General features: G+C 41.2%; 3 protein-coding genes across 4 annotated transcripts in view; 1 reads left to right on the forward strand and 2 right to left on the reverse strand.

Annotated features, from left to right (window-relative positions):
• The window catches only part of FAM53B (family with sequence similarity 53 member B), a 116,322-nt gene extending 115,778 nt beyond the window's left edge, over nt 1-544 (reverse strand). The window contains exon 1 of the mRNA XM_034985753.1: nt 476-544. The gene's annotated coding sequence lies outside the window, so the exon portion shown is untranslated. The remainder of the gene's footprint in view (nt 1-475) is intronic.
• On the reverse strand, nt 52-22,605 carry EEF1AKMT2 (EEF1A lysine methyltransferase 2). 2 transcript variants are annotated; one of them, XM_034985779.1, is made up of 6 exons: nt 22,448-22,605; nt 21,398-21,463; nt 20,272-20,386; nt 6,230-6,337; nt 4,383-4,599; nt 52-662 (listed from the first exon to the last, which is right to left on the reverse strand). In XM_034985779.1, the coding sequence occupies exons 1-6, from the start codon at nt 22,582-22,584 to the stop codon at nt 568-570; spliced, it is 738 nt and encodes a 245-aa protein (XP_034841670.1). In that variant the 5' UTR covers nt 22,585-22,605; the 3' UTR covers nt 52-567. The 2 variants fall into 2 exon arrangements, with proteins under 2 accessions (XP_034841670.1, XP_034841678.1); XM_034985787.1 differs by having other exon boundaries at nt 20,268-20,386; nt 22,448-22,576.
• A 6,253-nt stretch (nt 22,606-28,858) lies between these two features.
• On the forward strand, nt 28,859-56,929 carry ABRAXAS2 (abraxas 2, BRISC complex subunit). The gene is made up of 9 exons (XM_034985798.1): nt 28,859-28,961; nt 33,114-33,204; nt 36,962-36,998; nt 39,630-39,696; nt 48,867-49,057; nt 50,088-50,207; nt 50,716-50,800; nt 52,395-52,509; nt 54,729-56,929. The coding sequence occupies exons 1-9, from the start codon at nt 28,863-28,865 to the stop codon at nt 55,196-55,198; spliced, it is 1,275 nt and encodes a 424-aa protein (XP_034841689.1). The 5' UTR covers nt 28,859-28,862; the 3' UTR covers nt 55,199-56,929.
• Nucleotides 56,930-71,739: the final 14,810 nt, after the last annotated feature.

Genomic DNA, 71,739 nt, shown 5'->3' on the forward strand with positions numbered 1-71,739 from the left:
TTTTTTTTTTTTTTTTTTTTTTCTGATTTTGTTTGATTATACACATGAAAACTAGGGGATTTTCCTCAGGTATTAAATTTTTTTTTTTTTTAAAGAACCACCATTCAACCCAAAATATTATACTTATTATGTTTCATAGACAGTCTAATAAAACACTAAGAAAGTTGGTGTTTATTATTCTGGCCCTGGAGTAGTTTCGTCAAATCTTAACGAGCAGCTATATTCCATTCAACTTTACCAAAGTACAAAAACCAAGAATACATGCTTTCTATAAATTCAATTACTGCTTTAAAGTTTTTGACTGTTTAGCAGTTACAGGAAATTTTTTTTAATCGAAGAGAAAAATATTTACATTTCAAATACAAAAGAAAACTTTAAAATGATTCTTGGTTGGTCTCTAAAACTCAACCACTCACATGTTCATATTCTTACCAACCCATTACATCTATTCAACATGTGCATCCTGTGTACTTACTAAGCATTTATTTGCACTTGCATTTCTGTGTCAGGTTAACTTTGATGTGGAGCTTCTTAACAAAGCTAACTGAATTTGTCCAGTGAAAAGTCTCACGTTTTCTGGAAAACCAATGCTGTTACACTGTTTCCAGATCTGCCTCCAAAGCTGAACGTGGGTGTTGGCAGCTCTTCGAAAAGTTGAAATCCTGTTAGACAAGATTAAAATACTTTTAATAGGGACTGAATCCCACAGTTAAGGGAAATCTGTACGAACAATGTACTTGCAAACCTTTTATAAAACTTTATTAAGCTGTGACTGAATTTCACTTGATAATTTTTCAGATCTATTGTATGTGCACAGAGTGTGCATACCCACTAACACTTTAAATTGAACACGGAACAGACAAGCCCAAAATCAAATTGCAGAAAAGAGGCTTTCCTTCCATCCCTCCTTCCCCCACTTTCTGTCTACGATCCCTTACACCCCTCAGCCTGCTGCACCACCTCGCTTGCAGGTAGCAGCTATCATGCGCTGAGGTCTTACCAGGAACCAGGCACTGTTCTGAGGGCCTTATATGTAGTAACTCGATCCACACCACGTATAAAAGTACTTAATACAGAAGAGTCAGACAATGTGGAAATAAAAATGAATTTGTAGATGAAAAAGTCCTGGAGATGGATGGTGGCCGCAGCTGAACAACAATGGAAACGTACTAAATGTCACAGAACTGTACGTTTTAAAATGGTTAAATGGGGGGCGCCTGGGTGGCTCAGTCGTTAAGCGTCTGCCTTCGGCTCAGGTCATGGTCCCAGGGTCCAGGGATCGAGCCCCGCATCGGGCTCCCTGCTCCGCGGGAAGCCTGCTTCTCCCTCTCCCACTCCCACTGCTTGTGTTCCCTCTCTCACTGCCTCTCTCTGTCAAATAAATAAATAAAATCTTTAAAAAAATAAAAATAAAAATAAATAAAATGGTTAAATGGTAAATCTTACCTTATATATATTTTACCACAACAAAAAAGAGTTTGTAACCAAAGATCAAGACCCAGACTGAACTAACGAAGGATCTGGGAAGAAAAGGAAGTAGTAACTTTCAAAGCAGCACAGCGTGATTTAAAAATTAATGTGGATTCAAGAGTCCTGGGTTCAAGTTCCAGCTCTACCACTTACTAGGTGAAAGATATGCTGCCAGGACCCTCAGGTTCTATGCAAGGAGGTTACACCTACCAACGCCCCTACCTACCTCGCAGTGATTTTGTAAAGATCAAAATAAGATAACACGGCATTTTCCTGAACTATAAAATAAAATGGAAAGTTAACATTTTATTATTTTGTTTTTAAAAACTAAGACAAGCAAGGCTGGGAAGTTAACCATGGTTTCCCTCAGTGATGGGACTATTAGTTTGAAGGGCAGATTTTTTTCCCTGGGAGGTGGGGGTGTCTGCATTCTCTATGCTTCTATGCCTTGGGCTTCAGCTGAAATAACTCTTATAAAAAGAAAAAATATAAAAGAATATATATTACTGTATCAACTGGTCTTTTATACTGTTTCATTGTGCATTCTAATTCATATTCTTAATCAAACTTCACCAAATCTTAGCAAATAGCTATAAATTAAAATGCTCATTAAAACTGATCGTAAGAAAACTTTTCCAAAGAGGGATTTTAAATAACAGGATATATCTTAATGCTGGAAAATGGAGCCACTGTGGGTACATGGGTACAAACCCTACCTGTTTTCTGAAATTTTTACACATGCTTAAAGTACTTAATAAAAATGTTCAAGAGAAAATGGAACTGTCTGTGTGAATTTTCCAGGACTAATCTTTTAACTCCTTGGACCAACCCTACAGAATTAAGTGCTTATATTTTAATAAATAATACACCAAAATTTTAAAAGTGGTTGTATTCCAGTGATAAGTAATAAATTATCTTTGTTGGGGTTATTGACATTTTTCAATCTTTTTCATAACGAATCTGGATTATTTCCGCAGTAAAATACGTTTTCTGGAGTTGTTTTTAATTCAGTAGTTTTAAGAAAGTCCAATTCCTTGGACATCAAATTAGAACATCCCACTATCTGGCAAATGATTCAAGTAATCTGGCAAATGACAACACAAAATGTTTATATAAATAGGGCTATAAAGGAAAAATGCAAGATTTATTTCAACAGTTTTATGTTTCAATAAGGAAAGCAGCAAAGAACCTTAAAAGACCAGTGAAGCAAGCTTCACCCTACACCAAAGGGACCATGGAAGCCAATCGTGAGAAGCCACTGACAAGCCCCCGGGCAGTGATGCAAGTATTCTGTTAGTGTTTTATATCCAACCCCAAACACCATATTCTCAGAGACACATGCCTAAAGAATGTCTTCAATTGTATGTATTTAACATTTCCTGTTGTAACATTTTGCTTAAATTCTGTATTAAACTCTAAAACTGAACATAAAGTAGTTCTCAGACACAGACACAATTTTAAGCACTCTTTACCAGGCTAAAGTCTGTTCCTCATTATCAAAGACAGACAAATATGTTTTTGTCTGGTGGTTCCAAGGGTAAAAGAGAACACCTGTATTTAAAAACCGGGAAAGAACCTTGCCCTACACAGTGTTAACTTCGAGCATTTATTAAAACTGTCAAGCTTCAGGAAGAAGGAAAGACTATGGATACAGGGCCTCAACAGTTCTAAAGGAAACAAATTTAACATGGAAGATAGTAAAATTAATGGCATGAAATACAAGACAATAAATCACATGTAATTCTTGTTTTCCAGAGGCAATAGTAATGAAACCACAAGCTCACATTCCAAGCCTCAAATACTTCGAGTTTTACATTATATAACCTGCCGAAAAGTCACTGAATGCACACAAAAGGACATGTGTTAAGTGTTCTCCCTCCTACTGCCTATTCCCTTATTACCAAAAAGAAAACAAAGATAAAGTGCATGCAATATAGTTATAAATTCATTTCCCATCAGCTTGTGGCAACTGAAGTTCAAAATTTAACAAAAATTTAGACCATATCATTTATCAATACTCCATCCTAAAAATTCCTCCCATTTCTTTAAAAAAAAACTTCATGCTAATCTAAAAAAGAGTCTGTGAAAAAAACAAGCAAATACTAGTCCTGGATTCTCAAGGTACTTTCCCAGAAATGCCTGTGCACTGCATGAACAAATTGGCAGGTAAAATATTCCTTAAAACATGCAAGGAACAGTCTGCCAAAGAACTCAAAATATTTGTGTATAGATTACAGATTCTCAATTCTCACAAGATCCCCATGTAGTAGATACAGCACTAATTATACTTTCCTAATGGGGCCAGAAAGGATCCTGTCTTGGCACCAAAACCTTGAAAAAAGGTAGATATTTCCTCAAGAATTAATAGGGACTATTTCTACTACAAAGTCCCTACTTTTTGTTTCTGTGCAATGTTAGGAATAATTGTTCTATATACACTAAAAAGAAGGTAAATCCTAAATACCTAAATGACCATTTTCAAGACCCAGAAAACATCTATAGAATTAAAACTCTCACGTAAGATTTTTTAAAATACTACTTCCATTTGCATATTACTGAATACTATCATTACTGATCACCAGTATATCAGTACACTAAAGTCAGAAGCACAATATACGTGCTTTCTGTTTGAGTCTCTAAATAAGAGATTACATAGCTTAAATGAAGAACTTAACTTTTATAGGCTCATAAATGTTAGTACCTAACTGCCAGGATTTCTTGGAAAATTTTAGAAAGGACTCTGGATCTCTGGCTATTATTTCTTTGTCCTTTGCATATATAGTTAAAAGAGAAGAAAAACAGGCAACTCCCACAAACGGAACAGTAAAACACTAACGCCACGGGACAAAAAAAACCCATTTAAGTATATGAAACCTGAGGTAAGCACACATTAACAACATACAGCCATTTACCTTCACTGAATTCATCTAGCAACTCTTCCTTGGTCCAATTACACGAGGTTATTAGAAAAAAGCCTTTCACGTTCAACGCCCCAGAGAGGGACTTCACATACTGCTTCCTCTTCTCAATCGCATTGTCAGGATTAAGGCTTATGGCATCAAAAGTCCCTTTGTCAATACAAATATGAAATCCAGACAGCTTTGTGGAAAGATTCAAAAAGTCTTCTACCTATATTAAAAATCAATGTTTTTATGAGAACAATTAACACACAATCTCTCCTGAATTTAAGTGACAATCTGTAAAAGATGATACATAAAAAGACCACTTAATTATGATGGCATTTTACATATAATAAACATATTTTCAACTTTATAGCTAACTTTCACGGGCTTCATTTCAAAATCATTAAAACTAAGATTGGTGGAGAGAACATGGGTTTTTTCCCTCTTCCCTCACACCGAAGTATTCATTATACCTGAAACAAAAGATGACTACCATTCTTAAGAGCTAAGTTTAGAGAAGTTCCTATCTGAAACGCCTGTATCAAAGTACTCACTTATTCAACAAGTATGTCATGAACATCTATTATATGCAGGGACTTTTCAGTCACTGAGAATATAAGAGTAAACAAAAAAGAAAGTGTCCCTGTATGAGAATATATCTTATATTTTCTAAAGGGAGAGACAACAAATAAATAAGTTAAACAAATAATTTTAGATGAAGTGCTATGAAGACAATAAAAACAGAATAATAAAGACAGTGAGTGACTGGGAAGAGAAATATTTTGGAAAAGGTAGTCAGGAAAGGTCTAGGAGGTGATATTTGACCACAGATCTGACTGACAAGACTGATCCAAACAAGCTCAGATCTGGGGCAAGAATATTCGAGACAGAGAGCAGCAGATATAAAAACTGGAAAAGGACAGGCTAGACATGTTTCCAGAGCAGAAAGCAACCCAGTGTGACTGGAATACTGGTAATAAAGAGGAAAACAGTTGAGAAATGAGGGGCTTTCTAAGGTGGGGTCGGCATTCAGATTCCATTCTCAATGCAACGGGGAAGCCCTTGGAGGCTTGTGAGCAAGGCAGTGATCACTCTGCTTGCCCTGTGGTAACAAACAGTGGGTGGCAAGAGGAGAAATGGAGAGGCCAAGTAAGGCCACTGCAGCCATGGGAGGCAAGAAATGATGGCAGCTTGGACTTAGGAGGGCACATTGGAAACAGCAAGGAATGATCACACGCCTGATACACTCTGAAGATAAAACCAACAGAATGAGGCATAGGACTTAAAGAAAAGAGAAGAATCAAGGATGACTCCTTGGGTTTTAGGTTAGTACAACAGGTGAATGGGAAAGACTATGGTAAAGCAGGTTTATAGAGAAACTAAGAGTTTCCTTTCAGACTAAATGAGAGACTATCGTTATCCAGGCAGAACTGTAAAATATGCAGTTTTTAAATCATTCTAGAGCTCAGACAAGTCTGGGCTAGATATTAAATCCAAGAGTCATCATCTCCTTATGGATCATAGGACACAAATGTAAACTAAGTAATCTTTGGTGGCACTACATCACTTTACGTATTTACAACTTTTTGACCTAGTTAATCCAAAGTCATTAGCTAGTATTTGTGAGTGTTCGCAAACATGAGAGAATGAACACATTTGCACACAAAGAAGAGGAGAAAATAGCTTCCCCATGTTGACTAGACTGAAAATTTTAAGTTACTTAAAAATGTTTCAATTTGGATTATAATTAATCCTTAATTTATAAGTTCAAAAGATATTGTTAGCAAATATACTTTAGAAATGCTTAAACTTTATAACTTTTATTATAAAAAAATTAATAGTAATATAATAGTTACCTTCAACTTAATGTTAGATAAACCCTCTTTCTCTATAATACTTCCAGAAAGCTGTATTGCAGAAGGAGAGTAATCAATTCCAGTAATATTAGAGAAACCAAATTTTGCCTAGAGACAGAGAAACAATTTTATACTTCAGTTTAAAATAAGGTTTTAACATACTGCTTTGCTTATGAATTATAACATCCCTTTAGCACTGGGACTGTTCTATTTATTTAATAGATCAAGTGACATATACTATCCAATAATCTACAGTTTTAATTTTATTGCAGAATCTAAATAGAAACTAAGAGTTCGAATTTATATCAAGTGACAATTCATTTGCTTTTGTAGTATTTGATTTCTATTTCAAAAGAAAATTCATTCTCTCAAAGATAATGAGAATGTATGTATAATATTTTTGCCCTCAAGCAGAAAAATGTAACATTAACTTCTGATGTTGACATGCTCTAATTCACACATAAATCTGTCACAAATTTTACTTAGCACAATTAAGTTATATGAATAAATGAAATGCATACGTAGTAAGTTCTTGAAAAATTTTCCTTCAGTGTAATTACAAACCATAATTTTTCACCAGCCATGTGATTATTAACCACGTTACATTTGTATAGTAATTTTATTTTTGAAATGCTCACAAAAAAACTATGTGAGATAGGTTGGGCAGGTATTAACATCCCCAAAGAATTAAGGCGCATAGGACATTAAGAGTTTTGAGACTAAAGCTATAGTTCCGGCTATTTACTAGTCATATGAACCCACCCAGAGTGTATGGAACCTGTGGAAAAAGTATGATGGCTTCTGGTCCTCACCTCTACCCCCTAACACTATGCCAAACATTTTTAGAACAATTAGGCTAAAGTAATTTCCAAGGAAATGTGAAGAAGAAAAGCAGTTGAAAATTACAGTGTAGCCTGAAATTCTCTTCCTGCTCTTCACTATTTACTCAATTTATTTCCTTCAAAACTTAACCTACGCCTACACCTACATCTACACCTTCCCATTAAGACTCCCTTGACTTTTCACTATGTGACTAATTCTAAACTCTAGTAACACACCGATTATATTCCATAGAATTTTGTTCCCTTTATTTTTATTTTAATCTCAAGGTCTAACATCCCCACTTTGATGCCAACCTCCAACTCTTGTAGGTGTCTCACTCCATACTCTTTGAGATCTTCATTTTCTCCCAGTTTCTCTAAATTCCTGCTCTATCAGGAAGCCAGGATAATTCTATTAATTGACTCTTACCAGTTCCCTCTTCTCCTATTTCTATTTATTCTTACAACAGAACTTAAAAAATCATATATAGATGTTTTAGGTTTCTAGAACAATCATTCAAAACCTCAAACTATCTGCAATATTTTTCACATTTGGTTTCTGGCACTTAGTAAAAAATAAGCAGACATTCAAGGAAACAACAAATGACCAGAAAACAAGGGGGAAGAACTGACATTAGAAAAGACCACAGGAGACCCAAATAAAATAATAATCAGAAACCAATTTTAAAACAACTGAAATAAATAACAGTTCATGGAGAATTCTGAGAAATGAAAACTGTAACAAAGAACCAAACGAATAACAGAAATGAAAAAAAACAATAATTAAACAGATTCAAGGGTGGGCTTGACAGTAGATTAAACAAAGAAACAAAATTAGTGAATTGGAAGAAAGGTCAAAAGAAAACACTATTAGGCACAGAACAAAAGGCACAGACAATTAAAAACAGGAAAGAACATTAAAAAAATGTAATGGAGTAGAAGATCTAAAAAATATATAATAGGAATCTGAGGAGGAGAAGAAATGAGAACAGGGCAGAAGAGAAAATGGCATATGGGTGAGAATTTTCTAACACCAGTGAAGGACCCCAAGCCACAGACTGAAGAAGCAATATAAACCTAAAGAAGATTGAAAAAGAAAAGAAAACCAGTATAGTGTATCTGATAAAAACAGGAAAACCTCAAAAGCATCCACGTAGTGGAGGGTAGGGAGATATACAGGAACAACAAATTACCTTCAAAGACTAACAATTAGACTGAGAGCTGACAATAAGTCATAAAGAATGGAAGCCAGAAAACAGTGAAGGAAAAACAGCCATCTAAAATTATATGCCCAGCAAAAAAAAAAAATCCATCAAAAATGTAGGTGAATCATTTAAAAAGCCCTGAATATAAGCAATGACTATTAACATCACAAAAATACAGACAATAAAACATTATGTGCCACAGAGGCAAATATAAATGACCATCTATTAAGTTCATTAAAAAAAAAAAAAGCGGGCGCCTGGGTGGCTCAGTTGGTTGGGCGACTGCCTTCGGCTCAGGTCATGATCCTGGAGTCCCGGGATCGAGTCCCGCATCGGGCTCCCTGCTCGGCAGGGAGTCTGCTTCTCCCTCTGACCCTCCTCCCTCTCATGCTCTCTGTCTCTCATTCTCTCTCTCTCAAATAAATAAATAAAATCTTTAAAAAAAAATAAAAATAAAAATAAAATAAAAAATAAATAAATAAATAAATAAATAAATAAATAAAAAAGCAAACTGAATTTGTAAAAGCCTGAATCAGAGATTATCAAAATTTTACTTTAAAGGAACAGGGCAGGGCAACCCTGTTGGGACCCCTTTCACTCCCGAGAGATTTTTTTTTCTGTGTCCTTAATAAAGTTCTATCATTTTACTCATAATAAATAAATAACTAATAAATAAATAAATAAATAATAAAGGAACAGGGCATAAATATTTTAGGCTTTGGGACCCCTCTCACTCCCGAGAGGTTTTTTTTTCTGCTTCCTTGCTTAATAAATTTCTATCACTTTACTCATAATTAATAAATAAATAATAAATAAACAAACAAACAATAAAGGAACAGGGCATAAATATTTTAGGCTTTCCCAGCCACACAGTCTCTGCCACAACGACTCAGCTCTACCACCACAGCACATATACAGGTACAGACAATATGTATATGAATGAGTGTGGCTACATTTCAATCAATATTTTTAAAAACAGAGAAAGGCCAGATTTGACCCTCAAACTGTAGTTTACTGAACCTTATTCTAGATCTAACTCCCAACCTACAAAAAATACAGGGTGCGGAAAACATTTTAAATGATAGAAGTACAATTAGAAAATCCACACTGTGGAAAATCATTTGGGACTAATAAACTACCTTTTACAACAAAAATATCCCAAAGTAAGGAAAAGCTGTAGGGAGAAAAAAAGCCTTAAGAGACTATCAACCAACTGCAACATGTAGACTTGATAGCAGAATAGAAATAAGAGGAAAAAAAGTCTGTGACCTTGAAGACCTATCAAATCTGATCAACAGACAAAAATGGAGGAAAAAAATGAAGAGAGCCTCACAGACCTGTGGAACAATATGAAAAGTCCTTTTTTTTTTTTAAGATTTTATTTATTTATTTGAGACAGAATGAGAGACAGAGAGCATGAGAGGGAGGAGGGTCAGAGGGAGAAGCAGACTCCCTGCCGAGCAGGGAGCCCGATGCGGGACTCGATCCCGGGACTCCAGGATCATGACCTGAGCTGAAGACAGTCACTTAACCAACTGAGCCACCCAGGCGCCCAATATGAAAAGTTCTAACTTGCTATTTCCAGACTCCCAAAAGAAAGAAGAGTGATATAAAAAAAGTTGTTTCTCATTGATGAGTATAATCATGAGGTTTTTCTTTTTTAGACTGTCAATATGATAGCTTATATGATTTTCATATAATGAACTGGCACTACATTCTCAGAATAAGCCCCATCTGGTCATAGTGTCTAATTCTGTTTATATATTACTGGACCAATACCTCAAAAATTACAAACTCACTCAAATGAAATAAATACCCGTAAGAGGACTATAAGAAAGTCAACAAAATTCAACATCTATTCTAGAAATAAGAAGCAATCTCATCAACGTGATAAAGGACATCTAAAAAAACATCCTACAGCTAACACACACACACCCCCTTTTTTTAAAGCCAACACATCCTTAATGGTGAAATGCACACGTAGATTGGAAAACTAAGACTGGAACAAGGCAGGAATGTCCTGCTGTTACCACTCCTAGTTAACATTGTATTGAAAGCCATATCTAGTGTAATTAGGCAAGAAAAAGAAATAAAAGGCATACAAATTAAAAAGGAAGAGCTAAAACTGCCTCTATTCATAAACAATGATTGTCTACATAGAAAATCCCAGAAAACCCACCAAAAAACTCCTAGAACTAATAAGTGCAAGGTTACAGAGTACAAGCTCAATACAGAAAAATCAACATATTCCTAGCAATAAACAATTAGAAACTGAATTTCAAAAAGCAATACCATTTAAAATACTCCAAAAATATATATTGATACAAGTATAAAAATATGTACAAGATCTATATGCTGAAAATGAAAAAATGCAGATGAAAGAAATCAAGGAAGACCTAAATAAATGAAGAGATATACCATGTTCATGGATTGGAAGACTCTAGATAGTAAAGGTGTCAATTCTCCTCAAATTACAGATTTAGTTCAATCCCAACCAAATTTTCAGCATGGATTCTTTTGTAGATAAATACAAATTGATTTTCAAATTTATTTGGAAAGGCAACAGAATTGGAATAGCCAAAACATTTGAAAAAAGTAAAAAATTGGCAGAATCACACTATTCAACTTTTAAGGTTTACTAAAAAGCTACATTAATCAAGACAATGTGGAGTTACAAAGGGATAGACACATCAATGAAACAGAGTCCAGAAATAGATATACAAAGATATGGCCAACTGATTTTTGGCAAAAGTGAAAGACAGTTCAATGAAGGAAGGGCAGTCTTTTTAACAAATGGTATTAAAACAAAGGGACATTGGGGCACCTGGGTGGCTCAGTCAGTTAAGCATCTGCCTTCGGCTCAGCTCATGATCCCAGAGTCCAAGGATCAAGCACCACATCGAGCTCCCCTCTCAGCAGAGTCTGCTTCTCCCTCTGACCCTCCCCCATCTTGTGTGAGCTCTCTAATAAATAAAATCTTCAAAAAAAATTTTTTTGAATAAAACAAAGGGACATCTATATGCAAAAAAAAAGAATCTTGAACCTCATATCTTATACAAAAATTAATTCAAAAAAGATCATGATAAAAAATTAAAACTATAAAAATTTTTAGGGAAAAAGGAGAAAAAGTAGATTAGGCAAAGACTTATTAGACAGGACACCAAAAACAGGATACATTTAAAAAAAAAATTAGGGGTGCCTGGCTGGCTCAGTTGGTGGAAGAAGCAAGTCGTGAATTCGAGCCCCACGTAGAGATACTTAAAAGAAAAAATATAAATAAATAACTCGATAAACTGGAACTTTATCAAAATTTTAGACTTTTACTTTTCATCTCTTAAGAGAATAAAAAGAGAAAAGCCAGACTGAAGAGAAGCTAGAAAACATTTACAATCATGTTTCAGAGGAGACTTGTATTCAGAATATACAAAGAACTCACAAAATTCGACAGTAAGAAAACAAACAATTCAATCCAAAAATGAGCAAAAGACTTGGACAGAAATTTGACCAAACAAGATACAAAGATAGCGAGTAAATAAGTACATGAAAATATGTTCAACATAATCAGCCATCAGAGAACTACAAATGAAAACCATCATTAGATGCCATTATACACATATTAGAATGGCTAAAAGAGCAAATATGGACAATTCCAAGTGTCAGCAAAGATACAGACCAACTGGAACTATCATACCTTGTTCATGTATGTGAAATGTGAATGCAAAATAGTACAACCAGGCAGAAAAATGGCTTGGCAGTTTCTAATAAAATTAAACATATATTTACATTAGAGAAATTAAACATGTTCACACCAAAATGTTTACACAAATGTTTATAGCAGCTTCTTCATAATTGCCAAAAACTAGCAACAACTCATATGCCCTTCATCAAGTAAGTGGATAAACAAACTGCATGCAATATATCCATACAGCAGATATATTTCAGAAATAAAAAGGAATGACTACTGATACACACAAAAATGTGGATGAATCTCAAAAGCATTATGTTGAGCAAAAGAAGGCAATCTCAAAAGATTATAATACTGCATGATTCCATTTTATAGGACATCTCAAAAACATAAAACTAGTGATGGAGAACAGATCAGTGGCTACCAGGGAAAAAAGTATGGTTACATAGGATGCAACTATTCTGTATCCTGACTGTAAAGGTGATTACATCAATTTGTACATGTATTAAAATCATGCAAAAAAGTCAATTTTACAATATGTAAATTTTTTAAATTTAAGAGCAAATTATGAATAACTTGATGCTAATAAAATTTTAACATTTAGAAAGATTGATAAATTTCTTGAAAAACACAATACTCTTGCTCTACCAAAAAAAAACCCCACATTCCGGGGGCGCCTGGGTGGCTCAGTCGTTGGGCGTCTGCCTTCGGCTCAGGTCATGATCCCAGGGTCCTGGGATCCAGCCCCGCATCGGGCTCCCTGCTTGGCGGGAAGCCTGCTTCTCCCTCTGCACTCCCCCTGCTTGTGTTCCCTCTCTCGCTGTGTCTCTCTCTTCAAATAAATAAATAAATAAAATCTATTAAAAAAAAAAAACCCCACATTCCAGAGGATGTCACCAATAATTCTTCTGAATGTTTAAGGAAGAAACAAAGCCAGTTACAAATTCTCCCGAAGAATAAAAGGAGAGAGATTTCCCATCTTGTTCTGAGGCCAGCATAACCTTGATACAAAAACCTTACATGAAAATTTCACGTAAGAATATTACCGGCTAATCTCTCTCATGAAACTATATAAATCATAAACAAAATAAATACTACCAAATGAAATCCAATAATATATGAAAAGGATAATACACAGCAATCAAACTTGGTTTTCTTTAGGAATGGAAGTTTAATAGTGAACAATCAGGGGCACGTGAATGGTTCAGTCAGTAGAGCATGCAACTCTTGATCTCCAGATCGAGAGTTCAGGCCCCACAATGGGTGTAGAGCTTACTTAAAAAAAAAAAAAAAAAAATTAAAAAAAAATCAATTCCTAAAATTTTTTTAATAAAAATGTCAATTAAAAAAAATAAAGACACCCTATCCCCAAAACAATCAATTCAACATTAATAAAATCAAGAAGAAAAATCATCTAATCATCTCAATGACTATCAAAGAAAGCAGCTAATCAACACCCATTCATGATTAAAAACTTACATTAGGAATATAAAGGAACACCCTAATCTGATAAAGACTATCTATAGGGGCACCTGGGTGGCTGAGTCGCGTCTGCCTTCGGCTCGGGTCATGATCCCAGGGTCCTGGGATCCAGCCCCGCATCGGGCTCCCTGCTCGGCGGGAAGCCTGCTTCTCCCTCTCCCACTCCCCCTGCTTGTGTTCCCTCTCTCGCTGTGTCTCTCTGTCAAATAAATAAATAAAATCTTTGAAAAAAAAAAAAAAAGACTATAAAAACCTGGAACTAACATCATATGTAATGGTGAAATAGCAGAAGCCTTCCTCTTATACTAGGCAGTGTTACAAGGCTATCTGCCTTCATAATTTCTATTCAACACTGTATTCAAGAGTACACAGCATTTCAACAAACATCAAAGCTGAAATTGAAAAAATAAAACTACATGACATTACATTATAAATCCAAAAGAATTTATAAATAAACTATTAGAATTAATATCTGAATTACTGGATACAAGATTAATAGAGAAATCTGTTGTACTTTTATTTACTCGCAATGAACTATTAAAAAATAGTATTTTTTTTAAGATTTTATTTATTTAGGGGTGCCTGGGTGACTCAGTTGGTTAAGCGTCTGCCTTTGGCTCAGGTCATGATCCCAGTGTACTGGGATGGAGCCCCACATCAAGCTCCCTGCTCAGCAGGGGGATGGGGGGGCTGCTTCTCCTTCTGTCTGTTGCCCCCCTGCTTGTGTTCTCTCTCTGTGTCAAATAAATAAAATCTTTAGAAAAAAACTTACTTATTCATTCAGAGAGAGTACAAGCTGGGGAAGGGGCAGAGGGGGAGGGGCAGAAGGGGAGGGAGATAATCCTCAGCAGACACCACGCTGAGTGCTGAACCCAAACCCACGACTCCAAGATCATGACCTAAGCGGAAAGCAAGAGTCAGACATTTAACCGAGTCACCCAGACACCCCTGGAAAATAAAATTTTAAAAGCATAACAGTAACTACTGCAACAACAACAAACATCTAGAGACCAATCTAAGAAAAGATAAATAAGATCTCTACAGAGAAAACTACAAAATATTACTGAAAGAATATAAAGAACTAAATAAATGGAACATTATCACGTTCATGGATTCAGAGACTCAATATTGTAAAGACCTAAATCCTCCTCAAATTCAAGGCAATCCAAATCAAAATCCTAGGATTTTTTTCCCTGAAAAGTGATGAGTCTAAAATTTAAATAAAGGGCACCTGGGTGGCTCAGTCGTTAAGCATCTGCCTTCGGCTCAGGTCATGATCCCAGGGTCCTGGGATCGAACCCCACATCCGGCTCCCTGCTCAGTGGGGAGTCTGCTTCTCCCTCCCCTACTGCCCCCTGCTTTTGTTCCCTCTCTCGCTGTCTCTCTCTCTGTCAAATAATTAATAAAATCTTAAAATAAATAAATGAAATTTAAATAAATATGCATCCTCCCTGAATTAATCTGTAAATTCCTGATCAAAATGCCAGGGTATTTTTTTTCCTGAAAAGAAGTAAGATTATTCTAAAATTTAGATAAATATGGAAAAAGCTAACTAACAACAGCCAAGACAACAATGGAAAAGAGACCAATGTTGGAGAATTTACATCAACAGAATATGAAGGGGCACCTGGGTGGCTCAGTCGTTGAACGTCTGCCTTGGGCTCAGGTCATGATCCCAGGGCCCTGGAATCGAGCACTGCATCAGGCTCCCTGTTCAGCGGGGAGCCTGCTTCTCCCTCTCCCTCTGCTGCTCCCCCTGCTTGTGCTCGTTCTCTCTCTCTAATAAATAAAATCTTTAAAAAATTAAAAAAAAAAAACAGTATGAAGACATAAAGCCACAGTAATCAGGACAGCAAGATACTGGCATAAGGATAAGCAAACAGACCCAAAGGAATAGAACAAAGGATCCAGACACAGACCCAAACACACACCACTACTTGGCTCATGACAGAAGTGCAGTGGGGGAAAGAATGGACATTTCAACAAATGGTGCTGGGTTAAGTGGACAGTCATAAGGGAAAAAATAAACCTCAAACTTTACCTCACAACATTCACAACAATTCATCAGAACCTAAATGTGAAGAAAACAATACAGCTTCTAGAAGAGCACAAAGGAAAATATCTTTGTAACTCTGGGCAGGCAAGGTTTAATATAGAATATTCAAAAGCACCAACAATTTTTTAAATGATATATTAAGCTTTAGTAAAATTAAAGAACTTTTATTCATCAAAAGATGCTATTATAAAAGTGAAAAGGCAAGTCATGCATTAAAGTATTTGTGATACAAAGGTCATATACCCAAAATATATAAAGAACTCCTACAAATCAGTAAGAAAAACATAGGCAAAAACCTGGACATGCACTTCACAAAAAAGAATAGCCAAAATGCATATGAAAATATGTTCTACATTTTTAGTCATCAGGAAATAATAAAACCATGAGATATCACTACCCACCTACCAGAGTCACTGAAATTGTATAAACCGACAAGACAAGGTGTTGGCAAGGATGGACTTCTCACACACTGCCAGTAGGAGTATAAACTAGTACCACCATTTTGGAAAATTGTTTGGCAGTATTGGTAATATTCCAGTACTGGAAACAGCCCAAATGTCCATCAACAGGAGAACAAATGCATAAATGAGGGAACGACTGCATAATTAAATAACCTGTAGTATTTTCATATAGTATAATACTCTATCACACTGAAATGAAGCAACCTACTGCTTCACCTAACAGTGAAATACTGAAAGCAATCTCTGAAAAGAGGGAACTTCACAAATCCATGTTCAGCAGAAGATCAAAAATAAATAACGTGCATAACCATAACATCATTCAAATCATATCAAAAACAGGTAGGGCGCCTGGGTGGTTGTCAGTTAAGCGTCTGCCTTTGCTCAGGTTATGATCCCAGGGTCCTGGGATCGAGTCCCACATCAGGCTCCCTGCTCAAAGGGGAGTCTGCTTCTCCCCCTTCTCCTCCCCACCACTCATGCTCACTAGCTTGCACTCTCTTTCTCTCTCTCTCACAAAAATAAATAAAATCTTTAAAAAAAACTTACTAAAAAAAGAAAACAGGTAAAACTCAATGTAATGGACAAAGAATAATCTTTTCAAAATATGGTGGAAACAATTCAACATTCATATGACAAAAAAAAAAAAAAAGAACCTCAACCAGTATCTCATACCTTACAGAAAAATTAACTCCAAAATAATCATAGATCTGGGAGCCTGCGTGGCTCAGTTGGTTAAGCATCTGCCTTCAGCTCAGGTCATGATCTTAGAGTTGTGGGACTGAGCCCCACATCGGGCTCCTTGCTCAGCAGGGAGTCTGCTTCTCCCTCTGCCTGCTACTCCCCCTGCTCGTGCTCGCTCATTCTGACAAACAAATAAATAAAACCACAGTGAGAAACCAGCACAGCTAACACCAAAAAACAGCCTAACATATGATGATAGACATCAGAATAGTGGTTAACTTTAGAAGGGAAATGGGGGTGAAGGGAGTGCACAAAGGGGCTTCTTCTATGATGCTAACAATTTTTGATTTCTCGATCAGTTTGGTGAGTTACACAAAGGTGTTCATTTTGTAAAAGCTATATACTTAATGACCATTTTTTTATATGTAAATCATACTCCATTTAGTAAGTACACATTAAAAAAGAAAGTAACTTCCCTTAAAAGACTCCACATGTAGGTGGCTTCACCAGTGAATTCTACCAAACATTTAAGAAAGAAACACTAATCATTAATAAACTCTTTCAAAAAATAGATTCTTATTTAATGATGCCAGCATAACCTGATACTAAAACTCGACAAGAACACTACAAAAAAGTTAAATTACTGAGACAGTCTTTCTCATGGGCTGAGTTGCAAAAATCCTAAACAAAATATTAACAAACTAAATCCAATGATGTATTTAAGTTGGAATTCATTCCAGAAATGCAATTAACATTTGAAAATGATCAATGTAATTCATCAACACGAACAGGCTAAAGAAGAAAGTTCATATGATTATCTCAATAACAGGAAAAATATTTGATAAATAACAAGATTTATAAGAAACACACTTGCTTTCAGCAAAGGAGGAATAGAAAGAAACTTTAGTCTGATACCGAGTGATCTACAAAACAAATTTACAAGCTAAGATCATACCTAACAGTGAAACTTTCAAAGTAATCTCTGGAAAGGGGGAAAAAGACAAGGATGTCTTCTGTTACCACTTCTTTTCAACTTTCTACTAGAAGTCCTAGACAGCGTAATAAGAGGAGAAAAGTTATAAAAGATTGGAAAGGAAGAAAGAAAACTGCCATTATTCACAGTCTACATAATTATACAGTTAACCATTGAATAACACAGGAATTAGGAGTGCTGACACCCCTTGCAGTCAAAAATTTGCATTTAACTTTTGATTTCCACAAAACTTTGCTAATAGTCTATTGGGATTTTGGGGTGGGAGGTTGGTTTTGTTTTGTTTTTTTAGAGCGAGAGGGAGAGAGCATCCTCGTGAGCGGGAGGAAGGGGCAGAGGGAGAGGAAGAATCTTAAGCAGGCTCCATGCTCAGCACGGAGCACAACATGGTGCTCAATCTCACAACCCTGAGATCATGACCTGAGCCAAAATCAAACGTTAGACGCCTAACCGACTGACCTACCCAGGCACCCCATAGCCTATTGTTGACTGGAAACCTTACTGATAACATAACAACCAATTAACATGTATTTTGTACGTTATGTGTATCACATATTGTATTCTCACAATAAAGAGAAAGGAAAATATTAAGAAAATCACAAGGAAAATACATTTACAGTACTATACATACATATATTTATTGAAAAAAATTCCACAGGGGCACCTGGGTGGCTCAGTCATTAAGCGTCTGCCTTCGGCTCAGGTCATGATCTCAGGGTCCTGGGATCGAGCCCCGCATCCGGCTCCCTGCTCCGCGGGAAGCCTGCTTCTCCCTCTCCCACTCCCCCTGCTTGTGTTCCCTCTCCCGCTGTGTCTCTCTCTGTCAAATAAATAAAAAAAAAATCTTTAAAAAAAGAAAAAAAATTCCACAAATAAGTGGGCCTGCATAGTTCAAACCCGTGTTGTTCAAGACTCAACTGTATATGTAAAAAATCTGAAAGACTCTACTTAAACTATTAGTCTCAAAGGATAAATCATTAGCCTCTACAAATAAACTACTAAAATCCAAAAGAATCCACAGGTAAACAAGAGAATGAATAAAGCTGAGTAGAATTAAATCTTATACAGCAATGAAAATGAATGTGTTACTACTACACACAACTTGAGTGAATCTCACAGAAAGTGGAGAACACACTAGAAAGAATACATACTGGAGTCCTCCATTTATACATTCAAAAACAGGCAAATTAATCTCTAATGTTAAAACTCCTTGCCATTAGTGGTTACCTTTAGAAAGCAAGGAAAGAGTAATTTAGAAAGGACTGCTAGGGAGTTCAGGGGAGTATTCTAGAGTCTGTAGTATTTTTTACTTCTTGACCAGGGTGATAGTTCATAGGTGACCACAGGTGTGTTCACTTTGTGAAAATTCACTGAGCCACATGCTTTCGATTTGTGCACTTTAACATATATATGTTATACCTTAAGTTTCAAAAACATTTACCAAAAATTTTTCTAATCATACTCCACTGCTTAAAACATTTTAATGGCCTCCCATAGCCTAAAAGTAAAATCTAACCTGTTAGGCATGGCATATGATACGGCTCCTACCTTTAACTTCATCCTCACCTCTGACCATCCCACATATACACTTTATATGCTAACTTACCAAATTATTTACAGGCCCAGTGTGTGCTATGCTGCTTCGAACCTTCACGTCAACTTTTTTTTTTCCTAGCAATCTCCACACTCAACATGGGGCTTGAACTCACAACTCCGAGATCAACAGTCACACACTCCACCAACTAAGCCAGCCAGGCACCCCCCAAGCCTTTAAATATTGTTTCCACTGCTTGAAATTCTCTCCCTCTTTACACCCCACCCACACTCACCACACCCTGCCCCTGCAATTTCCACCCAACTTGGATATTAGCTCCTCCAAGACCCTTCCTATCTCTGTTGCCCAAAGTTAACGGCTCTCTTTCCTATACTCAGTGATCTATTATTGCACATATCAACCCACTGTGTTAATTGTTTATATGTCTGTCCATCCTCTATTATATTAGAACAATTCAAGCACAAGGTCTACGTTTTCCGCTTGGCACGTGGAAGCCACTCAATAAATTTCACCATTATATATATATCCTTATAAATTAAGTCAGTAAAGCCTTCCACAAGGAAGCCTAAGTGTTTACTTTTCTCCATAGTACATACATGTCACAGCAATGAGCACACAACAGGTACACAACGGTGATGGTGTAGTCAGTAGAACCTGTGCCAAAACTCAGTTCCACAGACAAAACACTCTCTTCAAATCATACGCTCACCTAAGGTAAGGTATTCATGTCCTACCAGAAGTGTAAAAAGGTCATCTTTCTTTCATACACACACATTTCCAGAGTTTTGAGCTAAAGAAACCAATTAAGATCATCTTGTCGAAAGCTTTAGGAAAGAACCTACACTACCCCCAGAGGAATTAAGTGGCCCAAAGGGCCAAGACTAGGACTCAGATCCCCTGGCTTCTCATTTAATGCTTTCTCACAATCCATGCAGCCTCCCTTTTAGACTACGTGACTTCTGAAAGTAAGTGGTACAATTGCTCTACTACTTTTTTTTTTGCTCTTCTACTTTAGATTAACACGGTTAGTATCCTCACTTCCAAGATTTTTTTAAAATTTCATTTCAAAATTTGGCTTTAATACATGAATACTAAAAGTACCAACAAGTTCAACCAAGAAAACACCATTTCCAGTTCCAATATCAAGCACTGAAGCATCCAATGGAATCTTGCGTTTTTGCATCCACCTTATTAGCCGATTCATACTCTCTTCTCCAAACCTATTAGAAACAGAGAATCCGTTAATCAAATACCAGAGGAATATAGAGCAAAGATTACAACTATATTCCATTTAAGCAGCTTATTCAATATGCTCAATTAAGCCTTTTTTGAAAGAAAGAAGTAGCATCTGTGACTGCTTAAGCTTCACCTCTACTATTATTTAGGAGAGAATGCCCCCAAGAATAGAACAGAACAGATAAGGTCAGCGTTACTTATTAATGTTCCACTACATCAGCATTAACACTTGTATATGTTGATGGCTCAAAATTTTATTGCTTATTGAAAAAGGACGATCACAGGATGACAGCAACTTCCTAATACAGGTTTCCCCCACTAACTGCAAGCAGAGCATTGCTATGAAATCTTTCCTAAGGCAAAATGGCACAAAGCGAAGAAGCAATGACCAGTAATTTATGTGGTGAAATTTTCTGAGCATTCCCAGGCCCCCAAAATAACCTCTCTTACACGTGATACCGCAAGACACATCTTGCTAACAGAGGCACAAAATAAATCAAGATAAAGCACAAACGCTCACAGACACTGTTCAAAGCTATGGCAGCCTTATGCTGGGATGCTGAGTGTAGTTCCCCAGGGAAGGAGCCTGGGAGCACCACTCTTGCTGCTAGGGGTTGCGCTGCCTCCCTAATGGCTCCCTGAAAAACAAACCGTGAACGCTATTTTTGCTTTTCACCTTTCTTTGTACAAGCGAAAATCTTCGGATTTCTTTTAGTTAGCAAAAACAGGTACTACTGTAAGTCTTTCATAAAAGCCAAGAGGCGTAATGTGGATTTTCAAAAAGCAGGGGATACCTGTATTCTCATCAAATTTAAGTCTGGACCATTAAAAGAGAGAGAAGAGAGAGATTCTTTAAATCTACCCGCTAAAGCCAGAATCAGTCCAAGGTTCCCAAGACTTTCAGGTTGTCTTTCTTTGGGGGTAACCACTTAAAAGACACACACACACTCACTCACTCTTCTGAATCATAATTCCACTATTTTTTTCTAACTCACCAGATTTCTCCTGTATCTCCATATTCTTGAAAAGTTTGCAGCTCTCTCTCATAGACAGCATCCCAACTATATAATCAAATGCAAAGCAAGATTCTTGAATCAAACTGAATTACGATTTAAATATGTGTCTAACACATTGTAGGTTTTTAGGACAAGTTTAAAACATTATCAGTATTTTCAGTAAGTGCACGTAGATCAATCTCTTAACCTCCTTATGTTAAAAGAACGAAAGACAGATAAGCGGAATAAGTTTACACATGTAAAGCACTAAGTACAATACCTGACACACAAAAATACTATATATTTTAGCTTAAAAAACAACACAAACAAGTATGTGTCCAAGGATCCCTCAATCCCAAAGTCCAAACTTTCACTGTACAGGCATGGTGTTGTTACAGCACATTTCAGTCTAAAACGTGCAGACACAAAGATTTCCTGCCAATACAGTGGTTACTCGCAAGGGAACTCAACCAACACAAGCTTTGCCTTAAAGTTTAGGGTTTACTCCTTGTAAGTAGTTTCCCCTCCCCATCATGTGCCTTCTCTTCCTACTTCACCTCTCTAGAATCGCTGCTCCCTCTCAGTCCTCCAACTCACCTCTCGTCCTTACCTATTCCCTGTCATTCGTTCACCCGTCTGTTAATTCGTTCATAATTACTGAACATCGATCTAAGGTGAGATCACTTTCTCCTCGCTCGCTCCTCAGGTCATCCTTTACTCCCACCCCTTCCAGCTCCCATGTCCCCTTGCCCACCAGCCCTACGTCGACCCCACCCCCTCGCCCCTTCCCCAAGCCTGCCCCTCTGGTTCAAGACCCCCACAAGGCCTCCCCGAGAGCTTGAGCCCGTTCCGCACCTCACGAGCCCTTTACACGTCGACTCCCTCTTATTCCAGCCTCGGGATTCCAGCCCGTCAGTCCCCTCTTAGCTTCCTCGCGTCACGCCCCCAAGGTCGTCCCCATCTTCCGGGGCCCTTTCCCCCTTCCTATCCCCTCCCCGGGGCCCAGCCCGGGCGGTGCTGCTCACGCTCCCTGCCCGATGCCACACTCACTGCTCTCGGGTCCCCAGCGCCGACGGGGCGAAGCCATCCTCTCCGGGACTGCCCCTTCGGGACCGCTCCGCGGCCCCAGTGCCGTCCCCGTCACCGCCGCCGCCGCTGCAGCCGCTACCGCCGGCGCCCGAGTTCATCCCGCTCCGCGCCCCGGAGGGCCGTTGGGACCACCATAGAGTCGAGGCACGGGCAGAGCGGACGCGTGGGTGGGCGCCTCTAGGCGGCGGGAGGCCACCCTCTCTACTACTCCTGGCCTCCACTTCCTTAGCTCGTCTTTGGTCCTGAGTGGAGGTTCGCAAACCCAGGCGTGGACCGAGGGGGCTCGCCTCCCTCTCTGCCCACCAACGCCAGAGTCAGATGCACCCCCTTCCTGAGGTGCCCGCCTAAGCACCACTACATTTGGGGACTGCTGTTTGTAAGGGACTGTGAAAAAGAAACAGGTCCAAAATGGAGTCAGTTTTGCTAACCTCACTAAGACTTAATATCCTACTTAACTGCAGTTTAAGCCTCTTCCAGGAATGGAATTTTAAACCAATCAGTCGAATTTTTCTCATGGGCACTAGTGAGGTAATCTGCCTGATAAAAACCCCCGCCTTCCCTTAAGGGAAAGTGATCTTGCCTGAAATAATCCATTCTTTTTATTATTATTATTATTATTATTATTATTATTATTATTAATTGAAGTATAGTTGACAATGTTACATTCGTTTGAGATGTTGAAATAGTCCATTCTTAACATACTAGCCCCCCCCCCTTCTGCTGCCTATAAAAACCTTCCATTTTGTACAACTCCACAGAGCTCCCTTCTACTCGCTAGACTGGGTGTTGCCCAATTCATGAATCATTGAATAAAGTCAATTAGATATTTAAGGTTACTCAGCAGTAGGGTTGCCGGGGTGGCCCAGTCTGTTAAGCCACTGACTCTCGATTTCGGCTCAGGTCATGATCTCAGGGTAAGCAGATGGAGCCAGGCATCAGGGTCCACCCTCAACTCACAGTTGGCTTGAGAGTCTCTCACCTCTCTTTCTCTGCACCCATGCTCCCCCGCCCCAGCTTGCACGTGCACTCTTGCTCTCTCTCAATAAATAAATAAACGAAATCTTTAAAAAAAAAAAGTTACTCAGCTGCATTTTTTTTAAAAACAGGACTACTGAATATACTGCATTTTGGAAAAGGCTGACAATGGGAAAACCACACTACCTGAAGCCAACACTGCTCATTGAAAATGCACAAATCACCTCATGTATGCACGTGGTAGTATGATCTGGAAAGTGGATGGGGCAGTCCACTGCATTATTTGGCTTCCTGGTCAGAAATTTAATTTGTAGCTGGGATTCTGCCTTAAAAATAGCATCCTGCCCTCTTGACATCACGGCTGGACATGGGAATTTATGCCCAGAGAAATGATTGCCTTACAACAACACCACATCACATCCTCCCCATCCCCCCAAAATACTCCAATCATGGGGGTCAGAGTGTTGTGGAAGAAAGTGCTGGGAGTCAAGATGCCTGGATGCCTGTCTTAGCTCTGCCCCTAACCAGGCACCTGACCTTGTTCAAGACTCCTAACCTTTGTGCGCTGCAACTTCCTCACCTGCACCATGCCTGAAATAGGCGGTGACTGGTTCTGCCAGGTTGCTCCCAACCAATGAACCTGAGATTCATCTGCCTCTTGGTCTGACTACCATTGGGAGTTCTGCAGCATAATGTGAGAAATCTTATGGGCCAAAGGTCGGGGGTGGGGGGTGTTCTGTAGCAGCAATGAACTACTGACAGTCCAATGTCCTAGGCAAGGCTCTCAAAAGCCCCTAGGAAGGCTGCCTTCCAACGAAAAGGAATGTTTCCTAGGCCACGTTTCTGTTGACTCAGCAGACGGAAGTCCAATAAGTCCCTAGAGGTAAACAGCACCAACAGTTCACAGAAACTCCAGTTAGGACCGAATGTGCATCTCCTCCTATACAAGATGTTCCAAGATATTCCAGCAACCACTGGTGATAGAATACAGTAAAAGACAGATGGGGATCCATGTGTATAGTGTTAAAGGACTCAAGAAGGAACATAAGTAACCTTATTACAGAGTAATAAAACCACCAAATGCCACAGGCAATTAGTGCTGCCCTGGGCAAATGGTTGTTTTGATCTTTTCTAGGCTCTAGATGCTAGAGAAAGCAAGCTTCAATGTGACTAAGTCTTAAAAAGTTTTAGGTTCTAATGAAAGATAAGGCCATCTTCAGTCTGGTGTCTTGCCAACACTGAAGATGTTTTTGCTGTGTGTGATGAACGCTATAAACAGTTGTTGGTATGGAGCCCTGGAAAAACCCTCTGTTTACACAGAGTTCCTGCTCTGGCTCCAGGATTACTCTGGCTGTTTAGTCCTGACGGCTGTGTGGGGCACCACCTCTGATCACCCAGGGCAACAGGATTCTTAGTGGAGGGTGGAGAAGCTCAAGCCGAGGGGAGCTGCCCATCACCAGGGAGAAGGTGGAATGTGCCAAGGAACACAGTCCTCTCACCAGGTGTCCATTACATAGGCAGGGGGAGGCTCTTCGGGTGCTCTGGGTCGCCTCGTTTCCCTCTCATGTTACCAATCCCTGCAGCCCGGAACCCTGCTTACCTACAACTTCCCCGAAACTGCGCTTTCAAGAGTTCTCACACACTTCCCATTTGGCAAACCAAGGGTCAAGTTCCAGGCTTTAACTTCCTTGATCCTCTGTAGAGATCAACACCGCTTAGGATGCCATTCTTGAAAACCCCTCCCTATTTTCCCAGCACCACCTGCTCTTAAGTGAGCCTTTTAAAAAGGGAGGTAGGCACACAGCTCTAGAGTTGGACTCGGGTTTTGAGCCCTGCCCCTATCTTGTGGGACTACAAGCAAGTTCTTTAAGTTCTCAGGGCCTCAGTTTGCCCATCCTTTCAGAATAGTGCCCCTGGCGTAGGGCCACTGTGGAGATTAAATGAGATAGTTCTTGTGAAATCTTACGTGCCTGACACATGGTAAGTGCTCAGTAAATGCCAGCACGGTTTCTTCAGTTATAAAATAGAGTTTAAAATAGGTCTCTTTGGGGCGCCTAGGTGGCTCAGTCAGTTAAGCGTCTGACTTCGGCTCAGGTCATGATCCCAGGGTCCTGGGATCGAGCCCCTGCATGGGCTCCTTGCTCAGCGGGGAGCCTGCTTCTCCCTCTCCCTGCTGCTCCCCGTGCTTGTGCTCTCTCTGTCTGTGTCAAATAAATAAATAAAATCTTTAAAAAATATAAAAATCAAAAAAATAAAGAAAATGCATCTATTTCAGAGCATTGTTAGGAAGATTGAATAAGTGCATAGAACGTACACGTAAAGAGCTTAGAACAGAGCCTAACAGATGGTCAGTGTTCAGTAAATGTTAGGTACTTTTCTTACTATTAGTGACTTCCAATTTCATCCTCTATCCCCTGCTCTAGGCTTTTATTTCAGTGGCCTAGATGTCCCTTGTTATGTGAAACTCAACCTATTCCAAACTGAACTTTCTTGCACTGCCTTCTCCCCCAGCTCCAATGCCTCCAAACCCTGTCTTCCCTGTGTTCTCCATTCATTTGGCCCCTGACCATCCTACCATCGGCCAAAGCAGAACATCATCCTTGTCTTGTCTTTCCCCCACCCTCCACATACAGCTCCTCCTGGTCTCAGGGCTCAGGGGCATTTTTGCCACTGCTCTGCTTTCTCTTGGGCTACTTCAGGCTCACAGCTCACTGGGGCCACCGCAGCCCCTTCCCAGTAGATCTCCCTCACACCATTCAGCTCTAGGCCACTTCTTTGGTCCCAGCTATCCTCTCTTCCCCTCTCTCCCCCCACAGAGGTCCCCAAAATTCAGCCGGGTTTTTTTCTCCTTCGATGCCAGACACCACCCATTCCTTCCCTTTGCATTTTCTTGCCAGATCACCATAGACTATGGAGTCAAGCCACATTGAACTTCAATCACAACTTAGTTCCTACCAGGTGTGACCTTGTGCAAGTCACTTAATTTAAACCTTTTAGGTCCCAGTTTCCTTGACTACCCAATGGGCATAATCCAAATGAAACTGGACTTTCTTGTTTCTACTTTCAGACCCATCATAGCAGAGTGTGGCATTTGCCTGCATATATGCGCTTACAGAAAGCATTGTTTTGTTTTGATAAATATATAGAAATGGAATCTTACCGTTTGCATTGTTTGCAAGTTGCATTTTAACTTAACAACATTGTGGCAATATGGGACGCCTGGGTGGCTCAGTTACTTAAGCGTCTGCCTTCAGCTCAGGTCATGATCCCAGGGTCCTGGGACTGAGTCCCCCTGGAGATACACCAGGAAGCAAATCAAAGATGAATCCCTGTCTTCATGCAGTTCAGAATATGCCAGGCGAGGAACAAAGGCAACGTGCTGGAGAAATGAATAAAATAGAGTTGATGTGAAGTGGTGATGAGTGGGAAAGGGGAACGGAAAACAGAGGAGGAAGACTGAGAATGTCAGGTGAAGGCTGCTATCTGGTTAGGGTAATAAGGAAGGATTCTCTGACAGGGTGGCACCAAGTGAAAACCTACAAGAGGTTGTCATAGGTTGTATCCCCAGGGAAGCAGAGTCTAACACTGAGATGAACATGAAAGAAGTTTGTTAGGGAGTGCTCTCAGGATCACCACCTCCTGGGGAAGGGAAGGAAACAGAGCTGGGTGGAGGAAGTGGTTGGGCTGGGGTACCACTACAACACCTCAGCTAGCACCCCTTTCCCTCACAGAGCACTCTGGAGCTAAGGTGACCCTTTGGAATTGCCCCAAGTTGGAGGGAAGGAGGTGGACCTTTATCCATCTACATGGATAAAGCCTTGAATGTTGGTTGCCCAGAAAAGGGGGAATGACCTTAGGCAATGTCTCTTTCTTACACTGAGGGTAATCCAGGAGAAAGCAAACAACTTCTCCAGCGACTGGGATGATAAATCTATCAATCCCACAAGGGTGGGTATGGGTCACACATCACAGCATCTAGAGCAGAGATAGAGGAGGAAACCTTACAACTATCTGGGAGAAGAGCACTCTAGGTAAAGGGAACAGCAAGTGCAAAGGCCCTGAGGTAGGATGAGATAGGGATATCCAGGAAGCAGAAAGACTAGTGTAGCTGAAGCAGAGTGAACAAGGAGGGCAGCAGCGGGAAAGGAAGTCAGACGAGATCATTACAAGGTTTGGGGTTAGATCAAGAAGCGACATGATTTTATCATGAGCAGTTTAGTTGCTATGTTGAGAACAGATTTGGCAGGGAAGGGGTTAAAGACAGAAGCTGGAATGTAGGGTTTCTCAACATCATCCCATTGACATGGGGGTGGGGGGCTCTCCTACGCTTTGTAGAATGTTTAGCAGCATCCTGTCCTCTAACCACTAAATTACCAGTGGCACCCTCCCCCCAGTTGTGACATCTAAAAACGTCTCCAGACTCTACCAAATGTCCCCTAAGGGGTAATATTGCTCCCAGTTCAGGCCTCTTGAGTTAGAGACTGTTCATAATGATCCAGGAGAGAGTTGATGGCTTTGACCACAATGATAAGTGAGGTGTGCTAGTGGTGAGTTGTAAGCCTCTACATGTATTTTTAAGAATGTGCTGACAGTTCAAAGGGGGCGTGTCAATAATGATTCCAAGGTTTTTGGCCTGTGCAACTGTCAGAAAACAGTTGCATTTGCTGAACTTGGAAAGAGTGTGGTAGAAGGAGCCTTGTGGGAGATCAGGAGTCCAGTTTTAAACCTGAAAGATTGAACGAATTGAAGAATAATGATCCCTGAGTTTCTTTTCCTAACTTTGTTATATTTTATTCTCACTGTTATTTTGTTGTTGTTATCTTCTTTCCATGATTTTTCATTAAATTCGTGTTCTTTTGTACCCAGAATCCAATCGCTTCTTACCACCTCCACGGCTGCCACCATTTCCCTTCCAACCACCCCCAAGCTACCTTAGTCCTCCCCTCAGGCGGGCTATTGGAGTACCATCCTTCCCCCTCCCCCGTCTCCCTCCCCCACATTAGTCTCGACACTGCAGCCAGAGTGGTCATATGAAAATGGAAATCACAGCATATTACTTCTATGTCGAATCCAAACCATACAATTTCTTGAATCATCGCCTTCCTTTTCATCCTTGAACATGGCAATGTTGGCTTTTATCAGTAAGAGTTTAATTTGCAAAGAGACAAGACGATTTGGGGAACTATCAAGGGCTATAAAGAAGAGGCAGTGTCTGAGGTATGCTGGGCGCGAGACCCACGCAGAGGACACGTCCCCGGGGTCGGTTCCGATCGTGCAAACCTGCTTTTCTCAGCCCTCGCTCGCTGGCGCTTCGACCCCTTGGCCTCACCCGCCGAAGACTTCATTTCCCAGGATGCCAAGGGGCGGGGCCGGCCGGAAGGCTGTGTTTCCTCCGCAGGGCATGATGGGGGAGTCGGAGATTTCCATCATGGCGGCTTCCATTTCGGGCTACACCTTCAGCGCTGTGTGTTTCCACAGCGCCAACAGCAACGCCGACCACGTAGGTGCCGGGCCCCCCGCCGCGGCTGCTGGAACCTCCAGCCTTCGTCCCCGGCCGGTGCCTGCGGCCAAGACGGGACCACTCGCGGCTCGTCCCCCGGGCTCCCGGGCGGGCCCGAGGGGCTGGGGACCCGGGCGGCTCCCGCCCCCGGCGAGCTCCTGCTACCTAGGGCTCCTTCGTCCCCGGGATGGGCCCCCTCACTTAGTGCCTGCCGCCTCCTGGCCCTCTCAGGACAGCCGTCTCCCTTTTAGCGAGGCTGTCTCCATTGGCCGCCGGCAGTGTCAGGAGTCGCTTAGTGGAGACCAAGCGCCTGCCCCTCCCTGAGAGTCAGGCTTCTGGACTTGCGAGGGGCTCCCGGGGTCAGCAAAGCGCGGAGAGACCGAGCTTTATTCTAGGAGCCGGGGCACCCAGCCCCGCCCGCCGGTCTCACAGGTTGTCATGGGGTGCGACGAGGGAAACCATGGTTGTCACTATTCATGCTTGTTAGATACGTTCGTGTGTTTTCTTCCCCTCGATGGAATATGGAGAATGTAAACAGGAGTGTTAGGTGTAGGGTCTGCTTGCCTTGAAGTTGCATATTTAGTTCTTTGGTGAATGTTCTAAAACCACGGCGCTAGTCGTAGTCAAATAGGGAAATGACAGGCCTACGTATGAGTGATCGGAAATGCATAGGCTTCGGAGCTCGGAGGGAGCAGAGCTTGTCTGCTTCAATGTCTTTATTTTACTAATTGTCTTTTAATGTCATTCGCCTAGATGGAAGTTTCTTTGTGAAACTAGATAATTTTTATCTTTAAGTCCATATTTAATCTGTCCACCAAATTGAGAGATGATTTTAAGAGATATTAATAGTGAGTTATTCAAATTCATTTAATAAGTGTGGGGGTTTTGAGGTTATCATTACGAAGCAAAATGATACACTGTAGAATAAGGAACTGGATTTGGTTTGATGTCTGCAACTTTAGCTTCCATTAATAAAAACTGATCTCATAGAGGGGATTCTGTTAGTAAATTGGATGGCATTAAATTTTATTCTACTTTTCCTATAGTGTTGATGGTAGAGATTAATGATAGGAATACACACAACGTGGGTTTTTCCAGAGTTAGCAGATGTCTCTGGATGCTAAGGCCTTTGATACTACAGCCAGCTATCTAATTAATGAAGTTCCATATATAGGTGGTTTGTGATACTCCTAATGTCCATGGAAGTGTTAAATATGGTTTCAATAATGGCTTTCTAACATCTCTAGTTTTTGGAGTACCTAGTAATATCACAGTTTATGTAAAAAGCAAGGTTATTGTAAGAATAAGCAGCTACCTGTTGAAAAGCAGATAGTTTTTCTGCAAATGGCAGGGAGTTGCTACTTTACTTAGATTGTTATTAATTTAATTCAAGAACTATTCCTTTAATATCTATGCTGTGCCAGGCATGGTGCTAGACTTCATGGAAATTTTCACCATGATGATAGTTTGCAAGTGTATTTTATATGACCATAGCTGGTTATGTTAACCTTGCCACAATTATATATGTGGAATACTTTAATGTCAATTTTATATATTTTTAAGTTGAGGAACCAAATTTGCTTTTGTAGCACATTCTTGTTTTGTCCAGGCAAGAAATTAGTTTAAAACCACTCATTCTATAGAGCTGGGGTTAGCAAGCTTTTTTCAGATAAGTAAAATTTTTGACTTTGTGAGCCATGTGGTTTATGTAGCAACTACTCAGTTCTGCTCTTGTACAGAGAAAGCAACCATAGACAATACATTAATTAGGATGACAGTTTCTAATAAAACTTTATTTATGGACTCTGAATTTGAATTTCATATAATTTTCACATGTCCTGTTTTTTTTCAACCATTTAAAAGTAGAAACTCTTCTTAGCTTGTGGACTGTACATTAACAGGCAGGAGGCTAGATTTATCCCATACACCATGTTTGTTTCTTCCTGCTATAAAGTAACAGTGGCTCCCATAATCCAGACCAGCAGATAAAAAGCATTCGTTTAACTTAGTTTTAGAATGTCTTGCTGTCACTGTTGACTTTTTCAAACCGAGGACTATGATAGAGGTGCCAGATAAAATACAGGGCCCTCAGTTAAATTGAATTTCAGATAAATAGGACATAATTTTTTAGTGTAAGTATATCCTAAATATTACATAAAAATTGTTGTTTATCTGAAATTCAAATTTAACAGTATCCTATATTTTTATTTTCTAAATTTGGCAGCCTTTGGCTGTGGAACACTAGGGATCTGGAGATCAGTTCTTAAAATGTATAGTTCTGTAGGAATTAAAAAAAAATTGCTTTCACTTTAATTTTTATTGACTTGTTACAAAGAGAAATCTTCTCTGAAAGACTTTCATAGGATAAAACAAGCTTCTTTAGTCACTGTTTCTCAAACTAGTAGTCATAGATATTCTTTCAGGTTTGAGAGAATTTTTTTTTTTTTTTTAAAGAGGATTTGTATATTACTCAAGTTTGTGAAATGCCCCATACATGATTTGGGAATTTAGGACACTCGTCCCCTAATCCAATACAAAAGCTATGCTGTAAAGCGTCTGTCTCTCCCTCCTCACTCCCACAGATTACAACTGGTAATGTTTTTTTTTTCTTTTTAAGATTTTTATTTATTTATTAGAGAGCGAGAGAGAGAGAGAAACAGCATGAGAGGGGAGAGGGTCAGAGGGAGAAGCAGGCTCCCCGCTGAGCTGGGAGCCCGATGTGGGACTCGATCCCAGGACTCCGGGATCATGACCTGAGCCGAAGGCAGTCGCTTAATCAACTGAGCCACCCACGCGCCCCTCCAACTGGTAATGTTTTTAAGCTAGACAACCTCTTTAATTGATTCGAAGGGTCAGCCTGGAATAGGAAGGTATGTAGTACAAGGTCATTGTTTCCACAGATGTCCTCAGCCAGTATTTATTGAGCACGTCCTATGTGGCGGGCGCTGTGCTAGTTGCTGAGATACAGCAATGAACAAGCACAAAGTCCCTGCTCTCCTGGAGCTTACAATTTAATAGGTGTAGGCATTTGTTTGTTAATTAATTTATTTTTTAAATTTTTTTTATTTTTTAAAGATTTTATCCATTTATTAGAGAGAGAGAGACAGGGAGCGAGGGAACACAAGCAGGGGGAGTGGGAGAGGGAGAAGCAGGCCTCCCGCTGAGCAGGGAGCCCCATGCGGGGCTCAATCCCAGGACGCTGGGATCATGGCCTGAGCGGAAGGCAGAGCCACCCAGAGCTTAACGACTGAGCCACCCAGGCGCCCCTGTTTGTTAATTTAAGGATGTGCCACGGCAGACTGGGAGAAGACTGGGAAGAAAACACAGGGGACAGAGTGTTTGGCACGCCCTGTTTCTGTTTCATTGGCCGAGGAAGGCCTCTCTGATAAGGTGCCATTTGAGTAAAGAGCCACACAGAGGGAAGGAGCAAGCCGTGTGGTTACCCAGGAAGGGAGATGGCAGGGCAGCCTGTTAGCTCACCCTCTGTAGGGAAGTTACTGAGGCACATAGAATTAATGTTCTCCAGCCGTGCTTGTGCTCAGCACAACGGCAAGTGCGGCCACAGTAGGTTGTGTGCTGCGTAAGCCAGGATTGATGGCCTGTGTTCTCCAAAGCTGTAAAGAAACTAACCTCAGCGTTTATTAAGGAAGAACGTTCATGTGAGTGATGTATTGGCTGAAATCCTCATTTCCCGCACCCTGTACAAGAGCAGTTCGTTGTGCATTGTTAACTTCTTTATCCTTGTATTGTTAACAGAGCTTTTAAAACAAGGAAATAAATTGTATTCTGTTTCAAGAAGACAACCTTGGGATATTTCTGCTTCCTGAGCTTTTTTGATATTGGTTACTACACTCAGTAGGATTTAGGAAATGAATTCACTCTCCTTATTTTTGCTTAAAAAAAAAACCAGGGTTTTTTTGAAGGGATTACAATATTTCATCGTGTATGGAATCCTTTTTTCAAACAATCCAGTTAATAGATACATCTCAGATTGCTTTAGTCTTGTTGGTTTATAGAATAGTAGTTTATATGGCAAGCCTATTTGGATTATTAAAATTATTATAAAATTATAATGCCCTTAATTCCTCTTCATTCCAGTAAAAAAATCATCTTTATTTTTAGTCTGCAACTATTTTTTTTTATTACTTTTAGGAAGGATTTCTGCTGGGAGAGGTAAGACAAGAGGAAACCTTTAGCATCAGTGACTCACAAATCAGCAACACAGAATTTCTGCAAGTAATTGGTGAGTTTGTCACTGAGCAGAAAAATTCTTTTTCTGTATCAATGCTATTTGGTTTGTTCTTTGGTCCTTAACTGGTTTTAATCTGAAAGATAAAGAGAGTACATAAAAAGCAGCTAAAATCACAATGCAAATCATCTGCACTGATAGCTAGTATGAAATGTTTTATAAGTCAGTGTGAACTTGCTGTGCTGGCTGTAGGTAGTCCATAAAGCTCGTATCCACCAGCTGGTCTTTTACTGAATTGCTGTGTGCTTTCTCTTGATAGTCTCTTCAAAACCACAGTGAACCCCTGGTTCGCATATTGGGCTATTCCCCGTTGTCAGCATCACCACATACTGTAATGCGAGGATATTTGGGGCTGGTCCTTTCTGGAGGGATCTGGCAAAGATGTTCACACTTGTTTTTATGAGCTATTTGCTAAATCTACACAGCCTTCTGAAGAACAAGCCAAACAGTCAATTTTGGGGTGATTGCTGGGGAAGACGAAGGAGTATTTATAGATGCGCCCACTGTCTTTGGATCAGTCTCTTTTTTTTTTCTGTTTGGATCAGTCTCTTTTTGATAAATAGGGATCAAACTTCTTTCAGCTGCACCCTGAGCATGTCTCCAAACAGCATATCCTGATACTCAGAACACAACAAGGGACGTTTCACTTAGGCCACCACCATTTACTGACCATCTGTGTGTGAGGCATGTGCCAGGCAATGAGAGGAGTACCCAGATGCATCCCTATATTCCTGGAGTGTGGGGAGGATAAAACAAGTGCACAGAAGTCCCAGACAACCATACGAGATGAGTACTGTTAAGAAAAGAACAGAGAAAATCCCATCAGTTGAAAAAAAAAAAAATCTGCTAGTGAGTGAAAGCAGTAGAGAGTAAAGGTGTCATGAAGGAGGTGAACTTAGGGTCAGTGGGCGGTGCATTCAGAGGAACAGAGAGCAAGGAGTGCACAAGATATACAGGGAATCTGGCCTGTTTCTATGTGATGGAAATACAGAATGTGTGAAGTTGAGTGGTTTCTGGTTTGAAATATTGCTGGCAGGTTAGATTATGTTGGGGCCACATCATCAATTTCAAGCCTTCTAGTTCTGATATCCTTCTAGGACAAGATGAGGATTGAGGTAGGGTTAGGATTGGGGGAAAACAAGAAACAGTTCATTTCCTAAAGGACCCAAACGATAAAACCCACTCCTCACAATACTGACTTGTTAAATAAAGACTTGATATGCTGTATACGGCTCTTCTTTCACTGAGGTTTTGTTTCTGTTTTGCTTAACTCTTTAAAATCCTAAAATAGAGAATTTGGTTTCATTGAACATGAGTGTAGTTTTATTATTTGCACTTGGATTTTCAAAACTAATTTGGTATATGAAGGTTAAAATGCCAGACAGTTAACAGACTGCAAACCATGCAAAAAAGAGCTGTCCTACCTGGCATGACCATAAAAATAGCACTTCTGATGAATATTCTGGCTATTTATTTATTTTAAAGAAATAGAATGGCAAATAATTCAAATTCTATAGCTTCATGCGCCGTATCTGATTCATAAACCTTCTGGTTCTTGCAGTAAATACGTTTCCATGGTATTGCAGATCCAGAGAATTACCAATTGATAGAGTCCCAGTTAAGGCAGTGCCATGACAACCATCTTCTGCACAATGTGTAATTTATTAGCTATATTCAGTTCACTGTGTGAAACGGTTGTGGATCTCATGGGCAAAGTGTTTGCTGGTATTATCTTAAATGTATTGTTATCATTATAATAGTTTTCTTTTAAAAATAAATACATATTAGAAACAGGGACTCCAAACCTGGGTTGAAAGGCCAAATATTATGTAAAGTGCCATTAGTAGTATTCCAGACCAGTGGTATCAAGAAATTTTCTGGCATAGCCTAACCTCCAGAATAAGATGTTTTAAATAAAATGAATCGACCAAAGTTGTTATTTGTTGCAAATGTCTGAATCCATGCACAGACACTTTTACCTTATACAGTAAGGACTTCATATAGAGTGCTATATCCTGAAGCACGAAGTGTGGCATTCTGTGTTAAAAGCTGGGCTGACTCACTTTAAGCAGAGCTGTCCACCCTTAGTTCTAGAAGAGGAAGGAGCAGGCAGCCACCGAAGAGCTTCCTTAGTTAATTAGATGATACCACTGCAGTTATTGGAAAGGATGGAGGAGGGAGTAGTGGGACTGTTGAGTCTCCACCAGAAGGGGAAGCAGAGGTAGGAAGATCCGTGAGAACAGCCAGATGTAGGGGTGGGGTGCGGGTGGGGGAAGACCTCTAAGGAAATGAGTGCAGAGACGCCATATATACGTGAAGAGGAATCTGCCATGGGAATGAACTGTAGAGGCGTGGCAAACTCTAGAATCCCAGGTGAGGCTGCCCTGCTCCTGCCTGTTTCCAGAGGTCTATCTATCAGTCAGTGTGCCAGCCAGCTTCATTCCAGTCTGCAGCTTAATCACGTTTGAGGCCTTCACCCTGTTTTCTCCATGGAGTGTTTAGGCATTGCAAAAAGTCTTGTAGAGAAAGGTTCAACTTCCTTTAGCAAATGCTACATGATGTCTAGGTCGTATCTTTAGTGTACTTCTAATCCCAGTTGTAAATCATGACAGAAGCCTGCTGGGGCAGTTGATGACAGCAGTGTGTATTTGGGGTTCAGACTGACTCTAGGGTTTTTTAAAAAATACTCGTTCCTTTAAAGTAGAAGATGAGCTTTTCTTTCTTTTTCCTGAACCCTCTGTAAAGTTTTTGCTACAAATGTTCCACATTCTAATTGCTTTACTAATAGTATCGCAGAAATAATGTAGGATGGTGTACTGTATTATTGTTGGGGGTAAAAGAAGGGACAATTTCTGGATGAGGTTTTCTTACTTGCATCACTGTGTCAGCAGCCATGCCAGCCAATGAACTCATCTTTCTAGCGGAAGGATTGCATCTGTGTGTGTGTTTTGGCAGCATTGACATCAGTACAGAAGCTAATGGGCATAGTCCCATGGCCTCCAGGGTCGTGGTTTCGTTTTAATTGTGTTAAAATTGCAGCCTGGAACTCTGTGGCTGTGGCTTTTTAAACAACAGGTGATGAGTCTCTGTCCAGAAGAATGTTATTAATAGGATCGAGTGGTTAATTAGTCTCATGGTCTTAGAAAGCGACCCAGATCCTAAGCCCCCTGATGAGCTTGAAGGAATTGTTCACTGGTTAATCACAGCAGTCTTTCCAGAAGCTGTTAGGATCTGCTTATAAGGGACTGTTTCCCTTGGTGCTGACCATCTTTGAAGGGGTTAACAGGCCTCCAGAGCTTCCTCCTCCCTTCCCCTTCAAAACACCTAGCCCAACTTGTCCTGAACCAGTAGTGGGTTATTGATGGTAGGGTGGTTAGGCCCTCCTCTCCCCAGGCTGCCCTCACACTGCTTGTCCACTTTGATTAAATGTTTCCAGTTAGCTGTTGAGATTGCGTGAGGGTGCACAATGGCTGCATGTTCCTGAATAAAAGCTTTCAGATGTGTGCTCATCAGACGTGGACAAATGGAAACAGAACGTGTTCTCCAGTTTACTTTATCCTGAGGAGGTGTCCCTGAGTTTCAGTGTTAAGAAGACACACTGCCCTCAGTAGTGTACACATGGCACCTATTTGGGAGAGGAAAACTTGTCTTTATATTGTTTGAGGTTTCGGTAAACAAACAAGCGGGCTACTTCATACTTGCCTGTGTCTTACATGATCAACTAAGCTGTGTTCCTTCTTTCTAATTACAGAAATCCATAATCATCAGCCGTGTTCAAAACTTTTTAGGTAAGCCACATCCTTCTTTGTCACTTTGAGTCCTTATTAAAAGATTAATTGATTAAAAACTTGTGAATGTAGGCTTGTAACTGACTGTGGCTCTGAAGTGACAGGTATAACTGGGGGCATCCAGATTCACTGGTACGGTCAGTGTGTGCTGGTCATGGAAAGGGGAGGGGGTGGTAGAAGTCGTGGCCTCAGTGGTTTACAATGAAAGTCTACTCCAGCAGCCTCCCAGGCAAGGGCTTTGCAGCTACAGAGCAAGAAGTTAGTCAAGAATCACATACAGATAGAAGAATTTAATGGGTGTTTTTAAGAAGAATAAAAAATGTTCAGTGTTCAGCTTTAAAATGTAAGGAAAGGGAACATGGAACTTTCTTTTTGTGTGTATGTAAGTTAACATACACCAGTTGCATACTAAGACCAACTAAAGGACAGCAAGAGAAAGAAATGGGAGGAGTGACATTCAGAAGGGAGGGAGCAAATGACAGACATGTGGGGGGTGAGAGAGACAAGGGCCAGTAACCCCCATCCACCAGACTTCTCCCCAGACAATATGCAGGCCTCTGTCTGCTCTCAGCCCCAGAGCCCTCTGTCTGCTCTCAGCCCCAGAGCCCTCCACTTGCTGGCTGGTATAATGATTTCAGCTCTTTCTTAAACCCCCCTGAGAGTGTGTTCTACCTTCCCAGAAGCTAGTACCTCCCTTCTCCTAGCTGCCCACAGTAGTAGGATTCAGCGTTCTTGGTCAGTACTCCCTTCTTTAACACCTGCCAGTCCCTGGTGCCCAGCTGTTACTGCTGTATGTCCCCTGCTGCTTTCACCCTGACCCCTGTCCCAGTCTCAGCTGGCCCAAACACCTAGGCCCTTGCACCCAAGAACTCCTGGGGACCCCCCCCCCGCCCCACCACACACACACACACACACACACACACACACACCTATCCACTGATTATTTTAGAGGATTGTCCTCATGCAGCATGGTTACCTGTGGACAAAGTCTGAAAACAGCCAAGATCCTCATCACTTCTGGATTTATACGTAACTGAAAGAGGAGTGGGAAGCCAGACAAGCAGTGCATTTGAGAAGAATCTCATAGCAAATGAAATGATTCAGGCCCTGGTCCACACATTGGCTGTGTTTGGTCCATGCAAGTGTCTGATTTAGCCCTGACTCTTCAAAGCTCTTCTAGGTGCGCCCTGCCTTGCCCTTCTGAGGAATTCCTTACAACACTGTCAGTAAAGGTGTCCCAGAAGGATTTAACTAAGTTTAAATCATACACCTATAATTCTTAGAGCTGAAAGAAACCTTAGAAATCATGTGTCTACTCCACACTCTTTCTTTTGTGAAAAGGGAAGTGGAGACCACATAGGTTAGGTGACTTGCCCAAGATCATACAGTGAGAAGCAGAGCTGAGCTGAGGCTGGTATCTCCTGACTCTCAGTTCATTGGGGGTTTTTTTGTTTTGTTTTATTTTGTTTTTGTTTTTTTACTATCTCTTGAACTTCTTACTGCTTTATTTATTTTTAAGATTTTTAATTTATTTATTTGACAGAGAGATAGAGAGAGAGTACAAGTAGGCAGAGTGGCAGGGAGAGGGAGAAGAAGGCTCTCTGCTGAGCAGGGAGCCCGACGTGTGGCTTGATCCCAGACCCTGGGATCATGACCCAAGCTGAAGGCAGCTGCTTAACCTACTGAGCCACCCCAGGCGCCCCTTCTTACTGCTTTATAAGGCCTGGGCTTAACGTTGGTGGGAGGAGGGAGGAAGGATGGCATTCCCTTTTTTTTTTTTTTTAAAGATTTTATTTATTTGAGAGAGAGAGAATGAGAGGGGGAGGGACCCAGGGAGAGGGAGAAGCAGACTCTCCGGCTGAGCAAGGAGCCTGGTGTGGAACTCGATCCTAGGACCCTGGGATCGTGACCTGAGCTGAAGGCAGATGCTTAACCAGCTGAGCCACCCCAGGTGTCCCAAGGATGGCATTCCTAAAAGCACAATCAGGGGTAAGAAAGCCCACGCATCGTTATGCCTGCTCACCGTAGGATCCTGGTCAGGTAGGTCTACATGAGGGGCAGACCTGGCTTCAAGTCCCAGCTCTCCCTTCTACTACCTGTTTGGTTTGAGGCAAGTCACTTAACCTAAGTGTCTTTATCTACAAAAATGGGAATAAAACTTGGGACATGTTGGGCTGCACTCTGCCTACTTAACAGCATTGAGGCAAGAATGAAATGAAATAAGATGAGAAAGCATGCGGCTGAGCCTCTTAAGCATTTAACAGATGTTCATTTCCCTTCTGCATTTCTCAGAAAATGAGCGCCTGTCTTCTCTTTTCTCCATAAGTAACTGATACTTAGAAACAAGGAAAAGATGTCGCAGCCATTGGAAACCACACATTTCCTAATTACTTGCTATCAGTACCTCCCACATGTGGAAGTAATACCCTTTGAATGTAGCAGTCTCTTGAGTATTCTTTGATGCAAAAGATACCTTATATCATCAGTAAAGCATTGAGATTGATTTCTCTGGTTATCTATTGAAGATAAGCAATTATATCTTTATATCTCGATTACCAACTCTTAGGATTCAGTGACCCATAATACCACGCAATTTTAATGAAATATATTTTCTCTTTAAAAAAAACACAGTTTTTATGACTATGCAAGCAAAGTTAATGAAGAGAGTTTGGACAGGATTCTTAAAGATCGGAGAAAGGTATGTTCTATTTGTTGCCCAGTCTGATTTGGAAATCACTCTTTATCTTATCACCTAAACTTAAAACCAGACAGGAATGTAAAATGAAACAATATGATTTGATATTAATGTATGAAAGTTCTGTTGACTTAAGTAGATTTTAAGGGTAAATTGCAGATCTGAGATGATGTTTATAACCTATCAATAGAAAAAATTTAGATATTTATAGTGTGATTCCATTATGTAAAAATCAGAAGGAAAAACAAGAACTATAGAGAGTTAAAAATTAGTTGAGTTGATTCTGGGTGGTTCTGCTTTTCTCTTTTGTTATTTAAAAAATAATTTTGCAAATATCTTATATACATGCATTAATTTTATAACCAGGAAAAATATTTCTAAAAAATGTAAGTCATAATTAAACATCTCTGGATGTTACCCTTTCAAGTTCAGTTAATGTCAAACATAGATGTTTTTCCAAAAGGTAATGTGTTCATTATTTCTGTCAACATATGCATATAATGTTCTGATTATGTATGGTAAGCAAGTCTGAATAGAATTGAAAATGAACCAGTTTTATTGCTGCAGCATTGTCTGATGATCTCATTTATAATTTACTCTTTTGTACCATGTGTGGGTTTTACTTTTCTACCTTGAAATATTAATTCCAGAAAAATAGATTTGTTATTAAACCATCCCTTGAGGAAAAAAAATATTAAAAATTTTCAGTTTGTCACATAGAAAACAAAATGCCTTTGTTTGGAAGCGTGTATTATGAAAAAGCTTTTAAAAGATTACTCGTGGAAAAAAAGAATCAGCACTGTGGGACTTGGTCCCCAAGGTGTCTGAAGAAGGGCATCAGGAATAAGAGTGCAGTCAGAGTAAGTCAGCAGCTTTTCTGATCTACGGGCTGCCTCAGTAGGACCGTCAATTGGAAAAGCAGAAAGCAAAGCAGGTAAGATGGAAGGAAGACTGGGAAGGCTGGAAGAAAGGACAGACAGCTTTGTGGATGATGATGAGCTCAGGAGGTGCTCAGTCTCCGTAGAGTCACCCCGTCGCCATCCGCCTGGGAAAGGGAGTTAGAGCAGTCACAGGCATTGGGGTCCAGCGCTCTTTTTTTCAATGACTTGCCCAGGAGCATATATTCTAGAATCTCTCGGGAGTCCATCCTTCCTATCCCAACCACTAACCTATCTCCTCATTCCATTTATTTTCATATTTTAGACAATGAACTTTTATTACACTTTCTAAAACTGAAATTTATTCCATGAAAATTCTCATCAGAGCACAGTTTTCTAGAGCACTCACTACACATTAAAAGTAATGGGAGTATTCTTTTTTTTTTTTTTAAGTTTTTTAAGGTTTTTTTTTTTTTTTTTAAGATTTTTATTTGTTTATTTGACAGAGACACAGCGAGAGAGGGAACACAGCAGGGGGAGTGGGAGAGGGAGAAGCAGGCTTCCCGCTGAGCAAGGAGCCCGATGTGGGGCTCGATCCCAGGATTCTGGGATCATGACTGAGCCGAAGGCAGTCGCTCAACTGACTGAGCCACCCAGGCGCCTTTTTTAAAGATTTTATTAGAGAGAGAGAGAGACAGACAGCATGAGTGGGAGGGTTAGAGAGAGGTGGAGAAAGAGAATCTTAAGCAGACTCCACGCTGAGCTTGGAGCCCAACTTGGGGCTCAGTCCCACGACCTGAGATCATGACCTGAGTTGAAACCAAGACAGGGATGCTTAACCGAATGTGCCACCCAGGCACCCCGAAGTATTTTTTCTAAATAGATGAAAAAATTTAAAGTGACAAAAATGAATAAAGAATATGAACAGGAAATTCACAAAAGAAAAAGAAATCCACAAATGGCCAAGAAATAAATGAAAAGATGTTTATCATCAGTCAGGAAATGCAAGTCGAAACAGCATGATACTATTTTTTTTGCCCATCAGATTAGCAAAAGTGTAAAAGGATTGCTAATACCCAGCTTTGGTAAGACTGTGAGAAATGGGGAAGCTGTAGTTGGTGGGAATATAAGTTGATAACAAACATTTAGGAGAAGAGTTGTGCAATAACAGAATTTTATTTTTTATTTTCTTTATTATTACTATTATTTTAAAGTAATCTCTATGCCCAGTGTGGGGCTCAAACTTCTGACCCTGAGATCAAGAGTTACATGCTCCACGTACTGAACCAGCCAGGTGCCCTGCAATAACAGAATTTTAAATATGCAGTTCCACCTCTAGGAATCTGGCCCAAGTAAACATTTGAATCTAGGCACAAAGATATGAAAGGCTGGCTTAATGAATAGTTTAACTCTGCGCCAGGCCACGTTCTAAGCATTTTCTGGGTGTTGGAACTAGGAGGTAAATTGCTGTTCTTACCATCCCCATTTTACAACTGAGGCAACAAGGGTGAGTAACTTGCTGAAGGGTCCCCAGGGTGTAGTGGTGGAGCCCACGCTTAAACCCAGCAGCCTGGCCTCTGAACCTAGCATAACAAGTATGTTTGTTGAGTCTTTGCTTAATAGTGAGGGTTTTGAAAGAAATCTCCATGTCCACCAGTGGGAGATGGTCAAGTAGGTTGTTCTGGCACCTCTGTACTGTGGGATGTGAGGCAGCCATTGAAAAGAATGAGGGGAGTTCTTGGTAGTGACCTAGGAAGATCTCAAAGTGGTGTTACAGGAAAAAAGTAGTCTTATAATTTGAGCCTGTTTTATGTAAAAACAAAAATCTGAATGAGTATTCAGGTGTACAGAAAAAGATCTTGAAGGAAGGCAACCAAACTTAAAAGTGTTTACTTTGGGAAGGGGAGTGGGGAGATGCTGCTGATGAAGAGGAACTTTATGTGAGGAGTTTCTTTGTAACAGTGTTTTCTGTTTGCAAATAAGTTGAAAAAAAGAAAAGGACTCTACCAGGTAGTTTTTTTAGCAGTAGATAAGGACACATTTCTAAATTAATTCGGGGTTTTAAAAATCGGATTTGCCGGGGGGGTACCTGGCTGACTCAGTAGAATGTGTGACTCTTGATCTCTGGGTCGTGAGTTCAAGCCCCACGTTGGGCATAGAGCTTATTAAAAAAAATAAAATTGGGGGTGCCTGGGTGGCTCAGTTGGTTAAGCGACTGCCTTCGGCTCGGGTCATGATCCTGAAGTCCTGGGATCGAGTCCCATATCGGGCTCCTTGCTCAGCAGGGGGTCTGCTTCTCCCTCTGACCCTCCCCCCTCTCATGTGCTCTCTCTCATTCTCTCTCTCAAATAAATAAATAAAATCTTTAAAAAATAAATAAAATTGGGGCACCTGGGTGGCTCAGTCAGTTGAGCATCTGACCCTTAATTTCCGCTCAGGTCATGATCTCTCTCCTTCTGCTCTTCCCTCCCACCCCCCCACTCATGCACTTGCTCTCTCTCAAGTAAATAAATAAAATCTTAAAAATAAAAAATAATAAAAAAATAAAATTCGACTTGCTGTTTTGATCTGTAGTATACTTGCCATAGGTTGTTATCTGGAGAGCATGTGGTCTCAAACATAGAAACTCCACAACATTGCTAAAACATTTTTATTTAATGGTAGGCTTAAGATAGAGGCTAATGTTTTTTTGTTTTTTTAAGTAGGCTCCACAGCCAGTGTGGAGCCCAACATGGGGCTCGATCTCACAACCCTGATATCAAGACCTGAGCTGAGATCAAAAGTTGGACTCTTAATGGACTGAGCCACCCAGGCGCCCCAAGGCTAATGTTTTTGATACAAGAATCCCCCAGTAGGTATAACATGGTCATCTACTGCAACATGCAGAATTACTGCCCTGGCAGAATCCATTTTGTGTTTATGAAGTTTGTACAAGCCTCAGGTTTTGGGCTAAGGCCAAAAAAGCAAGTGAGAGGGGAGTTTCTGCCTTCTGGAAGCATCTGTTCTGCAGTAGATGATGATAAACATAACTTCCACCTTAATATCATCGTAAGGCCAAAAGGCTCACAACATGAAGATGACAAGCATGCCCAGTATTGGGGATGATTGCTTTGGCTCCAAAAAGTATAAGTGAATGTCTAGTTGAGAGTAGAGAGGAAAGTCTTTGTGAAAAGTTGTCTAAGAAACTTCAGCAGAAATAAGGTTATAGGGAAAAATGTCCACAGTTTTTCTTCATGGCCCAGACATAGTTGTCAGAAATGGGCTTTTTAGCGTCAAGGAGGTAGTTTCTCAGTAGTCTTGCAACTAGCTTGTTAGCTCTAAAAGGTAGAATCGTAGGTGTCATGAATGTGAATTAATTTGGCATCTCATCTTTCATTGATAAGAATAATGGGGTTATTCTTTTAGCAGATAACAAATGGATAAGTTGATTACTATCAGTTGATATCCAAAATAAATGTATAAGGCTCCTGTTTCTCAGAAAATACAGATAGAATAAAACAATTGGAATCCACGTAAGTGAAAAGCATTATGACTCATCCAGTAGCCACCTGCAAGATTCTGTTCATCAGTGAGTGTTTCATGAGAGCGGCCAACGTGCTAGCAATGTTCAGGTCTCTGCAGGGAGGCGGGGGAGGGGGTAGAGACACACCCCCATCCTCCAAAGGAGCGAACTCTAGTGTTACTGCTCATACCCCCGACATACTCCTCAGGCTCAGAGTGTAATGTGCCGTGTTCTCAGGCATCAATACCTCCAGCCAGGTGATGGTTTTTCTTACCCACTTTTTTTTTTTTTTTGAAGAAAACCACTCTTCACTTTTTTTTTTGGTATTTTTTGGTATTTTATTTTTTATTTCAGCTTTACTGAGGTACAATTGACACATAAAGCTGTAAGGTTAACATTGTGTTAATTTGATATACCTATACATTGTGAAATGATTCATTATGATTTCCCCACTGTGAAAGGATTAAGGATGGTATTTTAATCTAAATGTTTCATTAAATGAAGGTAAGTGTTCAGAGGGTGCCCTTGTTTCCCTCCTCATCTTTATACGTGGAGGGGCTTCAGCTGGAGCTTTGGTTTTCAAAGTGTGGTCCCTGGACCAGCAGCATCAGCATCACCTGGGAACTTGTTAGAACCTACTCTTCACTTTTTTTTTTTTTTTAACATTTTATTTATTTATTTGACAGAGAGACAGCGAGAGAGGGAACACAAGCAGGGGGAGTGGGAGAGGGAGAAGCAGGCCTCCTGCTGAGCAGGGAGCCCGACACGGGACTCGATCCCAGGACCCCGGGATCACAACCTGAGCCGAAGGCAGACGCTTAATGACTGAGCCACCCAGGCGCCCCTACTCTTCACTTTTTCATGACCATTATCATGTGACCAGTTTGGAATTGCAGAGTTACCATTGTACAGTGGAAAAGATAGACAGGTTCCACATCTTGGCCTGTCACTCAATAGCTCAGTGACTTGGGACAAAACATCTCTTTTATAAGATTTATATTATCAGAAACGTTTGGGTTTTCTTTTTGTTTAAAGAATATTGGGGTGGCCTACTCTCAAATAAATAAATAAAATCTTAAAAAAAAAAAAAAAGGGTGCCTGGGTGGCTCAGTTGGTTAAGCGACTGCCTTCGGCTCAGGTCATGATCCTGGAGTCCCAGGATCGAGTCCCGCATCAGGCTCCCTGCTCAGCAGGGAGTCTGCTTCTCCCTCTGACCTTCCTCCTTCTCATGCTCTCTGTCTCTCATTCTCTCTCTCTCAAATAAATAAATAAAATCTTAAAAAAAAATAAAGAATATTGGGGTGGCCTGGCTGGCTCAGCCAGCAGAGCATGCAACTCTTGATCTCAGAGTTGTGAGTTTGAGCCCCACGTTGGTTGTAGAGATTACTTAAAAAATAAAACCTTTAAAAAAAATTTAAAATTTAAAAAATAAAGAATACCAGAATTAATTGCTTTAATATAATTGGAAGTTATGCTTTATGTTCAGTAATACTCCATGAGGGCAGCAACTATTTCTTTGGTCCCTGTATTTACTTGCATGTGATGTGAACCCCATGGAATAAACATTACTTACCTCCCAAGGTTGTAATAATTAGTGAAAATATTTGTAATAATAGCTACCTGTGGGCCTGGCACAGGGGCTCAGCAAAGGTTGGTTCACTCCCTTCCTACATGAAAGTACCAAAAGATAATCTAAATTTACTGTTAATTTTATTTATTTATTATTTATTTTTTAAGATTTCTTTATTTGAGAAAGAGCATGAACGGGAGGGGCAGAGGGAGAAAGAAACTCAAGCAGATTCCATGCTGAGCATGGAGGCTGACGCCGGACTCAACCCCACAATCTGGAGATAATGACCTGAGCCAAAATCACGAGTCAGACACTTAACTGACTATGCCACCCAGGCACCCCTAAATTTACGGTTAATTTTTTTTTTTTTTTAAGATTTTATCCATTTATTTGAGAGAGAGAGAGAGAGCACAAGCAGGGGGAGGGGCAGAGGGAGAGGGAGGGAGAAGCAGGCTCCCCATTGAGCAGGGAGCCCGATGTGGGGCTCAATCCCAGGACTCCGGGATCATGATTCGAGCCGAAGGTAGACACTTAAACAACTGAGCCACCCAGGTGCCGCTTTACTGTTAATTTTAATATGACGCTAACAATTTTAAGCTACCTTTACTTCTTTTTTTTTTTTTTTTAAAGATTTTATTTATTTATTCATGAGAGACACAGAGAGAGAGAGAGGCAGAGGGAGAAGCAGGCTCCCAAGGAGCAGGAAGCCCGATGCGGGACTCGATCCCAGGACCCTGAGATCATGACCTGAGCCGAAGGCAGACGCTTAACCATCTGAGCCACCCAGGCGCCCGCTACCTTTACTTCTTAAAACAGGATTTTCACTTAAAATGTTTCACAAAAGAGGCTATATGAAGATTATTCCTCTGATAAAGAATTAATTGTCTCTACAACAGATTTTTCAAACTTTAATGTGCACAAGAAAAAAACTCAAGAAACTTATCTTAAATTCAGATTCCTGGTTCTACCTTTGGACATTCTAATTCTGCAGGTTTGGGTGGGCCCAGGAGCATTTTAGTAAGCTCCCGGATGTCCAGCAGATCACATTATAAGAGATATTCTTCCTGAGAACCTATCAGTTTAATTCACTTAGGCAGTTTAGTTATCCTACAGTTAGAGCTGATGAAGCTAAACTTCTTAAGTCATTGTATTGAGGTATAATTGACATACAGTGAACTACACATATTTACAGTATATACTTTGGTAAGTTTTGAAATATTCATACACCCATTAAACCATCAGCATAATAAGATGATGAACATATCCTTACAAGTCTCCTTGTGCCCTTTTTTAAAAAAAATATAATTCAAGTATAATTAATACACAGTGTTATATTAGCTTCAGGTATACAATATGATTCAACAATTCTGTACATTACTCAGTGCTCGTCATGATAAGTGTACTCTTAATTTTCTTCACCTATTTCACCCCCCCCCCCAGCAACCACCAGTTTGTTCTCTGTATTTAAGAGTATGGGTTTTTTTTGTCTCTTTCCTTCTTTGTTCGTTTCCTAAATTCCACATATGTAAAATCATGTGGTATTTGTCTTTCTCTGACTGATTTCTTTCACTTAGCATTAAACTCTCTAGATCCATCCATGTTGTTGCAAATGGTAAGATTTCATTCTTTTTTATGGCTGAGTAATATTCTATTGTGTATATATATGCCACTTCTTTATCCATTCATCTATTGATGGACATTTGGGCTGCTTCCATACCTTGGCTATTGTAGATAATGCTGCAGTAGACAATAGGTGTGCATGTATCTTTTCAAATTAGTGTTCTTTTTTTTTTTTTTAATACTGTGAGGATTTTCTTTTTTTTTTTTTAAGATTTTATTTATTTATTTGACAGAGAGAGAACACAAGCAGGGGGAGTGGGAGAGGGAGAGGCAGGCTTCCTGCTGAGCAGGGAGCCCGATGCGGGGCTCGATCCCAGGACCCTGGGATCATGACCTGAGCCAAAAGCAGATGCTTAAGGACTGAGCCACCCAGGCGCCCCTCTTTGAGTAAATACCTGGTAGTGGAATTACTGGATCATATGGTAATTCTATTTTTAATTTTCTGAGGAACCTCCACACTGTCTTCCACAACGGCTGTACCAGTTTGCATTCCCGCCAACTGCACAAGGGTTCCTTTTTCTCCACATTCTTGCCAACACTTGTTTCTTGTGGGTTGGTTTGGTTTGGTTTGGGTTTTGTTTTTTTTTTTTTTGCTATTCTGACAGGTGTGAGGTGATAACTCATTGTGGTTTTGTTGCATTTCCCTGATGATGAGTGATGTTGAGCATCTTTTCATGTATCTGTTGACCATCTGTATGTCTTCTTTGGAAAAATATCTATTCATGTCCTCTGCCCATGTTTTAATTGGACTATTTGGGTTTTCGTGTTGAATTGTATGAGTTCTTTATGTATTTTGGATATTAACCTCTTATTGGATACATCATTTGCAAATATCTTCTCCCATTTAATAGGTTGTCTTTTAGTTTTGTTTCCTTTGCTGTGCAGCTTTTTATCTTGTTTTTTGTTTGTTTTGTGAGAGAGAGAGAGAGACTGAGCACAAGAGGGGGGAGGGGCAGAGGGAGAAGCAGACTCCCCACTGAGCAGGGAGCCCGACGTGGGACTCGATCCCAGGACCCTAGGATCCTGACCTCGGCCGAAGGCAGATGCTTAACCAACTGAGCCACCCAGGCGCCCAAGCTTTTTATTTTTATGTAGTCCCTGTAGTTTATTTTTGCTTCTGTTTCCCTTGCCAAAGGAGACGTATCTAGAAAAATGTTTCTACGGCTGATCTCAAAAGATTACTGCGTGTGTTTTCTTCTAGGAATTTTGTTTGTTTATTCATTCACCTGTTGATAAACAATTGGGTTGTTTTTACTTTATTTTTATTTTTTAAATTTTTTACAAGATTTTTATTTATTTATTTGAGAGAGAGAGAGGGAGAGCACAGAGGGAGAGTGAGAGGGAGAAGCAGGCTTCCCGCTGAGCAAGGAGCCTGATGCAGCGCTCGATCCCAGGACCCTGAGATCATGACCTGAGCCAAAGGCAGACGCTTAACTGACTGAGCCACCCAGGCGCCCCACAACTGGGTTGTTTTTAGTTTTGAGCTGTTGCATGTCAAGCTGCTACGAGTATGTGTACAAGTGTTTGTATGGATACATTCAGAATTAAATTCGTAAGATTTCATGCAACTTTTCATCCTTTTTTCCTTCTGTTTTTATTGCAGAAAGTTATTGGATGGTACAGATTCCGGCGAAACACACAGCAGCAGATGTCGTACAGAGAGCAGGTTATCCATAAGCAGCTCACCCGCATCCTTGGGGTGCCCGACCTCGTCTTCCTTCTCTTCAGCTTCATCTCCACCGCCAACAATTCCACTCATGCTTTAGAATACGTTCTCTTTAGACCAAATCGAAGGTAAAGAAAGCGTTCCCACCAGCCTCAAATAAATAGTAAAGATGTTGGTACATGTAATTGGGATTTATGACTTTGAAAATGTGCATTTTATAGCATCTTTAAAGAAGAGCTTTGGGGCGCCTGGGTGGCTCAGTTGGTTAAGCGACTGCCTTCGGCTCAGGTCATGATCCTGGAGTCCCGGGATCGAGTCCCGCATCAGGCTCCCTGCTCGGCAGGGAGTCTGCTTCTCCCTCTGACCCTCCTCCCTCTCATGCTCTCTGTCTCTCATTCTCTCTCTCTCAAATAAATAAATAAAATCTTTAAAAAAATAAATAAATAAAATAAAATAAAGAAGAGCTTTTATAATTCTCTTTCAGCTAGTTTTCTTTGTTTGAGAGAAGGTATTTTCCTGTCAGTTGTATAAATTAAAATTGTTTTTGAATCAAGAAGCATTAGCAAGATATGTTAATTATGCATAAAACCTTACAGGAATAAACAGCTGGAAATCATCATTTGCTTCTCCATAATCCATTATGTAGAAATACAGTTTTACTGCTCTGGAAGTAATTTTAAAACAGATTTCAAAGAAAAATTGTCAAATTGATCCACCTACTGGTTAATGAGGGTTTTGCATTGTGAACTCTTGAAAGCAAAACAAACAAAAAAAGATGATAGTGATGTCTATCTGTAAATAACAGAAAGGTTTCCTTCTGGAAATTCACTTGTAGACTATATTACATCGACATCAGTGAGAACAAATTGTTAAATAGCCATTCTCAAGGTTTAATTAATTAATCAATCAGCAGGTATTTCCTGAGCTCTTGCAGCCTCCTCAGCACTCTGCCAGTTGCTGTGGGGACAAGACCTCTGCTCTCAAGGAGTTACAGCCGAGTTTCCACTACCTCAGGCATCCTTGGGTTGTCTGTGCAAGTAGCTGCACTGTGAGACTTTCTGTTAGTTCAGCAGTGCAGAGACTCCAGCTGCTCCTGCCAAGACCCACGGCTGAGGGAGAGCAGCGCCTTTAACACGAACTGTCTTGATCTTCCTGCAGGTATAATCAAAGGATATCCCTTGCTATCCCCAATCTAGGCAATACTAGCCAGCAGGAGTATAAAGTGTCGTCCGTGCCAAATACTTCTCAGAGTTACGCCAAAGTTATCAAAGAGCATGGGTGAGTTGAAAGTGAAATGAAAATGTCTTCCTGCCTTTTGTGAAGAGTATTTAACAGATTTATGGAGACATGTGAAATCGAGTTTGATGTGATTGAAACTGAAAAATGCAGTCGGGTCATCCTCTAGACCACTGCAACTGTATGTCAGAATTTTATGCTGATTGAACAGATAGTTTATTTTTACCAATAATTTTTTTTAAACATTTGCGACAAAATTTTTTTTTATATATATATAAAAGTTTGGACAGAGTATGTATATTTCTGAGGTTCCAAAAGCTAAATGTGGCCACTGAAAAATGTATAGCTTTTTATTATGTTTTAAGTTGTCTTGGTAACATGGGTTCTTTTTTTTCTCTTCTGTAATTCTAGTAGTGTGGGCATTGTTGCTGAGACAGTCACTTGGAGTTGCAGCGTTTATGTAATAGGTCGAGGCGGAAGTGATAGGAAAGTGCCTTTTCGGTCCATAGCAGTTATAATAATTTTGTGACCTCTTTTTCCTGTCTTCCAGTACCGACTTCTTTGACAAGGATGGAGTCATGAAAGACATCAGGGCGATTTATCAGGTTTATAATGCACTTCAGGAGAAAGTGCAGGTAACTCATTTATTTACTAGTTTTTGTCTTTTTTATATGCCCAAGTGCTTTTAATTCTACTTTAATTTTTAATAATCTCCCAACTAACAAATGAATCATAGTCCAAAAGTAATAATGTGCTTTCCCAAAATAATCTCCTATGTGCAGGGTGGTTACTCATGCTGGCCTACAAAAGGCTGTCTCATTATGCGCCTGAAGTAGAGAGTCTGAAGTACAGCATTAATATTACTATTCTGAATACTTGTGACCCCACTTATAACAGTGTTTTCTTTCGGGAAATCTATTCCGAGTTTAAAGGATTCCTAAGATCACAGCTGTCTCCATCAGTACACTCGAAGTTGAGACTGCATCACAGGGCACCCATAATTGGTACAGCCCTGCTCCCTCGCTCTGGGTCACTTGCTTTGCCCCCAGCTACCTCCATCAAGTGGGAGGATTGCACTGGAGCCTGTTCATTCCTAGTCATTCATGCAACAAATATTTATGGAAACATCTCCTACAAGCCACTTATTGAGCTAGGTGCTAACAGTACTTTCCCAGGATCTTTCATCATCCCCAGTGTGTTCTTAGGAGTCATTTGCCCTAAACCCTAAGAACAAAAGAGGCTTTGAGAACAAGAAGGAGGGTGGTAGGCCTGAAGAAGCCCCAAGGAATAGAGAAGGGAATGTAGGCAGCTGCTGAAAAAGAAGAAAGCAGAGGGATCTGCCTGGGACTGAAGAAGAAAGCCTACAACAGGCAGTTTCCAGTGTCCATGTTCCACAGTCAGGTCACGGCCCACCTAGCAATATAGGGAACTTTTAAGAGGCTCACTGGTGACCGGCCTACTTTCCATAGTTTCTGGGATTTCTGCTATGGAAGGAACGTGCAGTGAAAAACAACTTTTTGTCCTAAATTCATGACCATGCTCTTTGCAGACTGTCCAGCCGACTTCAAAGTGGCTGTTCTGCATTTCACTGCCTATTGAATAAGGCCTGCTCTGCAAACACCAGTCTGACGTAGAGTGCCCTGATGCGGGTGATTAGATGGCAGAGATGTAGTCTCACTAGCCGCCTTTATTGCGTCTCGACTTTGAAACTTACTTTCTTTTCCACTCCTCCTAATTATAAATATTTTCTGTTAAATAAGTCTATTTGTGACATCTGATTTTTGATTGTTGGTTATAAATTAAAGTTGAAAGCATCTCATTCCTGTCTTTATCTTTTGTTTGTCCTTTGTGTGCTAGACTGGTATCAAAAATCCTTCTTTCAGTTTAATAAAAAAAGCATAATCGAAGGAAAAAATTAAATCTTTCCCACCTCACCCTAACTTTTCAAGAATTTACAGGCTAAATAGATGGTTCCTTAGCTCAATTGTATCCATTGACAGCATTAATATTAACAAAGTTAATATTAATTAACTTAACAAAGTTAAGAAAGCGGGTCAGTGAACAATTCTGGTTCCTTGGACCTTCATGATTTTGTTTTACCTTACCTGTCTGCTTTTTAACTTGATAAAGCATCTGGGCTCTTCCTAGGGTTGCAATCCGTGCTATCTTCATGGAATGCCTTGTGCTTGGATTTGAAACTGATTGTTCTTGTTGTCATTTTTCCCTCAGGCAGTGTGTGCAGATGTAGAAAAGAGTGAGCGAGTTGTTGAATCTTGTCAGGCAGAAGTGAACAAATTAAGAAGACAAATCACTCAGAGGAAAAATGAAAAGGAGCAAGAAAGAAGTGAGTTTTCCTACTAATTTCACTGTTCAGTATCGGGGAAATGTCTTGTTTCAAACATCAAACCATATGATGAATCATAGGAATCCTCTGCAATCGTCAAGTCCCCCGTGAGGCTATTGGCGAAAGAGCATTCACTCGTACTTCCAGAAGAGAAGTACTCTTTTTTCATGGTACCCTTTCAAGTATCTGAAACTAGAAGAGAAAGAAGACTAACCGTAGAAAGGCTGAAGCAAGTTAGAGTAAATCCCGAGAAGTGATTACTGCAGACTTATGCCTGAGTCGACTACTGTGATCTATTTACCGCGGCTGTGATGTCTCTGAGTTAACCCCGGCAAACCTAGCGTGTAGGGACCACGTCCTGTGTTCATCACATACCCAAAAAAGGAGCTCCGTAATATTCTTTTCACTTCATATTTAGTTCTTAGGGTCACAGCAAAGACTTTAAATGTCTGGTTTTTGGTAGCTGTGGATGAATGGATACAATTGAGCTAAGGAACCAGCTGGTTGAATGAGAATGAGGCCCAAGAATCTATTGATTCCAGCATGGGAACAGACATGTTTGCTATAATACCACCAGATTTAACATCTGTACGTTAAATTTATAACTTTTCCTAATTTAATAAGAATACTTGCAAACCAATTAAAATGTAATTTATATTTCTGGGTAGGTGATAATCTGATTCATTTGTAGTGTTATATTTTTCGAGAAACAATCAGAAATGCAGACAGGGATTTACATACAAGAGTATTCATCACAACTTTATAATTCTAAAATCTGAGAAACAACCTATTGGAGGAGTTGAATAAATAGCAGTAGAATAGTTGATAGATCATGGCATAGCTATATGGTGGAATATTGTACAGCCATTGAAGTGAATTTTTAATGACATGGGATAATGCCCAGTATAAATTCTTAAGTGAAGACAGTAGGATGTAAAATGACATAAACAAATGATCTCGGCTGTGTTTAAAATACACACTCTCACACACACAAGGCTGGATAATAAAACTGGAATTCAGAAAAGGAGGGTGGGGCCGACATCTAAAATTTATATCTTTTAACCCCAGATCTTGTGCTCTTTTCACCAAAAGTCTGATGGTGTTATCTGGATGATAGAATTGTGGGAGATTTTATTTTCCTTGTTCTCTTCTAAATTTTGTACGAGTATTTTTCTTTTCTTTTCATTTTTTTAAAATTTTTATTTATTTATTTGACAGAGAGAGACACAGCGAGAGAGGGATTCACAAGCAGGGGGAGTGGGAGAGGGAGAAGCAGGCTTCCCGCCCAGCAGAGAGCCCGATATGGGGCTCGATCCCAGGATCCTGGAACCATGACCTGAGCCGAAGGCAGACGCTTAACGACTGAGCCACCCAGGCGCGCCGTGTACCAGTATTTTTCAAGGCTAGGGACTCATATAGATATGAGTCCAGATATGCTCTGAACTATTCCAGAGCAGGCATAAAAATATGCTATATCAGGAACCTGGCTGGCTCAGTTGGTGGAGCGTGAAGCTCTTGATCTCGGGGTTGTGAGTTTGAGGCCCACATTGGGTGTAGAGCTTACATTAAAAAAAAGAAAGGGAAAAAAAAGTGCTGTATTTATGGTCCAGAACCTGGAAAATTGGCCACCTACCATAGGGCTTTCAAACTTTTAAGGAATAAATGGTGTAAAAAAAAAAAAAAAAAAGAAAATGGTGTATGAGTGTATTGTGGCTGGTAGTTGTAAAGAAATATACTTTTCTGATGCGAGGCCTGTCAGAGAAGAAACTCACATTCAGATGAGTGCCAAGTGTGGTAAGGACTGTGTATCTCATCCTTCCATCCCCACAGTCTGGCAGCACAGTGATTAACGGGAGGGAAATGGCACAGGGACCTGCATTTAAAAGACCTGCATCTGCCCCACTTCTGGCCACTCCTTTAGTGAAGTCACTTCACCTTTCTGAACTCTGGTTTCTTTGCCTAATAATTTGGAAGCAGTGATATTAATGATGATCACAATAATACTTCAGAAGGTTTTCTGAGGCTTAAATGGATTAATGTATAGCAACAGGATTTGTCAGTTATGAAGTACTATGCAAATGTAAGATAATTAAGAGTCATCATCAGTTTCACTTCTTTGTTGCCATTTTCCAGAACATTCAAGTTGACCATTTAATGCGTTGAGATGCAAAGCTGTGAAAATAGAGAAAGCGTTACGATTTTCTTTCTGTTTCGTCCAGGATTGCAGCAAGCGATGATCAACAGACAGGTGCCATCTGAAAGTTTGGGGCCAGCGTTCAGCCCTCGGATGCCCTATTCTGGGCTTGCAGCTGAAGGTAGAAGTACACTTGGAGATGCAGAGGCCTCTGATCCTCCTCCCCCTTATTCTGATTTTCACCCAAACAATCAAGAAAGTACTTTGAGCCATTCGCGCATGGAAACCAGTGTCTTTATGCCTCGACCTCAAGCCGTGGGTTCTTCCAATTATGCTTCCACCAGTGCCGGACTGAAGTATCCTGGAAGTGGCACAGACCTTCCTCCTTCCCAAAGAGCAGCTGCAGACAGTGTTGAGGAATCAGATGACAGTGATTATGAAAATTTGATTGACCCCACAGAACCCTCCAATAGTGAATACTCCCATTCGAGGGATTCTCGACCCATGACACATCCTGACGGGGGCTCCAGGAACACTCAGACCTCCCAGATTTAGCTAAACAAAGAAACTCTCCACTTAGCACTGTTTTTCTTAATTGCTTATTGAGAGAGTTTTTTGAGGACTTAATCTGGGGGGAGAACTGTGTTCTCAGACCCTGGCCACCCCACAGGAGGGTACTTGGGCACAGAGCTGGTGGGAGCCTCACGTCGCCGGTTCTCACCTGCAGACACAGTGTGCAGATTTCATGACAGAATCATTAAGATAATCAGATTGTCCTAATTCTGGTGCGATTCATGGATGTACTGGTAAATTTAGGCAAAGTGAAACTTATCAACATAGTTTCTGTTCTTTAAAATAAATTGGAAATTAGAGACTAAGCACAATTAGTCTATAAATGTTCTATAAATCAAAAACTTACCTCTTGCACTATCATGCCTTGAAATTTACTTTTTCAAAGGGAAACGACTTTAGCAGCAGCCTTCAAAGAACCTTCTTTCTATGATGAGCCAAATTCATCTTTGCCAGAAAGAAATTTTGTTAATTCCAAGAAGCCTGATTGGAACAAATCGGATGTACCTTCTCTTGTCTGCATGACTTTGTGAGATCAAAAGAGAGGGCTTTGTTTCAACTTTTTTCTACTAGCCTGATACATATTGTCACTTAAAATGGTTGCCTTTAAAAAAAAAATGTAGAAATACTAATTACCAGTAAGTAATCATCCAAATAAGTATGTCATAAAATAAATTACTTATTTTTCTTTCGGGGAATTACAGTGACTGCGATGTTGCACTAGCCACATTTATGGTCTCTGTTCTGGAGTCTTAAAGATGAAGGACGCACAGCAGTGGATAACAGAAAGGAGTTACGCTCCAGACCTGAGTTTTATGATGAACAGATTCCAGACACAGTGGATTTAGCTGAGTTCATACATAAGGGATATAATTCATTTAGCTCTTCTGACAAATCCTAGTGTTAGTTTTATTTGTGGAGGAAAAGACATTTAATAAACTGTTTGGGAATCTTGGTGAATAAAGATTCATTTTAAATCCAAATAACCATACTTATTTTTTTTTTTTAATTGCTATTTGGAGGATAGTTGCAGAATGTGTAGAGGCTTTCTGTTGGGCTGCACTTATATTTTTATTTAATTACTGCTTGTTTTCTAGTTTTGCCCAGAATGTGTGAAACCACTAAAGACATTCGTGAGCACGTTAGGCTCCTGGTTTGGAAATGACAAGACCCACCATACAGTGATGAGGTCAGCCCACAAAGTTAACGCTTTGGGACATAACTGCCTTTCCTTTGAACTAGCTAAAACCTGTGAGAATAAGGAAGGTGTCAAAGAGGTTTAAATCCAGGTTCCAAAAAAGTAGTTTCATTTTGTTGGAAAGAAGTTTACTCCCTGAGCTTCAGTTCCAATGCACAGTTACCCAGTGTAGACTGAAACATGAAATACTCAAACTGCTGTTCTTCAGAGAGCCACGCTGTGGGGTCTGTGTTTTCCTGCTCTCATGGTTTTGTTGGCCTTACACCACTGCCATTGGATTTGAAAGGTTGCAGACCACTTTATCTGCAAACGTGTTCCGGTTTTTATCAGCTCCCTTCTAGCGGCTGAATTCAGCGCCAGTGTGAATTTATTTTTTTTTTTTAAGTGCCATTGCCATCTTCTCTGTTCAGATTTTGACATTCAGGAAAATATCTTTATTTTTATGCCATACTGAAACCTACAGTGTATATCTGACAAAGCAGTTCAATGTGACAATAAAAACTTATTTAATCATGGTACCATTGTTTCCTGTGTGTCTGCGCCCCCAGAAAGGTCTCACCTCGGTGTTCTCATTCAGGCCACTCTCAGGAGACTTGATACGGTGTTGTAAGGGTCACAAAAACTCATCTGCGCGCAGAGTTTTGGTAAGGCTGGTTTCGGGGGAAATCAAAGAACACAATTTACTAAAATGTTTCTCTTGATTTCAAGGAGCGTGTGTTGAGTATCAAGAGAGAGGAGTATTGAGTACAACACATAGTCTTAGAAAGTCCCCCAAAGGCACCTTTCGAGTAAGAGCTGAGCTTGTTCGAAAAGACTGCTCAGCCTGAGTCAACCATCTGGAGCTGAGAGAACTTGGTGCTGTTAGAGTGTCTTTGGAGTGACAGAACCACCTTAGGATGATGATCTGCTGGCTAACAAGAGAGTTCTGGATTCCGTGGAGGCCGTTCCCAGTGAGTAATGTATCTCTTCCAAAATCTGAGGCCATAGTCTGTTTTCAGGGGGATTTTAAAATGTGGGATTCTACTCTGTCTCCTCTAGCTATTAAGAGAAGACTGGATTCTTTTAACTTAGAAGTCTGGAAATACTTAATAACATATTGTAATTGGCTTTTCTGGAGAAGGATCAAAACAGAAAAATGGAAATCTCCCCAAACATTCAGACCCTAAGGATGTAGGTTTTAAAATTCCAGACAAAGTGGAACAGTGACAATAACTGCTTTAATAAAAAGATTTCAATGTACCGTCTTGTGAATCCGGATCTTAAGGAGGTGAAAAAAAAGCCAGGGGAGCGTAAAATAAAAATACAATAGAAAGAAGTAATGGTTATTAGCTGTGTTCTTGGTCTCTGCCTTGAGCATACGTTTCATTTCAGTTACTAAACGATCGTCCTACGAGATTCTGCATCCCTCTTTCCCACGGCAAACCGTAATTCTGCCAGACAGGGAGACTGAAAGGGAAATTGCTTCTGCAAATGCGGTGCTAATAAATAATGGAAAATGTTTACTTTTCAACTTGATGGCAAACAGATTTGGAAAAGTTCTGGGATTTCGCTTAAATTGTCTTTCTTTTCACAGTGTGTTTCGTGATGTCCTAAATAAAGCAGGAGAGTCCGGACGTAGGGCACATCCAAATTGACTTACTCTGACCCCTGGGGATGGGGGAAGGGGCACCCCCTCTCTATCAGTGAGGCCTTAGAACATCACCAGGGAGATGTGCCCTCGAATGCCAGGTGCCACACATGGTCCAGAATGTATACCGAGAAGTGGCTTTCTATGTGTGCTCAGATTTAGCAAAAGGACATTCACCATAGTATTTGCCTTAACAGCAAAAAAACTGGAAATTAATGCTAATGGTAGTGGAATGGTTAGATGTGGTACACCCACAGAAGAAATAGCCATTAAAAATACGGATGTAGAAGTCAAAAAGATGTCTTGCCATGGAAAGATAGGTTTTAGGAATGTGAAGTAAGTCAGGTTTCCAAGTGGTGTGTAAGTCATGGTCTGAAACTTATGGGGGAAAAATAGGTAAACTGCTGTTGATAGAAAACAACCTGGAAGGATATTCACCCAAGTATCAACAGTGTTGTCCCGATGTCAGGGCAATGCAGGTGACTTTTTCCCCACCCTTGTTTGTATTTTCTAGTATCCCCGCTCCGATACTTGGGAGCTCTGCTGCACTCAGGCATCCCCAGTCTTCCTGTGACCCTGAGGGTCCTGAGTCCACACTGTCCCAGCGAGGGTTCCACCCCCCCGCTTAGCCACTGGAGCGACGTCCCTCAGCGGAGCCGACTTCTAAAAGTTCCGATTTTGTGCTCCGCGGCTCTATCACTTGCCAGAAGCGGCCGATGGAGGCCCCTCCCCCGCCGTATATCCTCCTGAATATCGCCTCGGATTCACTTCTCCGCACGTCCTACCTTCCAGAAAGTGGTCGCTTTTCTGTTCAGAGAGTTGCTGCTCTTCTTTTCTTCGATCTTCTGTTGAGTTCGTAGGTGTTCAGAATGGTTTGATCCCTATCCAGCTGAATTCCTGGGACCAGACGAAATCCAGGTCTCCTCCTCCTCTGCCATCCTGCTCCTCCCACCCCTGCATTCAACTTTTATCTCATTTCCAGATGAAATCACATACTTACATTTTGTTTTGCATTGGCACGGAGTTTTTTCCTAATACAACTAGAGCCAATTCTATTTTTCTTTGTTGGGAACCTATTTCCTAAATTTCTAAGAAGCACGTAAGAAAGGCCTTCTGAGGTTGAAAGTGATTCAAAACTGAAGCAGTTATTTATGATAATATTTCTCTAAGGCAAATGTGCTTCCTACAAAATGGATTTTGGGGTATTAAACTGTAAGAGTGATTTCCTTGATCTTGCAGAGAACTAGATTCACGTGTCCTGCTTGCTGTTACTCTTCAGTGTGGTATCCTTCCTGCTCGGGTAACCTTACCTTGTGTTGAGTATTAACAGGTGTAGACATACATACAAACAGGTCTGGAGGTGTTTGACTCCAAAGCAAATATATGCTTGCTTGACACATCTGCTGTGGTCAACCAGCTGTGGATACCGCTCGGTAGAGCTCAAGGCTCCTAGTCGCTGGTCTTGATTGATTAGAATCAGATGTGGTTTAGGGGCACCTGGGTGGCTCAGTCGGTTAGGCGTCTGACTTCAGCTCAGGTCGTGGTCTTGGGGTCCTGGGATTGAGCCCCGCACTGGGCTCCCTGCTCAGCAGGGAGCTGCTTCTCCCTCTCCCTCTGCCCCCCACCATGTGTGCACACACACTCTCTCTCTCTCTCCCTCTCCCTCAAATAAATAAATCTTGAAAAAGAAACAGATATGCTTTAGCTGTACTAAAATGTGGACCATCTAAAAGACCTTTTAGACAGTTTCAGGGTGTGGTGTGTAGGAGGAATTTGGAGGCCATACCTAACTGCTCTCTAGAAACAGTAAGTCCAAGGTAGGTAGCTGGCACATGTGAGATTTATGCAACTTGAATCCTTAAAAAGTTCTCCATCTTCTCAATCTGTCAGATCCTACTCATCGTTTAAGGCCTAGGTCAAATGTCACCTCCCTTAGGAAAGCTCTCTGACTCACCTGGAAGGCTCATGCAACCTGAGTACTTGTTCCTGACACCTGTCGGGTGCCTGGCAGGTATCTGGATAGAGCACGCAGTATATCACACAGAGTTCTCAGTATGAATAACTCCCCCATAGCACACAGAGCCCTCAAGGGCAGGAGAATCTGAGTCATCTCTGAATTCTTGGCACCAGCACAAGCTTGGCATAGAGCGGGTATCAATAAATATCTGTTCCTTGACTGCTGAATGGAAACAAGGGGACCCAAATAAAACTGCCCCGTAGATGTACTTGTTCCTGAAGAATAGGCAATAAGACAAAGATTATCATCTGAGGAAGTTACTTGCATACATTTTGACTTCTTTAAGCTGCATGTGTCCTGAAAACACTCTTGAGAGTTTCCTACCTCAGCCTGTTAGGGCCATCATACGGTGCTCCAGGTAGGCACAAAATTGACGTAGTGTCAAGGCCAGGTAGGGGATTGAGAGATTTCCATTCAAGACCAACTTCCCCCTGTATTAGCAGTGTGGTCTCAAGAAGCCTCAGCCTCTGGTGACCTTTCTTATCTTATCCGTAAAATGGGCTTGAGTGTGATGCTGCGTGTCCTGCAGGGTAGTTGAGGGGATTGCTAAGAAGCATAAAAATGCAGGCGCCTGGGTGGCTCAGTCGGTCAGGCGTCTGCCTTCGGCTCAGGTCATGATCCCGGAGTCCCGGGATCGAGCCCCACATCGGACTTCTTGCTCAGTGGTGAGCCTGCCTCTCCCTCGCCCTCTGCCCCTCCCCCTGCTTGTGCTCTGTCGAAGAAAAAAAGGAAAAAGCATAAAAATGCCTTGTAAACTGTAAATCGCCACGGAAGCAATTACCTTACAGCTGGCTGGACCTCATTTTAATGTCTTCCTAGGAAAGGCGTCCTGAGAAGCGAGAACCATCCCTGAAGAGAGTTGCAGGCAGTCCCTGGAGAAACCTGGAGGGGCCTGGAAAGCAGTCTCGTGAGTATCATTTCTTTCATGGGTTGGGTTTTCCTCCAAGACCAGAGTGGGTTTCTGTCAACCACGCTCAAACACAAGGCCTGGTGCGGCTCCCAGAACGACGTCCTGCGGCCACACTGGAGATGTGCTCTGAGGGTATGCGCTATTCCTCCCAGAACAAAATCTGCCTTTTAGAAACAGCACTTGTTTTCAACTTCACCTTTGGCCATTTTGGAAAACAATTTGTGACCTTCTATTAAGCAAACAAGCCTAAGTGGATCTTACCAATTTGAGACTGATGAAAGGTATTGTGCGCTTTCAAACAGTGCTGGAAACGTTCACTCTGCTTTCTGAGTAAAGCTCGTTTGCTGCCGGAGCAAGGACAAAACCCGGCGGCCAGGGTCGCAGTCAGTAATCTGGGGCATCTGGGTTTGGCCGTGTTGCACCTCACCATCTCGAAATCATTCATTCCTTCTTTTTTCTCCACTATGAAAGTTTTCAAAGGTGAATAGAGAGAATAGTATGAGGAACCACGATTTTTCCTGCCCTGGTTTCAAGGATTGTCAACTATTTGACACCCTTGCTTAATCTTCCTCTTTTCCTTCAACAAATTATTGCTCTGGTCTTTCAAAACATGTTCCCAACATCTCATCCTTCTGCCTCCTCCTAAATACTTCTGCGTGTCTATCTAAGAAATGAGGACATTTCCTTACACAATCACACCGTTACCACCCAATGAAATGAGTAATTCCTTGCTACTTTGTAGTGCTTTGTGCATGTTCCAGTGCCCTTGGTTGTCTCAAAATGCTCTGTCTACACTGTGGAGATCTCACTGTCACCCCTCCATGACATCATGGGCCTCCTGATGTGATGGGACTCTGAGCACACTTGCCCTGTGGAATGTTCGGACTTTCTAACCTGAATCCAACCAAGTCTTTGGGCCTAACTTCCAGTACACAAGAAACACACAGGGACAGAGTAAACAGTGTCGTGAGGAGACAATCAGGCAAATCTAGAACACGGGACATAGCATAACTGGTCTAAATTCTTCAAAAAGTCCGTGTCAATGGGGGGACAGACCAATCTGACTAAAAGAGATTCTAGAAACACAACAACCTGGATTATCTGTGACTTTGAAAACAAAAAACAAACAAAACTATACGTTTGGGAAAATTTAAATAGGGACTCGGTTAGATGATATTAGGAAATTGTGAGTTTTCTCGAGCACAATAATGATATTACAGTTATGTGAGAGAATCTCCTGATTTTTAGGACATACAGGCTGTCTGTTTAGGAGTGAAAAGTGATGATGTCTGCAGTGCACATTCAAATCGCTCAAAAATCATGTATACAGAGAAAGACAATACGGCAGAAGTCAACAACTACTGAATCTAGGTGATTGTGTGTATATGAGTGTTCGCTATACTCCTACTCTTCCTGTATGTTTGAAAATGTACAGAATAAAGAATGGGGAAAAATAAAAACACGGATGATGATAATTCCTACTTCACTATTCCACAGGCAGGATGATATTAAAAATATTCAATGATGTGGAATATAAATTAATATGGAAATAATAAAGTAATATATTTTCTTTTATTTTTGAAATAACAAGATAGATAAAGACATTTCTTATAGACAGAGATAGATAAAAATGAAGGGGTATATGTTGTAATGTAAATTATTCGTCACATTATTCTAGTAATTTCCAAATCATTTATTGAAGTTCAGAAATTGCTGGTGTGATCTTTTGCTCAGTACAGCTGTTGCTGGCTAAATGGCGCCCCTGTCTGGGCCACTCTCTGACTTAGGGATTGCATCAGACTTTTCCAATGGCTTTCTCATTAAATCAATATAGCATCCAGTGACACAGTCTCAGGAAGTAGACAATCAATTTTTTTTTTTAAAGGTTTTCTTATTTATTTATTTTTTTTTAGAGATTTTATTTATTTATTTGACAGAGACAGAGACAGCGAGAGCAGGAACACAAGCAGGGGGAGTGGGAGAGGGAGAAGCAGGCTTCCTGCCGAGCAGGGAGCCCGATGCGGGACTCGATCCCAGGACCCTGGGATCATGACCTGAGCCGAAGGCAGTCGCTTAACCAACTGAGCCACCCAGGCGCCCGAGAATCAATTTTTATCAACAATTGCGCTCTGAACACTGGACTCTCTCGGTTTCTATTAAACCCACAGCATCTGCATTTGGAATTTTTCTAGCCTTTATCAGAGTGACATTTTTAGATAGCCAATCTCTGTTATCAACTGTCTTACAAATGCTTTATTAGAATGTCAGATAAGTTGGCTCAATTTTATTAATTTTTGTTTAATTAAAATCCACAAAGCTTTGCAAACATCAGTTGGCCAATTTCAGGATTAAATCAGTTAAAACGCATCAAAGCTTACTATGCTCATTTATTTATTTATCTTAACGATTTTTATTTATTTGAGAGAGAGGGAGGGAATGAGCAGGAGGGGCAGAGGGCGAGGGAGAGAGAATCTCAAGTTGACTCTGCGCTCGATCTGATGACCCTGAGATCAGGACCTGAGCTGAAGCCAAGAGTAAGATGCTTAACCGACTTCACCACCCAGGCACCCTTATGTTCATTTATTTTTATGATAAAATAGCAAATATGTTCTCATGTGATTTATTGGACAATTTAATAGTTTTTTTCCTAGGAATTGCCACATTGTTGTTTTCAAAGACATATCATATTTCTTTGTTTTTCTAATACCTTCTGTTCCTTTTTCATTTTTTTTTTTTTAAGATTTTATTTATTTGACAGAGAGAGACACAGCAAGAGAGGGAACACAAGCAGGGGGAGTGGGAGAGGGAGAAGCAGGCTTCCCGCGGAGCAGGGAGCCCGATGCGGGGCTCGATCCCAGGACCCTGGGACCATGACCTGAGCCGAAGGCAGACGCTTAACGACTGAGCCACCCAGGTGCCCCTTTCAGGTTTTCTTTTACCAGTTTTCTATGCTCATCCTCTATTTATCAACTTCAATAATCAAAACATTTCTTTCTTGTAGAACTCAACAAAGTACTCCAAGTACTGACATCTCTCTTCGAAAATTTTTTCCTAAAATCGCATCTCTTTGTTTTCATTTTACAAATGTTAACTACTCCTACACTATAATTTCCATTAAAGAAAAAATTGAAGACTCAATTCAATTTCCAAACTATTCCTGTAGCTTTAGTACCTCAGACTGCCCATGGATCCAAATATTCTTCTGATTTTCAATTTATAGGTTCTCAGCTCGTAAGATACACTATTTAATTTTCTTGGATAGTTATTTGGTATGATAGTAAATGCAGTGCTTTTTAAAGAAAAGATTTAGTGATTTAGGTGATTTACGTATTTTATTTTATTTTTAATTTTATTATGTTATGTTAATCACCATACATTACATCATTAGTTTTTGATGTAGTGATCCATGATTCATTGTTTGCGTATAACACCCAGTGCTCCATGCAGAACGTGCCCTCTTCAATACCCATCACCAGGCCAACCCATCCTCCTACCCCCCTCCCCTCTAGAACCCTCAGTTTGTTTCTCAGAGTCCATAGTCTCTCATGGTTCGTGATTTATATATTTTATTGTATTGTTCACAGATAATACATCCATGAGATATCAAACATCCAGAAAATATTCTAAACTTTGGCCGGAATTTTAGATTTCCTTTCTAGCTTTACACAAGCACTATCTACACGAAATCACTGATGTTTACTTAAAAATTCTTCCAGTGGAATCATTTTTATTGAGTACCAACAATAAAGCTCACTGTATTACTTCAAATATTGCTCATTGAGGACAAAAATCATTACATGGCTTTAAAATCTTAAAATCTAATTGCCCGGCTAGCTCAGTCAGTAGAGCATGAGACTCTTAAAATCTTAAAATCTCACTTTTGGGTAAATTATCAAGATTTTCTATGTATAAGAAATGAAAGTTCATGGGACACCTGGGTGGCTCAGTCTGTTAAACAAACGTCTGCTCTCAGCTCAGGTCATGATCCCAGGGTCCTGGGATCGAATCCCTCACCGGGCTCCTTGCTCAGCAGGGAACCTGCTTCTCCCTCTGCCTGCCACTTCCCCTGTTTGTGCTCGCTTGCTCTCTCTCTCCCACAAATAAATAAATAAAGTCTTAAAAAAAAAAGAGATGAAAGTTAATCAAAAATGATTAAAATTTGGGGCACCTGGGTGGCTCAGTTGGTTAAGTGTCTGCCTTCAGCTCAGGCCATGCTCTCAGGGTCCTGGGATCTGTACTCCATTCCTTTTTATGGCCAATAATATTACTTTGTATGGATATACCACATTTTGTTTATTCATCAGTTGGTGAACATTTGCATTGCTCCCACTTTTTGGTGATTATGAATAAGGCTTTGCAATGAGTTTTGCAATAATATATAAGCTCTCATCGTTAAGAGGTGGAGTCTATTTCTCTACTCCTTGAATCTGAGCTGACCTTATGATTCGGTAATAAACTGGGTAATAGAATGTAACAGAAGCCTCTGTGTTTCTGCTGTCCTTCTTCACCCCTTCTACCACCATGAGAACAAATCTAGGAGGGTGTGCTGGACCATAAGAAACATCAGGGAGGAGAACCCAGTTGTCCCAACCAAAACCATCATAGGCTGTGTCTACAGCCACCTGACCCCCAAAACAGGAGAGCACCCAGCCAAGATAGCAGATCTGTCTGTCTACCTATAGCTGACTGCAGGTAAGTGAGGGATCTGAGCCAAGACCAGAAGACCTGCCCAGCCAAGTCCAGCCTAAATTGCCAACCTGTGGAACTATGAGTAAGATAAAAGGTTATTATTATAAGGTGCTACCTTTTGGGAATGACTTGTTAGGCAGCAATAGCTAGCTAATACAAGTAGGAAAAGCCTGGGTGTTAATGCTGAACATTTGCTAAAGATGAGGCAATCACGTGATGCACAGTGCAGTTCACCCTATCAGTACCAACAAGCTGCCATCATCCTGGATCTGTGAACCAAAAAGGCAAAAGGGGCTCCCAAATGGAACAAACCAGCTGACATCCGATCACCAAGGAAGGGCCCAAGGCCGGGCTCCCCAGCATCCCACCATCAGCACAGAGGGTGATGCAACACAGTGGACTGAGCCCTGACCTTTACGTGATTGAAGAAACCTATCCTGACAATGCTGGGACCTTGAGCAAAACACCTCACCTTCCTGGACCTCAATTCCCTGCTCTGAAAGAGTAAGGTGGCAAAGGGTGAAATTTGAGCTTGAGGGAGGTGTATAGAGTCAGAAGGGGGCTGAAGCTCAGTCACTTGGTGGCCATAGCCTGGAGGGAGGGCCTGCAGTGTTCCTGCTCCTGACATCCCTGGAGATGTCCCAGTTCCTGCCCAGCCCGGTCCTGGCTCTCCGGCTCGTGTCCGACAGTGTGCGAATCCTCCTGTTTTCTTGCCAACTTTAGAAAGAGTTTTTGTTCCTTGCAACTATAAAACCCTTGCTGATTCACAACTGCCAAGGAGTTGCCAATCTAGAATTCTAGAGAGCAGCTAACACAGTCGCTTGGTTAATCATTGGTAAGGATGTAAGGGATACATTGGTGAAGAATTGGCTATGGGGTAGGTGTGCAGAGAGAGGCTTTGGAAGATCTTCCAAGAGTCTGTTACAGAGAGGCAGCATGGTTCAGGACAGTCCACAGCAGAACACGGAGAGACTCCAGTGTGTCGGGCATTATTCTAGGCCCCACGGGGAAGCACAGATGGGACAATAACTGTGAAATAAACTAGAATACAATGTGATATGTGAAACGGTAAATGCATCTTCAAAGTATAGGAATAGTACAAAGGAGGGTCAGGGAAGGCTTTTGGGAGGAAGGTATATCTAGGTCAGAAAGACGGGAGCGAGGATTGGCCAGGCCAACAAGGGGGTGGATGGCAGGTGCAAAGACTGGGACACAGGAGGCAGCTTGGTGTGCTCAGTGGGTAACCAGTACTTTTTTTGTTTTTAATTAACTTTATGTTTTTAGAGCAATTTTAGGTTAACAGCAAAACTCAGCAGAGAGTTCCTGTATACCCCCTACTCCCACACATGCAGAGGCTCCCTGACTGTCAATGTCCCTCACCAGAGAGGTACATTTCTTATAATCGCTGAACCTACGCTGACATGGCATCATCAGCTGAAGTCCGTAGCTTACAATAGGGTTCACTTTGGGTGTTGCATAGTGTATGGGTTTGTATGATGTATGTATGATGTATGATGACACATACCTACCACTATAGTATCATACAGAATGATTTCACTGCCCTAAAAATCCTCTGCGCTCTATTCATCCCACCCCTCAAACCCCTGGCAAATACTGATCTTTTTACTGTTTCCATAGTTTTTGCCTTTTCCAGAATATTATAGGGTTGGAATCATACAGTACATAGCCTTTTCGGATTGGCTTCTTTCACTCAGTCATAGGCATTTAAGATTCTTCTGTGTCTTTTCATGGCTGGATAGCTCACTTCTTTTTAACACTGGATAAAGTTCCACTGTCTGAATGTACCCCAGTCTATTTATCCATAGTGACCAGTGGTTTGTGACTGAATGTGTGAGGGAGACTATTGTGGTGGGCAAGGCCCACTGTTGCTAGAACATGGAGGCCTTCTCCATAGTACATGGGCGCTGGTCCTCGTCAAGTAGGTTTGGAGTCCACAAAGGGATATTCAGCCTGAGGGAGTAACGTGAAGACTGGGTCTAAGACCACACATGGACCAAGTTACAGGCCGTGGGTTCCATCTCAGCTGTGCAACCTTCTGAGCCTTCGTTTACTCATCCTTTAGCTGGGCTGATGCTAATACCCAGCCCGGCCTACATCAAAGGGTTGCCATGAGACTAAGCCGAGAGGATCCGAGAGAGAGAGAGAGAGAGAGAGAGAGAGAAAGCAGTATGAATTGTTATGCAGGGTGCCCAGCAAGGATTTTTATCCCAGTAAAGCCATCCCTCCCCTCCTCCTCACTCTGCTCTCCTCAGCTTATCTAGATGAATGCCGTTCTAGCTTATGTTTCTTCTGGTCAAAACCCCGAGCAGGTTCCCTTCCAGATGGGAGAGGTGGAATGTTCTCCACTTACCTGGGGAGAACCACTAGGGCCCCAGTCACCGCCCCCCCCCCGCCATTTTATCTCTTGACGACGTTGGGCTTTGGGTAATAGAAAAGGCCTTGAGACCAGAGCTGGTCTAGTCCAGTCCTGATGAAAACGTTCATCTGCACTGTCCACAACAGGAGCCACGAGTCACATGTGGCTGCTGAGCACTTAAAATATGGGCGAGCGCAACTGAAGAACGAAGTTTTTACTTTTATTCATTTTTTTTTTAAAGATTATTTATTTATTTATTTATTTGAGAGAGAGAAACAGCATGAGAGGGGAGAGGGTCAGAGGGAGAAGCAGGCTCCCCGCTGAACTGGGAGCCCGATGCGGGACTCGATCCCAGGACCCCAGGATCATGACCTGAGCCGAAGGCAGTCACTTAACCAACTGAGCCACCCAGGCGCCCCACTTTTATTCATTTTTTAAAAAAAGATTTACTTATTTAAGTAATCACTACACTCAAGGTGGGGCTTGAACTTACAACCTTGAGACAGAGACCTGAGCCAAGATACAGAATTGGACACTTAACCGACTGAGCCACCTAGGTGCCCCTACTTTTATTCATTTGTAATGAATTGGAATCTAGATTTAAATGGCCACACGCCACATGGCCAGTGGCGACCACGCTGGGCAGCACAGGATGCTAACCCCTTATGGCACAGAGAGGGAACTGAGGCAAGGGCAGCATGTGATGTGCCGCAGGTCACCAAGCCAGGGAAAGATCCAGCAGGCCGCCTGCCTCCTCTTTCAGCAGCGTCCACTCCAGACCATCACAGACTCAGAATGTTAGCCCAATAGAGATCATCTCGGCCACATTTGTCCCAGATTGAAGTAAACAAAGAACGGGCTGGAGCATTCACTCTGGAGCCCCCGCGGGGTTTGGCACCCCGCTCAGGAGGCTTGGCTGTCCTCAGCTCAGCCTGCGATGCCCTTTGTGGTGTCCTGGCCCGCAGATGCAGGCAGGCCAGAAGCAGGCAGGGGTGGCAGGCAGGCCAGAGCAGGGCAGGGGTCAGGGGGCCTCGCCTGAGCAGCTGCAGACTCGGTGACCCCTCCCTGAGCAGCACGCTCCTTTCCCCTGACCCAGCTTGGATCAGAAGAGCTGGATCAAGGTGGAGGTCAGCCACCTCTCTGCAGCTCATGCACGCATTCCACCTGCTCATTCCCCAGGCCTGCCCCCTCAGAGGTACCCAGGTGCAGGATCAAATTAATCCCCATTCTTTATCCGGAGGCTGGCATGCAAATGTCCACCCACCCGGGGAGAGTGGGCACAGAGTTAGGAGTGAGGCTGAGTGACATCCAAGCCCTCAGGAGAAGGGGGATGGCAGGAGAGATCGCTGGCACCTTCCTCTAGCCATCTGTCCCCACCAAATCCTGTGTGAATGCACTTCGCTGCGGCCAATGCTGGGGACTCATGCTCCAGGTGCCCGGAGACCTGGCGGGACCACTTGTCAGCCCCGTTTCCTTAGCTGGAAGATTCGGCATCTGCTCTCCCTTTCTTCCTCTCTTTTTCGATTCCCCACCCTCTCCCTCTTTCCCTGGTCACTTCTCTTTTGTTGGAGTAAATTTTTTTTTTAAACATTTTTTTTTTAAGATTTATTTATTTATTTGAGAGAGCGAGAATGAGAGAGAGTACATGAGAGGGGGGAGGGTCAGAGGGAGAAGCAGACTCCTCACTGAGCAGGGAGCCCAATGCGGGACTCGATCCCGGGACTCCAGGATCATGACCTGAGCCGAAGGCAGTTGCTTAACCCAACTGAGCCACCCAGGCGCCCTTGTTGGAGTAAATTTTTATGAAAGTGTAACATATATACAGAAAAGGACACAAGTTATAAATATATGGCTTGTTAAATTTTTGCAAAGCGAACATACCTGTGAAACCAGCACAAAGATCAAGAAATACACTTATTGTGGAATCAGTTCACAGTATATAGTGAATCATTATGTTGTACACCTGATTCTAATGTTATTTGTCAATTATACCTCAATTAAAAAAGAAATAGAACATACCTGTGCCTTGGAATGCCCCCTTATGTCCCCCTCTCAATCATTCCTCCTACTTCCTGACCTCTCTCACTGTTGTGGACTGACTGCTTGGGTCTTCCCCAAATGCCTATGTTGACACCTCTAATCCCCAACAGGATGGTGTTTGGAGGTGGTGCCTTTAGGAGGTGAGTAGGGTTATTGATGAGGTCATGAGGGTGGGGCTCTCGTGTCAGGATCAGGAACTTTTTTTTTCCCTGAGTTTGTTGATACCTTTTTTTTTATTACTAAGTTCAGTTAGCAGCATATAGTACATCACTGGTTTCTGACATAGTGTTCAACGATTCATTATTTGTGTATAACACCCAGTGCTCATCACAACACGTGCCCTCCTTAATACCCCATCACCTGGCTACCCCATCCCCCACCCCAGAGATCAGGGACTTTTTGAAAGAAGCTGTGAGAGAGCCTGCAAACCAGGAAGAGGAGCCTCACCGGGACCCACCTGCTCCAGCATGTCATCTCCGACTTCAGACCTCCAGAACCGTGAGCGATACGTTTCTGTACATTTCCGTTGTTTGCAGGCCCCCAGTCTATGCTATTGTTACAGCAGCCCCAGCGAAGACGTTTACCATCAGTTAGTTTTGTCTGTTCATAAGCTTGTCTGCTTCTTCCACTCGCCATTATGTTTGTCGGATTCATCAGTGTGGCTGAGTACAGCAGTCGTCCAAGTGTGGATGAACATTTGAGACTTTTTGGGGATGGGGGTGCAAATAATGCAGTTGGAACATTGTCCTGGGTTTTGGTAGACCTGTCTGCATTTCTTTTGGGTATATATTTCAGGGTGAATTGCTGGTCATGGCGCACGTACCTGGTCGGCTTTGGGAGACACAGCCAGCAGTTCCTCGGTGCCGTCACCTCAGTGTATCCTCCCAACCACCAAGTATGAGGGCTCCAGGGTCCATGCTTGTCTGCACTTGGTATTGTCAGTTTCAGACATTTTAGCCATTGTGGTGAGAGCGGCCACCATTGTGGTTTGAAGTTGTGCTTGCCTGGAAACTAAGGAGGTGGAACACCTTTCTGCGTGTTTTCTGGCTATTCACCTTTTTTTTTTAAGACTTTATTTTTATTTATTTGAGGGGGAGAGTGTGTGAACACAAGTGGGGGTGTGGAGCAGAGGCAGAAAGAGAAGCAGTCTGACTCCGGGCTCAATCCCAGGATACCAAGATCATGACCTGAGCCAAAGGTAGACACTTAACTGACTGAACCACCCAGGTGCCCCTATTCAATAATTTCTTTTGTGTGAAATTCCTCTTTGAGTTCATTTTTCTGTTATGTTGTCTTTTTCTTATTGATTTGTAAGCGTTCTTGTATATTCCAGACCTAGTTTTCAAGTATGTATATGTGTACATATTGTATATGCTGGTGTGTTGTGTGTATGTGAATATATATAATCAAATATCTTCTTTCTTCCACTCAGTGACTTACCTTTTTACTTTGCTGCACAGAAACTTTAAATTTTATTTATTTTTTTAAGATTTTTTTACTTATTTGCGAGAGAGAGAATGAGAGAGAGGAAGGTCAGAGAGAGAAGCAGACTCCCTGCCGAGCAGGGAGCCCTATGTGGGACTCGATCCCGGGACTCCAGGATCATGACCTGAGCCGAAGGCAGTCGCTTAACCAACTGAGCCACGCAGGTGCCCAGAAACTTTAAAT

Source organism: Mirounga leonina, unplaced genomic scaffold (genome assembly GCF_011800145.1).
Source record: "Mirounga leonina isolate KUSES-001 unplaced genomic scaffold, KU_Mleo_1.0 Mir_114, whole genome shotgun sequence".
NCBI classification, from domain to species: Eukaryota; Metazoa; Chordata; class Mammalia; order Carnivora; family Phocidae; genus Mirounga; species Mirounga leonina.

What these genes read in the sequence shown, in the direction of transcription:
- EEF1AKMT2 (XM_034985779.1), bottom strand. Translation starts at nt 22,584, where the DNA reads ATGAACTCGGGCGCCGGCGGTAGCGGCTGCAGCGGCGGCGGCGGTGAC. An exon ending in GGAGATACAGGAGAAATCTG is followed by an intron (nt 20,387 to 21,397) that starts GTGAGTTAGAAA and finishes TGTTTCTAATAG; the next exon opens with GTTTGGAGAAGAGAGTATGA. An exon ending in GCTAGATGAATTCAGTGAAG is followed by an intron (nt 663 to 4,382) that starts GTAAATGGCTGT and finishes CTTGTCTAACAG; the next exon opens with GATTTCAACTTTTCGAAGAG.
- ABRAXAS2 (XM_034985798.1), top strand. Translation starts at nt 28,863, where the DNA reads ATGATGGGGGAGTCGGAGATTTCCATCATGGCGGCTTCCATTTCGGGC. An exon ending in CCAACAGCAACGCCGACCAC is followed by an intron (nt 28,962 to 33,113) that starts GTAGGTGCCGGG and finishes TATTACTTTTAG; the next exon opens with GAAGGATTTCTGCTGGGAGA. An exon ending in TGAAAAGGAGCAAGAAAGAA is followed by an intron (nt 52,510 to 54,728) that starts GTGAGTTTTCCT and finishes TGTTTCGTCCAG; the next exon opens with GATTGCAGCAAGCGATGATC.